This window comes from Cibotium barometz, chromosome 14 (assembly GCF_041138505.1).
Source record: "Cibotium barometz isolate CiBa-2024 chromosome 14, ASM4113850v1, whole genome shotgun sequence".
NCBI lineage: Eukaryota > Viridiplantae > Streptophyta > Polypodiopsida > Cyatheales > Cibotiaceae > Cibotium > Cibotium barometz.
In genome coordinates, this window is record NC_141059.1 from 17556248 (window position 1) to 17628336 (window position 72089).

Consider the following 72089-nt stretch of genomic DNA (forward strand, 5'->3'; position numbering starts at 1 on the left):
TGATCCATGTGCAATGGGTGTAGAGGTTGAGAAGATCTAACCAGATAACTCGGTTGGTATCCTCGTGAGAGAGAGCTGGAGAAAAGGGGAGTCCAAACTATACTAACGGGGTGGTAGGCGGTCCATGCAGAGCCCATATATTGAGAAACAAGTGAAACTAATACATGCCATACTTCAAAGTGGCCCTCAAGTGCTAGCTGCCTCGAGGACTCTAGGGCAAGCGTCGATACCTGTGGGGATCCATGTGACTCCACTACCATAAGGGCTACAACAAACTCTGCATGGATAATCTGGTGTGGGACTGCTGATGGTTTTCTACGGATTATATGGGAGAACATCATGACCTAGGGCCTCTCAACTTGCCTTCCAATCCTCATCATTGAATAAATCTGCCCCCAAAAAGGCTTCTCCATACATCAAGGCTAGTGTGATGAGGGTGTCAAAAGGCCAACCCTTTGTCATGGGCTCCTAGAAATGTTCCTAGAAGCACTGCTACTCAAGTAAGCTCGCTCAAGTAAGCTCAAGGTTGCATATTCCTGTGTCACTCTGACATGTGCTGCGAGAAGCATGGGCCATTGAAAGTGACACCAAGCTAGACATAGGATGAGACAATCTCCACAGGATCCCCTCTATATGTGAAGCTCAATATGGATGTGAAGGGGTGAGAAGTATTGAAGACCATTACCTTAGTTTTACCAAGGATAACAGAGAGGTCCTGCTGGGTGGAGAAGTCCTGTAAGGCATCCAACTATCTCTGAAGCCCCTCGGCTAAATCTGAGAGGAGGACGATGTCATTTGCATAAAGTAGTATTGTGAGAGAGATAGAGTGTGTGGTGTGGTGACAGTGGGTAAATGCCAAAGAGAGATATAGTGTGTGGTGTGGTGATAGTGGGTAAATGCCAAAGAGAGGGGCGGTGAAGGTAGGTACGTACCTGTGAAAAGGGGGGATGCTTGTTTTTTTGGACATTAAATAACACACATATAAGCATTCTACCTCAATAACACACTATTTGTAGATGCTGCATGTAATCTTGGACATTGATATGGTAATTATCCTTTAAAATTTTGGTAAATTCTATAACTTATCAAGGCTTGCAAGGGTTCATGCTTTTCTCAATCTTTAGTGAGAGTAGAAGGAGATGGAACCATCAGAACAATACACTCCATGTGCCATTGCAGGGGTATTGTAAAAGCACTTATGATAATTGTTTTTAATTACACTTCATGTGCCACTACAAAACTAGCATAAAAAGCTATATGATAATGGACTCGATACCTTGAGTATAGCAAAAAAAGCAAAACAGGCTTCCCAATTGCCAAGTTTATATGTACCTATTAACCTCTACAAGAAGGGTAAATGCAAGTTTAAAAGAATGGAAAAAATTTGATATTTCTTTTATGGCACCCCAAATGCAAGGGTGACAAAAAATTATGTCTAACCAAAGAAGGGCTAGGTTTCGAAAATACTAAAAAGGTACACTTGCAAGAAGGGTGGACTAAAACTTTATCTTTAAAACAAAACTTTGGGCTCCAAACCAATGCATCCAACTTGTGGGAACATGCATGGGCCATTATTTTGGCGATGCTTATGCTTAAATAAAATTCCCAAAATGTGTAAATTCTATGGCATTAATTAGAATGTTCACATTTTAATCCATACTTCTTGCAATTTAACAAAATTATCATTGTTTGGCATAACATCTCTCTTAGGACATGTGTGGCGCAATGGAGGCAAGAGCATAGTGGGCTCTTTCATAATCCTCTTTCAATTCAAGGAATAAACACCCTCTCTCTCTTTCTCTCTCTATACACACACACACACACACATATATATATACATACGTACACACGTATATACATATATGCGCACACACATTCACACACACACACACATACATATACACAAGTACACTTGCATATACATACACACACACACACACACACACACACACACACACACATACACACACACACACACATTCACACACACACACACACACACACACATGTGGATGTACATACACATACTTATACACATTCTAGATAGCTTTGGTTTTAAACCAAAGTTTGTGTTTATGATGATCAATGTCTAGAGACTTGAATTTTTGAAATTTTACTTATGAATATACTGATAAATTTATTAGATCTCAAGGCCTTGTAATGGGATGCTAGGGTTAGTCTAAATCAAATCGATTTGACGTGGGCTTATTTAATGCACCGCATGCTGGAGCACGTTTACACACACGATCACACACTTTTCTTGCATGAATAATTTGTGGAGGCAAAATGCCCTATTAGTGGTTTTTGTTTATGAGCTATATGGCTATGTGGATTGCCTGCTGGCGAGACCTGGTGATGGACCTTTGCAAAATATTTGGTAATGGATTCTCATTAATAACCTATGGCAGTGTTAGCTAGCTACGTCAGTTCATGGAGAGTATAAATTGGCCACTCTTCCTGTGAGTTTATAATGCTCACTTAACCTTTGTGGGTTTTTAGGGTTCTTTTGCCATGGCATTGGTTTTAACTTCTGTTGAATATTCTTCCTCTTAGGTATTTTTGCTTGGGGCATGATGCCGGCTTGCCTTATGGTCTTGGATAGTTTATGAATCCTTTCAGATTTTTACGCTTGTGAATCCCATTTAATATTTATGGTTATGGCGTATACACAATCTAGATATTTGCTCCGTCTTAGTCATTGATACATGGGCTTTTTCATAAACTATAAAACATGTATGCATAATCCTTTTAATTAGGATTTGGACATAAGATGACTACACATGCATGCTATTGAAGGTGATATTCACAAATAGTGTGAATAGTGAGGACGAATATGCTGTAATTTTTTTATGTTGGGCTTTCATAAACGAATTTACTATGGAATTGTTTAATTCTTAATTTCATAATTAATTCTCGATTACATTAGTAATACGGGTTATAACCTGAAGTAACCTTTTAGAGCTTTTTAGCTATTAGAAATGGGTTGAAATTGTTTGTACGGTCCGAATCATTAACCATGATATTTGTTTGGGAAGATTAGGCTAAACTTCTTTATTCTAATCTTATGAGACTGTGGTGGGTTCATGGATTGGAACTTTAACTAATTTTTGAAGATTTTACTGTTTGCATATGCTCTGAATCCTATATACTGGTGGTTAACATGGGATTTGCTCAGCTAGTACTGACCAGACAGTTTGGTATATCCTTTGGAGTGGTGTTTTGAATCTCATTAGGCATACGACTAGTGATGGTTTGTAGGATCTACTGTTTTGTATATATAGATTTTCTCCCATTACATGATAGCAATTCAATTAATAGAATACGGATTTGGGCCCCAAACTTGATTGGGTCTTTGGACACTTTGTATTTCTTGCTAGATATGGTTATTTGCTTCAGTGGCCTTTGCTAATTAGCTCGATAAGATGTATTTTGATTGACAAACTAGAGTACTAATGGTTTGCACGGGTATGGGGATAAGCGCACATGTGTCTATCCACTCTATGGATTGTTATTCATTTCTTATGGAAGATTACATTATAGGTTTACGAGCTATTTATCCAAATTATGGACTTGTGACTAGATAATTTGGGGACTACTTGACCCAACTCTAGCTTAAACTTTGGGATACTTGAGTGACATCTATAACACGCAGGGCCTAAGACACCTATAAAACACACACAAGCTAACAATTTGTTTGTCTGTGTTAAATGGATGCAGGTAACATGTTCTACCCTCTCAAATATCTTGTAGTCTAAGCTTTTTAACACATGGTGTAGTACTGGAGATACTGTCTCTCAATACTAATAACATGATTATTGTAACTATACTTTTGGTTTTGTAATCATGTTAAACTTTTCATTTATTGAGACTGGTGTGGCTCCTGAATACTATGGGTTTTGGCTGTGGATATGCTATTTGTATAAATAAAAAACACAAACTCTAGTTGCAATGTATACCTTTTTTCATTTTAAAAAACCATGATTTTTTTTCATAAAAAAGGATATATGGAACCCCGGGCTTGAGATGACTGACATAGGATTTGAACTTTCCTCAATATCACTATGCTCTGTGGGCTGATAGTTTCTAAGCAGGTGGCTTAGTATCTAGGTTGAAGATTATGGCTCACATCACTAATGCTTTGCTTCCTGGTTGAAGGAAGTCTTAATCTTATTACATTTCCACTTTAATCATTGATGTTTTTTCTTTGGTTTTATATTTTACCACTGTTTAGAGGGGTTTAAATACCCTTCGAACATACTCCTTCAAAAGCATGCCAACACGTTATTGCTTGCATAAAAGATGAAGAAGCTCATAACAAAATTCTATCCTCCATTAATCCTAAGGCTTTCGCCTAGGGTCTATCTTGCAGTTTTTTTCTTTCAATGATTGGGTTCGGGTTCTGGCAACTCTCGACAAGAATCAAGTAGAAGGGAATCAGACAATTTTTTACCTTCTTTTTAAATTCTAATACTTACAAAGGCCTACCACTCGGATCTCACAGCTTTTGCTGCACGGGGGCTGACATCTCCAATTTTCTTAGAAAACAATGTGGCTTGGAGCCTTCCTTTCTTGTTGTGGCTCCTTCCACTTCTAATATTCCTTTGACAGGCAACATTTTTAGTAGAGATCTTGCTGCTTTGGAAGCTATTAAATCTTTCCAGATAGACATGTGCACAATATTTGATTCCTGATTACTAGAACTGGTCCCAAAAGTAGCTAAAGTTTACCCATTCCTACCTATTCGTCAGGTGGAAGTAGAAGCTACTGGGGTCTCTCACCATCTCTGGACTTTAGAAAATAAAGGGTACCTTGCACCTATCCAAGTAGAAACCTGGATTTACCTTGCTAATATACCAGTATCCATCCTCAAAGAATGAAAAAACCATGCTATCAAAGGAGTTCAATATATGGAATGAGGAGAGTTACTGAAATCACCTTTTTCTATGAGATTTTGGATCCTTCTAAATGTTCATCACACCAATGGGCATTTATGGTAGGACAAAAGGTACTATGACTTTCACCACGGCCAATGGAGAATATTATTCAGAAACTTTCTGGAATATTTATAGACCCTATCTAAAGTTTGCTTGTAAGTTTCTTGATCTTAATGCTCCCTGTGACTCTAGTATCATCTAGTTTAACCATGCCATTTGGTTTGTTCTAAATAACTTGGAAGACTTATTTCTAGACAAGCTAGTAGTTTTCCATCTTTCTCTTCTAATTGGTGATCCGATCCATGTCAATTCAACTTCAAATCACTTGTCAGGTGATTACCTTCAACATGTCTTGCCATTTCTCTAGCTACAACAGCTCTGAGAACCTTTTCCAATCACTTGTTCTTTTTGACGCAACCTTGCCCCCACAGCTTTTCGTCATGGCCCAGCGTGTGTCTCTTAAGTATCCAAAGTTCCATGGGAAGAAGAAGAATCCGGATACACGTGGTTTGAGGTTTTTTTATTAAAGAAATCATTCTTGATATATATTTTGGGTTTTGCTGTTTTTTTCCAATGAAGGTAGTGATTGTACACTTGAGTGGGGAGGGTTGCGTTATATATGTATATGTGGGCTAGGGTTTGTATCTCAGCGGGCAAGGGCGGAGAATCGCTTGTTGCCCATCCTCGACAAAAGCTTAGATGCCACCATGCAACCGAATTCGCTGGCGCTCTTGATTGAGCTATGCCTTTCTAGTCCCAACTTGTGAGGTTATGTGGCAACGTGGCACACATAGATGTTGTGGGGTCGTGATCCTTTTGAGCCTTGGGGTTACTTACCAATGGTGCCTAAGAAGTGCACTATGCACGGTTCTCTTTGGGGTTTGGCACTATGGGTGGCTCTTCTTTGATGGGAACAAGGATGGATAGGGCCCTTGGCAAGGTGTTGCCTCTTACTACTCAAAGTCCATGGGCTCTTCTAACTTTTTTGAAGGTGGTGTTGGCTCAAGAGTCGATATGGAAGCCAGTACTCTCCATTCCTTCTTAAGCTTTGGAGTTGGTGGCACATGCATGGCTTTGGGTCTCCACACCCACTTGGATTTAATATTTGAGGGTGCAGGGGTCCAAGGCATGGGTTTCTTTGATCTTGGCACCCAGGTGGGGGGGTTTCCCTTCATAAAATCCTTGTGCTTCTAGCGGTTTTGTTGGAATCCAATGATGGGGGGATTCCCTTCGTGAAGTCCTTGTACTTCTAGCAGTTTTGTTGGGATCCAACAAAGTGAGACATTTGGGGTGGTATTAGGTACTGAGGTTATCACTTGGATCTTGTTAGCTTCCATGGTCGTGCATATGATGAGGTTTTTGGAACCCAGACAGATGGATTCCCTTTATAGAAGTCATGGGCTTCTAGTAGCTTCTTGATGGGGATCCAATGGTGCTCAAGGATTGGTAAAACTCTATTACTTATTAGGATGATAGCTTGGCAGATATTTGCTCAAGGTTAGGCTTTGGGTCCTTGCATGGGCGTTGTACTTCCTTGGGTAGCCAAGGTACTCTTGGGTACCCATGCTTTCTTGGTGATCTCCCTAAAGGGTTGTTAAGGTTGAGGTTTGGGAGGTGGTCTTTGTCTTCGTCGGCGAGGTTTTGGATCTTTGAGGCGAGAAGGTTATTTAGTGTTAGAGGCTGCCTGAGGTGGTGATTTATAAGTGGAGGACGAGGCTTGGGATATTGATAGGTTTGGGGTGCCCTCATCCACCAAGGGTATGGTAACCATTCAGAAGGGGAGCGAGCATGTGGTCCTTCTTTCCTTAGCTAATGATGCAATCTGTGGCTATGATCCATCCCCTCCCAAGGATGATGCTCTATTTCAATGTACCTCTACAGAGGTCACTTAAAACTTGCACAATGTAAGTTTAGATCCAATTAGAAACTTCTCTTCAAAACAACTGATGGTCATAGATTGGGAATTATTTACCAAGTAATGGTTTTTGTGGATGGTGCAAGGGGTGGGCAGCCTAATGAGATCCATGTCTCCCAAAACAACATGCTATGGCTAGTCTCGATGTTACCAAGGCATGCCATGTAGCTAGGTGGTCTTTTTGGGAAAACTCTAACTCAAGGAGAGGCGAGCCAATTCCATCGTTGGTTCTATCTCGAATGCATCAAGCACAAACATGGATGCAATTCCAATCATGTAGATCTTGTTCAAAGCTTGAAGAATGTCCATGGTTGGCAAGAATGTGAATCCAGTCCTCAAGCTTTGGGAGGGGCTCATATTCTTAATGCTCATCTTCACCATCCAATATCTTATTACAAGCTCTATAGATGTTAATGGACATGATGTAAGCTTTTGTGCTACATGCTCTACAAATATTGCTATACAAATATCGACTAAAGCAGTTTGAGCGATTGTGTCAGATTCATTAGTGAGAATGCCTTAACCTATGTGATGAATCTTCCTCATTTTTAAGTTTATTTTCAAGGATTGGTTATGTTTTGGTAAATGTGATTGGTTTCCCAATTATAAATGAGTATTGCATCTCTTATATAAGGCCTTCTGTCTGAAAATCCATCAGCACAAATGTGTGGTGGAAGCTTAGCTCGAAGGTCTTAATCTTTGTATCTTGAAGGATGCCTAAAGGTTTTCCCATAGATTTAGCTGTGTTCTCATCGGCAAGCTTGACCATGAGGCTTATGCATGTGAGTGGTGCACTCTTCTAGGCCTCCTAGCAATCCTTGGTGCTTATGTTGACACCAACATCACCATCCAAGTTTATGAAGACCATCGTTCCTTTATAAAAGGTAGGTAGCATGTTGTTCATCTCATCACTTTCAAAGTAGTATCCCAGATTGTTTATGGGCACTTTGGGCTATCCTTTCATCTTGGGTTTGGTTTCTTTTGGAAGCAGAGGGTACAACTTCTGCGGAGTTTGGACTATGAAGGCTTTGGCAAAATCTTTCGCCATCCACATTGCTTTGGCCATAGAAACTGGCTTAGCATTCTTTACACGAGGGTATCCAAGGGTTTGTTTATTCTTCGAATGAACCTGGCCATCAATTGATCTTCATCTAGCGGTGGCAAGTATTTGAGGAGGAGAGCGAATGCTTGGTGATATTCCTCCATAGTTTGGCTCCCCTGGGTTAACTCAAGAAACTCATTCATCTTTGTTTCCAAGAAGCCTGGAGGACAAAATATCTTTCTGAGGTAGGCCTTGAGATCATCCCATGTGTGGGTGTGTTCCAATCCAAGTGGTTTGTCTCGCAGTGGTTCCTCCACGCTACTCTGGCTGTCTCTACGATCTTCAGCCTGGCAAGAGCCACCTTTATTTTTTCGTTGTAACTTGTGACATCGAAGTACTCCTCCATAGCTTCGATCCATTTCTCTACTGTTTCTCCCAAGTGCTCCCCTTCACCTTTGAAAGGTCCAGGCTGAGATCTATGAAGAGCTTTGCGAACATCTGGGTTGAGCTCTTCCTCATCGAGTCGGGGGCTAACATTTCTACCACAACGACCTCAATCCATGATCCTATCAATACAAAATTTCTTTGTCAAGTCCCTTTTTCCAACTTAACCAAGACGCTTAGGTGAAAAGATCACTTTATTTATAATTTGAATCCAAAAAAGAGTTAACTTTAGATCCAACTGATTATGGGGTTCCTTAAAGTTTGATCAACCCTCTCGGAATCCTGGGATAAAGATCCTTTCTATAGGAAGAATTATATAGAACTCATAATTATCAGAAAATAGATCATTCATATTCTTAACACAATAATGGTCCATCAGACCAGTAATTTCTAATTTACATCTAAACATTTCTCACGAGAATTTCAATTATACAGGTTCTCGATTCATTATTCCATAATTAGGTCCACTGGGCCAAAGGTCAAGTTGCGAGAACAATCTCTCAGCACAATCCACTAATCTTATAGTGATTTGCTGAAAGTCTTGATCGTCTTTCAAGTTACTAACATCATCACTGGAATTCTCTCCATTCATCATCATCATGACTTATTCAACTAATCTACTTTTAACCAGAATTCAAAAATCATCATCCTTCAATCAGAATCTAAATCAATTCATCAATTTTAAACCACAATTCTAAAATCATATTAACCAGCATTCGAAAAATCAAATCATCATATCAACGGAGCATTTTTGCTCATAACTTCAAGGTCTTAGATTCACTCGCATATATTATCAGTATAGAGCTGTAGTTATACCCACGATATATACGGGTTTTTACAGGCCTTGGTGCTATAAGGCAAATGTCATCATATCTAGTCCTAAAGTAAAGTCAGGGATTCCACACACATACGGTACTTCCATCTAAAAACCCAATTTCCAATTTATGAATTTCCATTTTGAATATCAACTCGTTTGAATTTCAATACATAATTATAATATTTTGCCTGGTAATTCATAAATTTTTGACATTTCTTACTTCTTGGTTTATTAACTTCAACCAAACGCTTTGATACCAATTGTGAGACCCTTGCTCTCTCTGTGCATCGAACTCTGGAGTGCTAGCAGCAGAAGTAACAACCTCACATGCAGGGTAGAGCTTCCCACTCGGGGCCTCGCCCACGAATGTCCGGGCAAGGGACTAGTCCGGCAGCTCTTCCAAAACCGAACCTGGAAAAAACTTTCCTCGCCCAAAAAGCATAGGTGATTCCTCCAGGAAAATCTTCTCAAATCTTTCTTAGTCAAGAGCCTTAACTATTCTTTGTATTCCGACCAAACCCGTGGGTCACATGGCCGAATCAAAGGAGGAACTTGCACTTGGTTCATAGAGATCAACGCTTTTTTCCCCTCAAGTGAGGCACAGCTGCCGTTGATTCTTTCCCATAGAACAAGAATTATCCCGTGGTTTACTTCATTTATCGTAACTTAAACAGAATTGAACTTTATTGTAGGAATCCACCGATCCAGCCTACCCCAACCAGCCCATGGGTTAGCCAACCGCCCAACCACTGTATTGGTGGGATCCCTCTTTATAAAAATATGGTTGTGTTTTGTCCTCTCGGGTACCAGGGAAAAGAGTTTCCAAGCCCCCTAGCTGGCACTCATGCGAAAATATTAAATAGACACACCACTTACGCACCCAATATGAAATTGCCTTTTTTTCATATTCAACTATTTTCAAGACAAAATTGCAAATAAAACCACAGTGTTTTCATCATAATCCTCAGTATTCCAGTTCCAAGGTCCAAGTTCCAAATATAAAATCCAAATTCCATTCATACCTTCCTCTCAGCGTACCTATGGCATGTCCACCACCTGGTCAGTCCCTCTAGGCTCACCTAGTACTTCACTCAAGGGCCGTTTCATGGTTCCTAACTCATAGTACCCAGGAGTATGATCTCTTTTATCCATAAAATCCATAAGGACTCTCTGTTGAAGATTAGCTAGATCAACCAACGAGATGTAGTTTACCAAAAAGGAACCATCATGGACTCATCTTTGAAGACCAGCAAGGTCAACCAACTAAATCATCTTTGAAGACCAGCAAGGTCAACCAACTAAATCCAGGCCCATGTTCAGAAAATAACTCCAACTCAATGTTCCATTTCTTCCTCGATGCATGCGTGGGTATCTTAGGCAACCCAGAGCCCGAGCATCGTATCGTCAACACCCTCTAGGATCCTTCACAGCCTAGCGCTTCACTCATAGGCCGCTTCCTTGGCCGCTCATCCACCGTACCGAAAGCTTACCATTTTAACCGAACCGAGGCTAATCAAGACCTCGGTCGACCTTGCCATGCGAGACGTCCTTCTTTGACTCTCTGTCTGGCTGTTGCAACATTTTCCACTTAGGTCCATGACCTCTTTTCATAAGATAGTCAAAATGCTTCCCCCAACATTCTTGACGTAAAACAATCTTTAAAAAAATAGGTTTCATATGCAAATATAGTTTCCAAGCAAAATTCCCATCTTTCCATATCATTCCACATCAATTGGCATCATTTCACATCATTCCACATCATTCCACATCATTCCTTATCATTTCATATCATTCCTCATCATTCCACATCATTCCACATTATTCCACATCATTTCATATTATTCCACATTATTTTACATCATTTCACATTATTCCCAATCATTCGACATTATTTAATCATTCAACATCATTCATTTCACATCATTCAACATCATTATATAATATAAATGAATTATATTCATAATCCTCATTGGGTGCAATCTATCCCCCCTCAAGAAGTGTCAACTTCCTTCCAATTCTTGAGTGTTTATGTTTTATTACTAAAAAATAGCCTATAAGCCAAAAATAGATGCACGCTTATGCATGGGTTTGCCCTTTACAAAAATGGGGGTTGCTTTTAACACAAGCTTAGGTAAAGTGTTCCTATCTAAACACTAAAGGATAATTACAAAATGAACCCCAATGGCTAATTCACATGCAAATAAATAAATCCACTCCCAATATAATAAAAGTGGGTGGCTCAATAGGTCCACGCTCGAACATCAAAATCGGCGGCCAAATACAAAACCTCATAGTAAACACTATGGCAAAAATATCAAAATGAGAACCATCCCGGTAATAGCTCGCACCATATCGCCAACCATCACGTCAATCTCACCAACCTACAAGATTGTCCATTCAAACATACTACGAGATAGCAACACATGCCACAAGTCCACGACAGCACATAAGTAATAAATCCACACTTTGTTCGAGCTATCCCTAATTTCATAAGTAATAAATCCACACTTAGTTTCAGCTATCCCTAATTTCATATGTCCTACATATGGAATATTTGGAATCACCCAAGTGCCATGCTTTGGACATAGTCGTAATTAGGCGTCCCCAATTAACCACAGAAGGATGGACGGACAAACTGTGACATCACTTAATGTATATTCAGTCTATGCTATTAATTTTTTTTAATGTATATTCACTTGTCTTGTCTGCAAGTTCTGTTTTTTTTCAAAAATACTATGATATTTTTAATTTACGGATTAAACTTTTTTGTGTGCTTATCGAGTAAAATCAAAGCTAAGGAAAGGGGTTATTTTAAAAAAAAGTTGGTTTAAAACCAACATTACAAGGAGCACTCTAATCAACCCAGGAAAAAAAATTTACAAGAACATAAATGTTATAATTTTCAAACCAAACAAACATTCAATTTTTAAGAAGTCTAAATGTTTCATTGCAAAATATTGAAAAACCAAGCGATAATTACATAGGCCCCCAAAAAAAGCATCTAACTAAACAGAAAATGCTTTTTTTTTTGTGTGAAACCAAGGCCCAGAAAAGAAAACTTCAAACTAAACAAAAGAGGCTTCTTCTTCTCTGTTAAACCTACATAACCTCAAACTAAACAAAACAGGCTTCGTCCTCTATCAAACCAACATACTTGCAAATTTTTGGAGAGAGAGGCACAAATTCATCGCCTTCTACAATATTTTTTTTGAATTTATATGCTCTCTCCCATAGAGATAAATAAGATGTATTGTAGTCATGTGGTGATTGTGGTTGTTGATCATCATCGATAACTATTGGGTCTGCTTCCCGGCTGGGTATTGTTGTTATCTTCAATACCATTAGCATTAGCATCCTCATCTTCTTCATAATCTCCATTGTTTCTTGCATTCGTAGCCTCAAAGAACCTGCCAGGAGGAGTGTCGACAAAGATGATCTCTTCTATATCTATGCATTGAGTCAATTGTGGTAGTTTCATTACTTTCCAGATTGCTGCAGCTCTTTTTTTGCTCATGCCCGACCCTGTTTTTGGAATAATCCAAGAGGCTGACGGGTAGTACTTTCCACTACAAATCATTTTTAGAAGAGTGCTTTGCAAAGATGCGCCCACATAATTATCCATGTAGACATAAGCTCTTTCAAAAAGATTGACAGTTGATAAGCACACTTTATTCTTCAAGTCAGCTTGCCCATATAATGCATACAATTGTCTTCCTCTAGTAATCTCTTCTATAGATATATTGTGTGAGAAAAATCTAAAATGCAGTTTATGTAAATATTTCATGAAATAACCCACCATTCCTTCGAGGGTATGCATCTTAACCTGTCTAAGGCCTCTACATATAACAAGTGCACCCTCAGGTTTAAACAAATCCCATCCTAAATATCTTTTTATTGTTTTTCCTATGCTTATGAGAGATGGTGCCATTAAACTAGCCACCATTTGAAAGTGCAAATGATTTAATGTTCCTCCTTTCTCTAAGGCAAAAAGACCTTATGCATTTTTTAATCAAACATCGCATATCATCTTTTAACATATCAATATCGCATATCATCTTGTAACATATCAATATCGCATATCATCTTCGTATAACTTCTAACATTCTTGTAAATGGCGCATATCATAAACGGTGCATATCATTCTTGTAAAATATCATATATATTTAAGTGCATGTTAGAAATGCACCGTTTATATAAATAAAACATAAAATATCATACATATTTAAAAAAGTAAAAAAGTAAAAACATTAACATTAATTATCACATAACATTAACATTGAAATATCACATATATTTAAATAAAACATTTACATAAATTATCACATATATATGTTTTATTTGTTTAAATAAAATATAAAATTTCACATATATAAAACAAAAAATATCAAATATAATGTTTATTAAAATACATGCAATAAGCATGCCCAACATTTTTTAGAAATCATGCATTACAATGTCTGAAGAATTTACAAAAAAAGAAAGGAAAGCTTTGTATTTAATATAACTGTTTATTACAATAGATGCATGATGGAGGGGTCGGATATTCTCAGAATGCAACTACTCGAAAAGTTACAATAAGCACGCCCAACATTTTTCGAGCGATCAATTAATTACAATATGCAGGGGTACGATATTTTGTAATCAGAGAAAGCAACTACCAGAAGACATAAGCTGCATAAATAAAAAAATTTAGTAGTATGTATAATCTTATTAAACACACCCAACATTTCTTGTGGAAACACGGCCAACATTTTCAGGGATAATTTAATAAAAACATGCAGATAATTACCGAATGATCTTGCTCTGTTCTTCATTGCGCGGAGGCTACGCACAGTATGCGGACCTTTAGGAGGGGTGATTATTCGAGGAAAAGCATAGCACAGAGTTCGAGGTACAGTAGAGGATGACGGTACCCCTTCATCACACACAAGTGCACAGTTAGATGCACCATGTTATTGAGCAAAATCAAAATCCTTCTAGAACAACGGAAGGTGGAAGAAAGAAGAAGAAGCGCATCGGATAGCACTCAATGCAACAAGCTCCAGGACATTCCAGATCCTGCAGAACGCAGGTAACGCCATGCTTACAAAATCCACGGAAGGTGGGAGAAGGGAGAGAAGAGCATGTACATGCAAAAACAAAACTACACATGTTGCCCATGCATGCCACGTGTTCGATCCAAGGAAGATAACGCCACGTTTAGGCGACGCACATGCCACGTTTAGACTACCATGTTGCACTGGCCACGTGTAAAAAAACCTTTGATCAACTTTACACTATTGCCAGCTTCATAAAAAAAAAACTAATTAATTGATCCCTCGAAAAATGTTGGGCGTGCTTATATGAATAATAATAGAAGGTTAAATAATATTATTGCCCTTATAAAAATTCAACTCGAAGGATTGTTATAAAAATTGAATGGCTCGTAGGGGTGTGGATGTTGTGGCGGGTTCGCTGTGTTGCAGCGCCCTCCCTCGTGTAGCTGCAACAACAAGAACAAATCGAATGCTTCAACGCGTCCTCATCTCCTGCTCCATGCCCTCTCAAAGGTCCACCTCAATCAAGGTGAGCTTTCTGTTTCAGCTGTTATGGATTCTACATTTCATTTGTCTACTGCGGAAGTAGAGTTTATTGAGATAACGTTGGATTAGGTAACTCAGGTTACTTGAATACAATAGTTAATCTGGTATCTAACAAGATGGATGATAATTAGCACTAAGATGAGGCCATCTAGAGAACCAATGAGTGTAAAAACCAAGTTCCTCCACAGTGTACTATGTTTTTTTGGGGATTTTTCATGTGCTGTCTTTGTGTTACTAACAAATAGATTATCCAAGGTCATCTGCATTATCTACTGTGTTTTTCAGTTTCTTTCCCCCCCCCCCCTTTTCATTTCCTTCTTTCATTTTGCAGGTGGTTGTGAATGGAGCCTGCAGTCCTATAGGGAAGGCTGCAATCTCTGCCATCACCAAAGCTAGAGGCATGGAGCTTGGAGGGGCAGTTGACTCTGCCTCTGTTGGGATGGACGCCGGAGAGGTATCTTAGGAAATTTAGGGTGTAAAAACCACACGTACGTGCATTCCTTTTTTCTTTTTCTAATTCTTGGGTCTATTTTCATAGGTGGCTGGTCTGGATGAGCCATTGGAGCTTCCCATTTCTCGTGACCTTGTCATGGTGCTAGGCTCATTGTCTCAGGTTCTTGCTTGTCGACACATACATACATGCATGCATGCATACACACATATATACATACTGTATATGTCAAATAAGTAATCAAATATTTGTGTGCATGCTTGGCACATATGTGTGCGTATGTATATGTTTCGGTATGTTTTTCTTCTGAATTGTTCTCCAAAAAATACCTTGCACAATCATGCTTGCTACATTATATGTTCAAAGCAATGCTCAATTGGTGTGATTTGTTTTTTCAGGGATCGTCTCCGGCAGTCATGGTGGACTTCACAAATGCCTTCAACGCCTATGAAAACGTTAGACAGGTAAACTTTGAGCTTTGTAGATTACCTTAAGTACCTTATTTTTTAGTTTTTCCCAGGAAAATATTAGTCATTAAAAGAAAGAACATATGCAAATGTGGACTACACACGAGCTCTCAAGAGGAGTCATATGTGCAACTCTCGAACGAGGTGCAACAGAAAAAGAAAGGAGGGGGGACTCCCTCTTTTGGCTGGCCGCTCTCAGAGGGAGTCTTCATTGGGGGGGGGTGTGGCGGCGGGGGGTGTGTGCACACTGGGGCCTGTGATGCCATGATGGGTGCTCTGCAAGAGATAGCCCCCGTCTCCACGTGTGGAGAAATGCTGTGCGCCTCTAGGCTCTGCTGCATCCTCTCAGAATTGCCACTTAAGCACCTTATTTTGCTCGAGATGATTGAAAATAAAGAAGTTGCAGTTCAGAATGCTGAGGTTTGAAATGCTACCTGCATCTGTAACCATGCTTTGGGCACACTGTCTTGAAGGATTTGTTTTATCATTGCCTTGAACTTGAGTTTTGAATACAAGCTAACCTTGCCTTTACTCATGGCAGGCGACCGCATTTGGATTAAGGAGTGTGGTTGCAGTGGAGGGTCTTGATATGGATAAAGTAGCTGCTCTCTCCACATTTTGTACAAAGGCGAGCATGGTGAGCTATGGTGAGATCCTTACATTTTTTCTGAAGCTATTGGCACATCATCACCATTATTGAGCCATGACATAATTTGAGGATGACGCGTAAATCTGCAAGATTTGAAATCTGGATCTGGTTTGTTCAGCTACACTGTGACGATTAACCAGTTTTTGCAAAGACAACTTACAGAATGCCAAGTAAGATAGGACTGTTTCAACTAGGACCAGCAGCAACAGTCCTCCATGCTTGACACAACAGAGCCTTCAAACCCGCTGAATTGTAACGACGATATTAATCAGTACTTGAGGTGTTCTTAGACATTGATATGGAGACAATAACAACCGAGAGAACTCTTTGCAAGAACAAAGAGGCTAAGATGCTTGGTTAGCCTCCTGGCTGAATGCCATTCTGTGGTCTCAGATTACATGTTTTGGCCCAGCCAAAGGACAAGAGGGGATATGAGATGCTGTGCAGCATTTTAGCTTGAGCACATTGCCACAAGTGGTCGATGCACTATTACAAATAATCCCGATCAAAAGAGACAACTTCAAGGGCTGAGAACTCACTGATGGTGGGAACCAAGCTGGTCAAGCGTTATGTTGCATTCCCTTAAGTTGCATCAAAATCTGGCTCTCCTATGAGGTTTGGTAGATGTGATCGTTTTACCAAGGTGAGTCTTTAGTAAATAATACTTCATATAGATGGCAGGTTCAAAGTTCTTAGAACAAATAGTGATCTATCGATTACAAGAATGAAGCTGTAAGGTGCGGTAGAGCACAAATCTCACAACTAAATATGATAATGAGTAACACCAGACGAAGCACAATTCCATTCAAACTTATCATGACATTTGAGAAAGAGGACACACACCTGGGCCGGAACAATTCGAACCCCCCCCCCCTCCCCCCCCCCTTTTTCTTAGGATTTGTACTATCCAAAAGAGTGCTAGATTATGACCACCCAAACCACTTAGCAAGTGAAACACATGCAATCTCACAGCAAGTGTAGAATTGCTTCACAGTTTCAAGTACTAATTCTGGTTGATGAAGGGAACATATCTCGTGTGTCTTCTTGAAAGAAGATACCTCTAGTCAACTAAGGGCAATCTTCAAAGGGAATCTGCAGCAGAATGATGGCTCAAAAGCTAATACACAAGCTTATGTTGCAGATAGGGCTTGTATCATTGTTGCAAATAGTGGTAACAAGATGGAGAAGCTCTGAAAACAAGTGGGGCTGCACTGTATGGCTTCAGCCCATAGTCATCAGAAATGGGAAACGGGAACGGAAACGTTTGAGGAATGGAAATGGGGAAACGAGTTTTTAGGGGTGGAAACGGCCGTTTCCTGTGACAATATCACTTGGGAAATGAGAAACGGCCATGGAAACGGATGGGGTCTTGAAATAGAGAAACACGTTTCTAGGGAAAACGGCCGTTTCTTGTGACTATGCTTCAGCCACAGTAGATTAGGCTTAGGATGCGTTGATCACACAGGCTGCAGGCTGCGAAGTTGGGGTTTTCCTGACTGGACAGGTGCTAAACTGAAGAAATGATGTCCAGCTACGGTGCTTGCAGACCTGGTCGAAAACTTTGTAGCTGGTCGTACAGTTCAGGGTCTAGTCGTACAGAAAAAGAATTGGCTGCACAGCAGTGAGGAGCAACACTGGTCGCACAGCAGGGAAAGAGAGTGTCCTTGAGGATGGTGCCTAGCTCAAGAGTGGAAGGGACAGAGAATGGGGGTGGAAAGGTGGCCATAAGTGGAAAGTGGCCACACTTTCCATCCTTGGGCTGACACTCGTGAAAAACGTTGCTAGGGCCCTTCACATGGGTAAAAAGAGAGCGCCCATCTAATGAGAAAGGCCTGGGTGCCCAAAATTCAAAAAATGGCCAGTGTGCTCTTTCACACTGGCAAAATCCAACCATTGGTCAACAGACAATGCACTCATGTGCTAGTAGACAAGTTCCCGGCCACTGCTAGACTTGGTCACGGCAGCAAACATAGCACATGAAGAGAAGCCATGCCATTCATCTACAAATCTATAAACAGGCATGCATCTTATAAGTAATGCAAATACACAAGTACAATGGAAATCTCCCGTTCACTTAGATTGTACTTGTTCATTGGGTTCTAGTCACACTACGGTATCCAAGGGTTGTCTTGTCACTTGTCTTGTCACATAGGACATGTGCCACCAGTCACATTGGTTGCACATTGAGCTGGCTAATCCCAGTCACACTAGGTGGCTAGTCACATTAGCATAACCTTGTCACTTTAGATATAAGAGTGCTAGTCTCACTAGCTGATTCCAGTCACATTGGAAATGAGGATTGCTAGTCAGGCTACCAAGTTCGAGTCACACTATTCTTAGTCAACTAGTCTCATTGGCACATGCAAATTTGGGCATGTTCTTGGATTCATCTAGGTATATCTTTATGCTGTATTAGCGGACATGCAAATTTCACATTGTGAAGTTTTCGTCCAAGTTGTAGCCAATTGATATTGTGTTAATTCTTTCTATCTTTAGTGGTGTATATGCCCTATCAACTACCTTTTTGTTGTAATAATTCTTTCTATTTGTTATGATCCTTAGTGCTAGGCTTCATTATGGCGGAGTCTGCCCTGTATCTTCGGTGCTTTGACAGAAACTCAGTACACAGACCTTTTGTATAAATGTATGCTCTTGTGTGTGTGTGTGGGAGCATATATTAATACCAAGTTCTACACCCACTATTGGGCACTAATGACGTTAGTGGGGATGTCTTAGTCTCTAGTCTATACTATGCATGATGGAGTTGATGGTTTATTTACTTGTGGATGACTATCATGAGGTTATAAATTGCTCTTTCTTATAAGGTGAATCTGGGCATGTTCTTGGATTCATCTAGGTATATATAGCATAGTAGCAGGGGAACCCCGTTTTCCCCCATTGGGAACGGTGGAACGCGTTCCCCCATCGCGTGGACCTGTGGAACGCCGGAAACGCATGGTGGAACGTGGAGGTGGTCGAAAAATGGTGGAACGGCAGGGAACGTAGGTGGAACGCTAGGTGGAACGGGCCAGGGAACGCTAGCCTGCCGTTCCCCCACGTGGGAACGTGCAGATGACGTGGAATTTTTTTTAAAAAAATGAAGCCCGTAAGCCTTGCAGCGCTAGGCGCTTTTCGGAAATTCGCACAAGCCCGTACGCCGCCCGTCGCCCGTCGCTTTTCGGTTGCTGTCCACGACTCCACGAGTACAGCCGCCAGTGCCCGTACAGCAGCTGTTCTTTCAACTTCTGAGTCTTGACATTCTGTACTGCTGCCTGCATAGTACAGTACTACAGTCGCCCCAGCCACCACTGGCAGCCAGGCCCCCAGCCCTTGCACTGTGCAGACTACAGTCATCTAAAAGGCAAGGCAGCAAGAAGCTTTTCTCTTTCTTCTCTCTCTCTTTTTTTTTTGAACTTTGAACTTTTGGTGTTTTAAAAATTACCTATGGTGAATCACAATCTGGACTGCACACTGCACAGTGCACAGTCTCTCCCCATTAAACAGAAGAAAAAAAAGGACTCATTTCTCTGGAATGGTTAACTTTGAAAGCCTATTCAACTTTTTGCCCGAATTTGCAGACATCATGGCTTACTCAGGTTCAAAGCGATCAGCTTCGAATGCTACTTGGTGGGACGAGGTTGAAAGGCTAGAAAGGTATTCATCTAAGGGAGGTGCAACACGATGGAAATGCAAGCAATGTAACAAAGAGAAGTCAGGAGGAGCAAACCGTGTCAGAGCACATCTATGCCATGTGAACAATGAAAAAGCACAAGTGAACAAATGCCCAGGGACAACACCTGAAATGCGTAGAGAGCTTTTGGCAAAGTACCCAAGTGAAGAGGAGAAAGCATGTGCACGAAAGAAACCGGCAGTTGATGCATCTTACTTCAGTAGACAAGGGGAAGATGTACATTTGGGAGATGGACAACAGTATGGAGGACTTGGGAGCTTTGCATTTTCCCAAGATTCGCAGTCTATGGGTGCAAGTTCCGGCAAGCAGCAAACCTTGGGAGCAGCTTGGGATCCCCGCAAGAAAGAGAGGGTAGATGCAGCTGTTGCAAGGTTCTTTTATCATGATCATGTAGCATTCAATGTTGCCAGGTCTCCATATTTCATTGAAATGGTCCAGGAGATTGCACGGTATGGCCCAACATACAAGCCTCCTTCATATGAGACCATACGCACCACCTTGTTGCAAAAGGAGAAAGCTGCAATTGAATGTGCTTTAGAGTCTGTGCATGAAAGTTGGGCAAAGAATGGTGAGTCACTTATTGCAGATGGTTGGAGTGACACTCGAAAAAGGTCCATTCATGGCATGGTTGCTTATTCTCGAGGAAGAATGCAATTCATTTCCTCACATGATGCTTCTGGGACTGGAAAAACTGCAGATCAGCTTGTGGAAGAGTGGGCCGAAGGTATTGAGAAAGTTGGACCAGAGAATGTTATTCAGTTCTTAGCTGATGGTGAGGCAACAAATAGAGCAGCTGGTCTTAAGCTTGAAGACAGGTATCCGCATATCACATTCAGTCCATGCTTTGCTCATTGTTTGAGCAACTTATTGAAGGATGTTGGCAGCTTGCCATGGGTTGATCCACACATTCAAAAAGGCAAGGAGATAATAAGCTTCATTCAAAACCATCAGTTTATTTTGAATGAATTCCGCAAGAGATCGGCCAAAAAGGATCTCTTGAAGTACTCAGAGACACGCTTTGGTTATAACTTTCTCATGATGAAGAGGTTATCCAAAGTGCAATTGCCTTTGAAGCAGTTGGTTGTATGCAATGAGTGGATGGGATGGACACTTTCTCGTTCAAGAGCCGGCATAGAGGTTGCAAGAACCATACAAGACTTCACATTTTGGGATGAAGTCAATACTATCAATGCTATGATGAAGCCGATCATGCGCTTGATGCGGATTGCAGATGGACGGGAGCCATGCATTGGCAAGGTTTATAAGGGGGCTGACCGAATGATCGAGAAAATAGGGGAAATGGGCTTGTCTGATGAGAAATATGCAAGAGGTTCGAGAATTATGTGAAGCACGATGGAATGGTTATCATTCTCCTATGCATGCTGCAGCGTATGTCTTGGATCCCGAGTTCCAAGGATGTGGACAAGAGGCCGATGATGAGGTGATGGATAGTTGGGAGACAGTGCTTTCTAGGCAGGTTCGTGATGCAGATAAACGAAGGTTGGTGAAAGACCAACTTGGATTTTATCGCAGCAAGTTGGGAAGGTTTGGATCGGCTGATGCTCAGAGAGATAGGTTTAAGATAGGGGCTGCTTTATGGTGGGAGGATTATGGGGCTCGTACACCACAGCTTCAATCATTGGCAGTAAGGATCTTGTCTCAAGGTGCAAGCTCCTCTCCGATTGAGCAGCTATGGAGTGTGTTCGGCCATGTTGCATCCAAGAAGAGGAACAAATTTGGGACAAAACAAGTCAATGACTTGATTTTTGTAAGTGCTAATTTGCGCTTGCTTGGTGATATGGCATCTCCCAAACCAGAGAAGTTTATATTGCTTGATGAGGAGTCCTCGGATGATGAGGAGACACATGGACTTGCAGATCCTGGTCAGGATGGGATTGAAGATTTGGATGCTGCAGATGTTGGTCTTGATGATATGGCTTTCTTGGATGACATAGATGATAGTCTCCTTGATGGCATCACTGGCAGTAGCCATGCATGATATCTCCTTACTATTTGCAATGTGCATGTCACCTTGAAGCTTGGACTTTGGACTTGGATTGTTTCTTTTATCTAGGCTGTGCCATGTGGGCCACATTTTGTGCTTTTTGTCACTTATGTCATGTATGATGTGGGCTAATTTATTTTGACTTGTGAGATCTGTTCAGTGTTAGTATCTAGCCATGCAAATTATGGTGCACTAGACTTTAGTGTGTCTCTGATTTGGTTATATAAATGTGCATTGTATGTTAAGATTTATCGTCATTTCTAGGAATTATCTAAGTCGTTCCCTGTTTCCGTTCCCCCTCGTTCCCGTTCCCCCTTTTTCTCGTTCCCGTTCCCCTGGTGGTGCTTTCGTTCCGTTCCCGTTCCCGTTCCGTTGCTACTATGATATATAGTCTCATTGGTACAATTTGATATGATGGCTAGTCACAGTAGCTTAATACAACCATGGAGGCTACTGATGTACTCACATCATGCTAAGCATGATTAGTGTTGGAAATTGGAGAGATTATTAAGTGATTATGCTAATCCTACTTCTAATCACACTTAATGCTTAATGGACTATATCTTGGCATACACTTGAGTGACAATATAAAAAGAATAGTATAATTTCTATTATTGAATGCAAGATGTATACATGATTTTATAGACCTTCGAAAGGTAACCTTTTTTCACAAGTTTCTTCCCTTGACATGAACAACTCCTTCCATGCTTCTACTTTGAACAACGTATCTAATTTCAACAAATTTGGTGTCACGTGCATCCCGCACTTGGATGCCACGTAGACATTTCTGTACAGAAGGTGCAGGACCTGGGATGGTGAACTGGTCCCATGTGAGCTCAGTTCGAGACGAGTCAGCTAGGGATCCATCTCAGTCGTCCGAGGTTAGGTGTGCATTGTCTTGCACATGAGTCCAAGGTCAGGTGTGCACTGTCCTGCACATGAAACAGTGCCAGTCCGCGCTGTGAGTCTGCCTCTGGAATGATGTCAGTTGTTTTGTATGTTAGGTTTGCCACCAGATGTCAGACAGCTGTGTAGATGTAGGTGTGCATCAGGTTTGGACACGGGGAAGGCTATGGGCCACCCCAAGGGGGCCAGGCAGCCCCAGGACTTACCCACCAGCCCAAGGAGGGGCTGGGCAGGCTGTCGGCCAACCCAAGAGGGCTTGGCCAAGCAGCCGACTGGCTTTTGGGCCAGCCCAGCCAGTTGGCTAGCCCATAGGGCAGCCTGGATTGCAGGCGGCCAGCGCCCAGGTGCTGCCCAGTAGTCTGCGCTGGCCTGGATAGCAGCCCACAGAGGCAGCCAGGACAGTCTAGTAGTCCAGTGTGAACACGTGGAAATTTTTAGCATTAAATGCTATTAAACAGGTCGTGGAGGGAAATTGAACGAGCCGACCAGCATACTGAAGGGGCCAAGGTATAATTCAGTTCACTTATCTCATTATTCACCAAGAGCTCAAGCAAATCAAGGGCTAGACAAGCCAAGGGAATTGCTAAGCAAAGGGGTGGAGAACTGAAGATCAAGGGCAGGGATTTTCCAGCCAAGAAAAGGTCCAAGATTGCTATATTTTCTTTCAGATTTCTCATCATTCTAATAAAGCAAATACACCATCCGTGGTGGGGGCCCTACAGAGGGTAATTGGGACCCAATACTGTGTCCTCTCCACCTCTCCCTCTCTCTCTCTCTCGCTCTATTTTCTGCACTTCTCCTTTCAGTTTGTGCGTTAATTTCCGTCGCGAAAAGAGTGCTGAATTCTGAGTATTGAAGTTACCGATTCTTCTCCGAAGCTTCCGCATATTACAGTGGTATCAGAGCCTACTTCAAGTACAAAGATTTAGCAGAGAAACTAGAATTCTTTCTCGCTCGTGTGGTTGGTTTTTAGACGCCGGTGGACTACCCCTTTCGGAGTGACTCCTGTCCCTTGAAGGACGGTTGGTTTTTAGCCTCTGGAAGCCTCCGGAAGTCTCCCACACAAATAGTGGATGGTCATATTGCGTTCCGGAAAGGAATTGCATTTTCCTGCTATGGCGAGCTTCGACGACGAGAGAGACCAAGAACCATGGGACCAGAGTGCACCAGGCAGCCCAGCTAGGGCACCAGGCTTGAGTGTCACAGACATGTTCCAGCAGATGATGCGAGCAATCGCAGAACAGACAGCCAAGTTGGATGAGCAGAAGGCAGATCTTGGCTCTGGAGGAGCGTACCCGCTATCCAGCGTCGCGTTTTCCATCTCCTCCTCCCTCTCCTTACCAGATCCTCGACACAGGGACCCTCTCGCGGGGTCACAGCCACAGCCAAGCTCCTTGCTTGAGTTGTCAGACCGAGATGCCAAGTTTACCAGTCATTTTTGGAGGGCATTGTTTGATAATTTTGGTACTAAGTTGAATTTTTCTAGTGCATTCCACCCACAGACAGATGGCTAGACAGAGATATACAACCAGTTGGCCTTTGATGTGTTGAAGTGTTATGTCCACGATCAGCAAGGTAAGTGGGAATTGTATTTGCCTTTAGTTCAAGCTGTTTTGAATGACTCTTTTTCTTCAGCTATTGGCAGGACTCCATATGAGGCAGCGTTTGGAAGACCTTTCCAGTCGTTGTAAACCAGGACTTCGTCTTCAGTACTGGAGGCGAACAGAGTGACGGAGTCTTACCAGGAGATCTTAGAGTCAGTAAAAGACAGATTGGCTAAAACGCAAGAGGCCTACACTCGACAAGCCAATAAAGACTGAAGGGATATGAAGTTTTTGGAAGGGGATTGGGTTTATCTTCGGATTATGAAGCAAAGATTGAAGCAGGTGGGCAAGCGATGCCCAAAATTGTCTTTCAGGAGATTCGGACCTTTTTCCATCCGGAAAAAGATTAATGAGGTGTCTATGCAGTTAAAGCTACCTCCGAGTTGGACTATGCACGATGTCTTTCATGTCAGTTGGTTAAAGCCATATGCAGGTCCACCCCCTTGAGAGGTCAAAGACGAAGCGGAACCAGACATTGTGGATGAAGCAAAAGTTATGGTTCAGGCCGAAGACTACGACAGTTCTTCACGAAGTTTCAGGACCGAGGAACCCATGAAGCGGTATGGCTCGACAAAGAGTTTTTCGAAGACTATCCGGCGTTATTGACGGATTATTTGGAGGCTATGTAGCTTCCCTCAAGTTAAGCAGAAGGGGATGTCACGTGCATCCCGCACTTGGATGCCACGTAGACATTTTCTGTACAGAAGTTGCAGGACCTGGGATGGTGAACTGGTCCCATGTGAGCCCAGTCCGGGACGAGTCAGCCAGAAATCCATCTCAGTCGTCCGAGGTCAGGTGTGCATTGTCCTGCACATGAGTCCAAGGTCAGGTGTGCATTGTTCTGCACATGAAACAGTGCCAATCCGCGCTATGAGTCTCCCTCTGGAATGATGTTAGTTGTTCTGTATGTTTGGTTTGCCACCAGATGTCAGACAGCTGTGTAGATGTAGGTATGCATTAGGTTTGGACACGGGGAAGGCTATGGGCCACCCCAAGGGGGCCAGGCATCCCCAGGACTTACCCACCAGCCCAAGGAGGGGCTGGGCAGGCTGTCGGCCATCCCAAGAGGGCTTGGCCAAGCAGCCGACTGGCTTTTGGGCCAGCCCAGCCAGTTGGCTAGCCCGTAGGGCAGCCTGGACTGCAGGCGGCCAGTGCCCAGGTGCTGCCCAACAATCTGTGCTGGCCTGGACAGCAGCCCACAGAGGCAGCCAGGACAGTCCAGCAGTCTAGTGTGAACACGTGGGATTTTTTAGCATGAAATGCTATTAAACAGGTCGTGGAGGGAAATTGAACGAGCCGACCAGCATACTGAAGGGGTATAAGTACCCAAGGTATAATTCAGTTCACTTATCTCATTATTCACCAAGAGCTCAAGCAAATCAAGGGCTAGACAAGCCAAGGGAATTGCTAAGCAAAGGGGTGGAGAACTGAAGGTCAAGGGCAGGGATTTTCCAGCCAAGAAAAAGTCCAAGATTGTTGTATTTTCTTTCAGATTTCTCATCATTCTAATAAAGCAAACTCTCTCTCTCTCTCTCTCTCTCTCTCTCTCTATTTTCTGCACTTCTCCTTTCAGTTTGTGCGTTAATTTCCGTCGCGAAAAGAGTGCTGAATTCTGAGTATTGAAGTTACCGATTCTTCTCCCAAGCTTCTGCATATTACATTGGACTTTATCCTAACTTACTCTCATAAGCAACACAAAGATATAAACATTTTACAAGAAAATAATTTCAAGATTAGGGTTGCACCTAACAATTAGGGGGTCATGTCATGACATCTCTCCCATCTTCTAAATAGCTGTGGATACACTCTAAGAGTGTGTAACATGCAGAAGCTCTGGGAGTCTTCTTTCAGCCCTAAACACTCCTAGAAACATGCTGATGCAAAACGCAGACATGAAGAGAGAGTAGAGAGAGATATGTTGGAAATTCAGTATATTCTGATGTACAAAAAGGTACCTCTTACTATAGCCCTAGGCTGCCTTATACAAAAGGTAATAGACACCCAAAATCTGTCCTAGACTAAGGACCCTAAGGATCCACTCCATAAAGGAATGAATGACTCTTACAATGAGCATATGTGCCTATTTATAGGCCTTGGGACAAGTGCGGCCAGCAGTTGTGGGATATATTCCATAACAATGCAACGTTTTTCTGATTTGGACCAGCCGCCTCTGATCTGGTCCAGCCCACCTCTGATCTGGTCCAGCTGCCGACCTCTTGTAGGCATATGCTCACTTATGGTAGTGCTATGTGTGAACAGGGCTTAACTAAGGGCACTTTTTCCCATGTGGTTTTTCCCATGTGGTTTTTCCCCTTCGACATCAAGAGTGAAAGGACACTCTTAACATATAATATTTTGTATTTCTATATTATATGGATGTGGCACACATGCAAGGGTTGACTTGCATTTTGTGGATACCACACTTTTGGCTCTCTCTCTCTCTCTCTCTCTCTCTCTCTCTCTCTCTCTCTCTCTCATTTCTGTGTGTGAGCTTCTCTACCCTGCACCTAACCCTAATGTGCAGGTTTGTGTGTGGGAGTGTGTGAGTCCAACACCCAACAATTGGTATCAGAGCTGGGAGTTGGGAGCTGGGAGCTGGCCTTGAAATTCTGCTGCTAGAAGAAAGCCTGCGAATTTCCGTCGTCAGACTAGGGATTTCCGTCGCTGGACTGCCTGCTTCCGTCCGTTGCTCCACCGTCCGGCCACCAGAAACGGGTGGCGCTAGTGGGGAGCCCACCACCGCCGCTTAGCTCGTGGGCGGCTCTTCCCTCTCCAACCGCCGCCGCCCAGACACGCCCCTGCTTTGTCACGTTCCGTTCAGTTCCGGCCGTCGACCACACGTCAGCGCTCCCTTTCGTCCGTCGGTGTTCTGTTCCGTTGCGCCTGACGTCCGCCGTAGTTGCTCCGGTCCGTTGCACCCGCCCTTGCCGTTCCGTTCCGTCCGACTAGACTGCTCAGACTCCCGTCCGAGGCCCATGACTGCCGTCTGTTCGGGTTGCCATCGTCGTCGCTGCTCACGACTGCAGCCTGTTCGGCTCTTGGTGCAGCTACGCGTGCGACTAGCCCACGGCTGCCGCCTCCGCCTGCCTCGGCAGCTGTGTGCGCCCTCCTCGACACCTACAGCTCCGGCGCCCTCTGCACGCCTCGCCTGGCTGCCTATAACGTGCCCCCATCTGCAGCTCCGTGTGTTTCTCATCGTTGAGTCTCCAGTTGCAACGACTCCCTCTAATGCCCAGGCCTCTTCCCGACTGTGCATTAGTACTGCCTCTTCCCGACTGTGCATCAGCACTGCCCACACGTGCAAGTACCTTTGTTTCAGCAAACAGAAAAATTAAACAAAGTAAACAAAATAAGCTTTGCAGGCACTCCGCTCCAGATTCGACAAATTTTGGGGGTGTGCCAGGAAGATTTGAAAGCTTGCAGGTGGTACAGGATTCGTGCAATTTGGGGGATTTCTCAATTTGAGGCAAAATTGAAAATTGCAATTTGGGGGTTTTCAAAATTGAGGTCAAAATCGCAAATTGAACCTCTTTCATTTGCAGAAATTTGGGGCTTCTGTGAAAATTGGCCAATTAGATGCACATTGAAGCGATTGGAGTGCATAAAAATTGGGGATTTTCAGATTGGAGCATGTAATTGGGCATTACAGCTGTGATTTGTCGCGTATGTATACACATTGTGTGTAGTTGGACAATTTGGTGCAGGTTTACACTTGCTTTGGTTTGCAGGCATACATTTGCTCAGGACATTTGGTTGCCTGGCAGTGCACATTGGTGCTTGGTTTGCTTGCAGGTATATTTTGTTGACATGGCACAAAATGCTACAGATGTATTTGGTGTGCTCACCTAGGAGGATAAGTTGGATGGATCTAACTACTCCCTCTGGAGTTTCATGATCCGTAATTTGCTGGTAGCCAAAGGGCTTTGGGGCATCGTGTGTGGTGATGACACATGCCCGCTTACCATACAGCCAGCCATGCCTCAAAGGGGAGGTGCTCAAAGAGCTCCTGATGTAGAACCTGCTCCCACACAAGAGCAGAAGAGATGGGACTCTAGAGATGCACAGGCCATGTCATTGATAGCCCTTTTAGTGAAAAGGACTATTATTCTGCACATTCGTTCTTGCAAGACATCGAAGCTTGCATGGGACACATTGGAAGCAATGTATCAGGTACGCAACGAGGCAAGAGTTGCCTACTTGAAGAGGCAATTGGATCTTCTTTCTATGGATGAGGGTGACTCTATGGCAGATCATCTCACCAAAGTGAAAGATTTGTAGGAACAATTGCTCAACATTGATGAGGTTATCCCAGACAGACAGATGGTCACCAACACTCTTCATTCTTTACCGCCTTCCTACTTGGGCTTTCACACCTCTCTCAACCTCTCAATGAGAGGAGGTGCTGATCCTGTCACTTTTGAAGAGCTCGTGGGTTTACTCTTGTAGGAAGAGCAAACAAGAGCAAACTTATCGAGCAACCGTGGTGGAGACAAGGCATTTACAGCCAAGGATAAGGGTAAAGCAAAGAGCTTTAGGCATGGGGGACAACAGTCTAGCAAGGCTGGTCATGGACAGCCCTCTTCTGGTGGTGAAAAGTCTAACAAAGGGGATGCAAACAAGCCCAAAAAGAAGGGCAAATGTCACTACTGCCATAAGCCTGGACACTACATCAGTGAATGTAGAAAGCGGATTGCAAAAGAGAAAAGGAAAGAAGCAGGCAATGCAGTAGTAGACTCTTCTGATGACAAAGCACAGCAATCAGCTAATGTAATCCAGGAAGAGTACATTTTGGTCACATGCACTAGTGACACACCAAGTGCTTCAGACACTGATATGTCTTGCATTGCATCTGACAGACAGAATGCATCATGGTATTTTGATAGTGGTGCTTCGAGCCACATCACTTCATGCAGAGATGTATTTCAGCACTTGGTTTATGCTTCAAATGGCCGCACTGTATCATGTGCAGATCATACCACATATCCAGTAAAGGGAATTGGTAATGTCATACTTATTGCAGCCAATGGTGCTAGTATGTATGAAAAATGTATTGTATGTTCCAGGGATAAAGAAAAATATGCTCTCCGTCTCAGCCATAAACGACCAAGGTTTAAAGGTTGAATTTGAAGACGGGAAGTGTTTGGTAAAAGACCCATCAAAGGGTTATGAAATAGTCACTTCTGGAACACGATACAAAGGCTTGTATAAGCAAGACAGCTATGATAAGCGCACTTATGATGCAAATACAGTGGCTGCCCACACCCCTGAGAGGGATGTATACAATCACCTAAGATACTATAGTGTGTGTTCCTATGTTGAAAAGAGAAAATATGACTAGACCAATCTATCTGGACTTGAAGAGTCTTAAACCACTCAATCCCTAATAACAAGTCTACATGTTCTAGGTGCATAATATAGCATTCCAGAGTATCTTTGTAGTCCTGAATCCGGATTGGTAGCATCTCCACCTTTCGATCCCATACTTGCCGACCTGCAGGTAGGCGTATCTCATAGGTATGATCGCGAGGTGTTGTATCAAGACTCAATTTCTGCACAAGTTTGTAGTTAACAAAGTTGTGTGAGCTGCCAGGGTCTAGAAGAATGTGGATTCTATGGCCATTCACCTCTCCATAAACTCGGAGAAGATCATTCAAGCCAAAAACTTTAGAGTTGAACAAACAATCAGAACAGGTACTAGGGTGAGAAAGTACAGTAACTGACGTACTTGTCAAAGACAATTGGTTAGCTGCCTTTGGCTTGGGTCTTGCGTTGGTCTTTGCACCCTTTTGCTTCGGGCACTCGTTACGCATGTGTTCTTTTTCTTCGCAGATGAATCAACGTCCTTTCTTCTTGAGCTTCAAAGCTCTAAGGAGATGTTTCTTCTTCGTTGGTGTCGAACTTGAATTCTTCGAAGGTTGGGTCCGAAGACTTTCCTTCAGTCGTGTTAGCCATTGGTGCGGAGAACTTTCTTTTGTGCTTGTTCCCCTGCTCGGTAATGGGTTTAGACTTGGAAGAGACCATTGTATCATCATAGATACGAGCTGAATGAATGGCCTCGTCCAAAGTTTTGCATTTGTTATTTTTAACTTGTAAACGGTATGAGTCAGATAAACCGGCTACAAAGAACTCCAAAAGAGTTGTGGGATCCATCTTCGTAGCTTTCATCTGCAAGTCCCTAAATTTCTGGAGGTAGACCTCATAAGTGAGGTGCTGCGAGGTCATGGTCAAAGCTGTAATCCGGGTAATAACATCATAATCATCCTCTTTCTTGAGGAATTCTTTCTTGAAGACATCTTCGAATTGTGCCCAAGTCGTTGGCTTAGGGTTGAGTTCCTTCCACCAAAGCAAAGCTTTGCCTGAGAGGAAACCTGCTGCTAACTAGATCTTTTTCCCATCGTCATATGGATGGAACTGAAAATGGACTTGCCACTTATGTAGTCAAGTGTCCACTATCTCCTTGGTACGTTGTTTTTGCTCGCCCCCAAACTGTGCCGGAGTAATGTTGGGCCTAAAGCAGAGGCCAAGGTATCCATACCCGAAAGAGTAGATAGGGTAGTGGTCAAAAGAGAGATGGAGTTCTGCAAAGCCTACATCTGCGCGGCGATTTGTGCTTGACGTTCCGAAGAAGAAGCTTCAAGAGCCACTTTAAACTCTTGGAAATTTGATTTTGACACATAATCGTCGAAAAGATCGGCATCGGTTGTTGGGGTAAAGGCATTATGTCCACCCTTGTAGTGTGTACAAGCCCATAAGTTATAGTACATAGTACACTTAGTACTTTTAATGTACTAAGTGCACTATGTGTACTAGAGCAAATATACATGTGTGATAGGGGAGTCACACACTCATTCTATTGAGTTGACTTATCTCCACAACTCTCTCTCTCTCTCTCTCTCTCTCCCTTCTTCTCTGTGTATGTCTCCCACATGAAACCCTAACTCTTAATCTCCCATTCAACTGGTATCAGAGCCAAGTTGGCGACCCTGCCTATTGCGAAGCTGTCTTTCAACCTTCCGACTGCAGTAATGTTGCAGCCAGGCGACACTCTGTATCTCGTGGCTCTTGAGGCGACTTGACAGTGCTGTTGAGGTGACACAAGGTGCACACAAGCGAAGCAAGTGATTGGCGGCAACAGGTGGCTGGCTTGGGTGTTGCATGTGTCAGCAGCTGCCATGACAGGCAGCGCAGCAAAGCAAGCACAGTAGGCACAGGTGCTGCAAAGCGCTGCACAGCAGGCATTGAGTCAGCGCACAGCAGGTAGTGAACCAGACGCAACAAAGAAGCGCACAACAACGCACGGCAGGTGGCAAGTGCTGAAAAGACGGTAGCAGGTACAAGCAGTGCTGTTGATCGACACAACACAGAGCAGCCACAGCCATTGAAACTGCTTAGCGTTGCACACACGGGCAGCACCCTTGGTTCTGCAAAGGCGGCAACAAGTGCTGCACTTAGCGCTGCAAAGGTGCTGCTATAGACGAAGGTTTCCATTGCTTCCATTACTCTCTTCCATTCTCTCCCTTCAAGAGAGAGAGAAACAAGGCTTCAGACTAACGAGTTTCCCTGAGTGCTGCCCAACAGAAATCAGAAATTACAAGGTATTTGCTTCATTTTTTTTTTTGGGATTTGCAATTGAGCAGGTACAATCATCAATTGAGCAGGTACAGGTGCCAAATTGCTCAATTTTTGAGCAAAATTGGCAAAATTGGGTGACATTGGTCACATTCAGAGTCAATTTGCAGGAAATTGGATGTCAAAATTTGGGGCTTTTGATGTAATTGTGCCATTGGGCATTCATACATGCTGTATGATGTGAGAAATCTCACATTCGGGCCAAAATTGCAGGAAATTGCAGTGCAGATCAAAGGGCTTTTGTGCCGATTGGGTTGATTTGCGTGCAGGCACTCGCATTTGATGCTTTGGGCAATGTGTTGATGCCTGTCAAGCACTCAATCTGCCTGTAAATCAAGGGGCTTTTATGTATTGGATGTATATGTGGCCAGGGAAAAGCATTGTGAAGACTCTAGATGCCTTCATGTGTGTTAATGTACCATGTATGATCAGAAATTGATCTTGAATCAAGGGGCTTTTCAAGATTTTATGCTTGTTGAGCTTGTCAAAGCAGCAGCGAAGACTTTTATGCCTCGAACTCTCAGAAATCAGCTTGCAGTCAAGGGGCTTTTGCCCAATTTCTGTTCGGGACTATTGTATGCAGTGGTCGGGACTGTAAAAGTCTGATTTTCACTCATTTGGACAGCTAGGAGAGCATTTATTGCTACTGTACTTGTTGGTACAGATTTGGTACAACTTTGTGTAAGTTTTGGCATGGCTGTACATTGATTTGAGTGAGGAAAAGGTTCATTTTCAGCTGCTGTACTTGCCGGTACAGATTTGGTACATCATTGGTGAGCACTTAGTACTGCTGTACAGTACTTTGGAAGGGGAACAGAGCACATCTAAGGTGCTGTCCTAAATCTGCAGCAACCAGATTTTGGTGATTTTATCACATTCAGTGGGAGTAGAGTTGCATTTGTGCTTCCGCAGTGGGAGATAAACTTTGGGAGAACAACTGTAAGCACTTTGTGTGCTTTTGGTGCAGTGTTTGCACATCTTGCAGGGAGTCAGGCATTGACTGTGACAGGTTGCATATTGCTATGGCAACCACAAGTGAGAGCTCTTCATTGTTTCACATCAAGAAGCTTGAAGGCTCACATAATTATGACATTTGGCAAACCCAGTGCTATAATGTGTTGCTCCAGAAGAAGCAGCACAAGTCCATCAAAGAAAGGGGTGTAATGCCCGCTTCTCTTACTGCTGAAGAGTGGGAAGATATGGATGAGCTGGCAAGATCTACTATCATGTTGTCTGTGTCAGTCTCTTTACTTTTCAGCATACGTGAAGAGAAGACAGCTTGGGGAATGTGGCAAAGATTGCAGGACTTGTATGCCCAGCAAAGTGCCTCAAGCAAAGTGTATTGGTTGAAGAAACTCATAGGTCTTCAAATGAAAGAAGGGGCGTCTATGACAGTCCATCTACATGAGTTTAATGGTGTTGTCAGTCAGGTAATTAATCAAAAGTTGGCAATGGACGATGAGTTCAAAGCCACCTTTCTCTTATGCACTTTGCCAGAGAGTTGGGACACATTCAGGACAGCCACTAGCAATTCAAATGCTATGCTGTCATATGCAGATGTAGAGGGTGCTCTTCTTCAAGAAGAGATGAACAGGAAGAACAATTCTGTTGGAAAGTCCAATGCAATGAATGCACGTGGGAGATCCCAGCAAAGGGGAAAAAGCCAAGAACGGGGAAGGAGGAAGTCCCGCTCCAAAAAGGACTTGGAATGCCATTATTGTGGCAAGAAGGGACACTTCAAAAAGCAATGCTACAAATGGAAGAATGATCAAAAGGAAAAGGGCAAAGGCAAAGACAAAGACAGACAAAGATGAAGCCAAAGATGCAAAGCCAAAAGGCAAAAGTGGAGTCAAGATTGAAGAAGTCAATGTGTCACATGCAGGTGACAGTGAGGATGAAGTCCTATTCACGTCTTCACTTGATGCCCATTCACTTCTTGCAGGAGATGGTCATGGTATGCACTCATGGATCATTGATTCAGGTGCCTCCTTTCATGTCACAGGTTGCAGAGACTTGTTTTGTCAGGTATACTGCTGGCAATGAAGGAGTAGTTTATTTGGGTGACAACCATGCATGCAAGATTCTTGGCAGAGGTGATGTGAGGCTTGTGTTTTCAGATGGCTCACAGCTTATGCTCCATGATGTCAGGCATGTGCCTGAGATCAAGAAGAACTTGCTTTCTATTGGACAGCTTGATGATGCTGATTATGTTACCACATTTGGTCGTGGAAAGTGGAAGATTAGTAAGGGCTCACTGGTTGTTGCCAGAGGCTCTAAGGTGGACACTCTTTACTTCATGCATGCAGGTGTTTGTCACCATGCTAATGTAAATGCAACCGAGCTGCCGGAAATCTCTATCTGGCATAGCCGGTCGGGACACATGAGTGTCAAAGGAATGGAGCAATTGTCTCGTTTTGGTTACTTGCCTTCTCTAAAGTTCTCAAGTTTTCAGTTTTGTGAGCATTGTATATATGGCAGGCAACTCCAGTGCCCCCACAAGAAAGCTCTTGGACAGAAAGATGCTCAGTTAGAGCTTGTGCATACAGATGTATGTGAGATGCCTCAGCTTTCTTTGGGAGGGGCAAAATATTTTGTGTCTTTTATTGATGATGCCACACGCAAGGTGTGGGTTTATCCTCTTCGTTTGAAGAGTGATACATTCTCAGTGTTTCAGAAGTTTGTTGCTCATGTTGAGAATCAAACTGGTAAAACACTGAAGGCTTTGCGTTCCGACAATGGTGGAGAGTATATGCCCAAACAGTTTCAGGACTTTTGTGATGCTAAAGGCATCAAGAGGGAGCTCTCTACTCCTTATGATCCTCCACAAAACGGGACAGCAGAGAGGATGAACAGGACCATTCAGGAGAAGGTCCGTTCTATGTTGTCACATGCTGCATTATCTCATGGTTTTTGGGCTGAAGCTATTATGACAGCAGTTCATCTTATAAACAGGTCACCTAACACGAGGCTTGGTGGGAAAGTGCCAGAGGAAGTATGGACAGGGAAGCCTCCGTCCTACAAGCACTTGAGAATGTTTGGTTGTGTTGCGTACGTGCACATACGCAGGGAAATATGCACCAAACTTGATCCTAAGTCTCACAAATGCATATTTCTAGGATATGGTGACAGAGGTGAAATGGGGTATAGACTTTGGGATCCAGTGAATAAAAAGATTATACACAGCAATGATGTCATTTTTGATGAAACATGCATGTATAAGGAGCCTGCAAGGCAACAGGAGCTTGGCAGAGTCATCTTTGATGATGATGGACATCATGGACAACAACCAAGGGCTGTAAATCAGCCATTACAGCATCAAAACCAGCCCTTAAATGGTGCTGAAAATGGTCCAAATGGACAGCTAGAGATGGTAGAAGATATCCCTATGGATATGCCACAGTTAGAGGAGATACCGGGCATGATTTTTTAACCTTATGGCATGGAACAGGAGCCACCAATAGGTGATATGCAGGCTGGACAACAACCTGCAAATGATGGTCATTGGGTACGGAGGTCCACTAGACCCTCGAGAGCCCCTGACAGGTTTGTTCCAGGAGTTGACTACTTGATGCTCACTGACTGTGGGGAGCCCTCATGTTTACAGAGGGCAGACAAGGCTCTTTGGGAGCGTGCCATGAAGTCAGAGATGGATTCTCTGCACAAAAATGGAACATGGAAGTTGGTGCATTTGCCTACAGGCAAGAAGGTTTTGCCATGCAAGTGGGTTTACAGGCTCCAAGCTGCACCTGATGCAAAGCCAAGATACAAAGCCAGATTAGTGGCTAAGGGCTTCAAGCAGGAATATGGTGTGGACTTTGATGAGATCTTCTCTCCAGTGGTCAAAATGACCACACTTAGAGCTGTGTTAGCTTTGGTTGCTCATGATGATCTGGATTTGATTCAGATGGATGTGAAGACTGCTTTTCTTCACGGTGATCTCCATGAGGAGATATGTATGCAACAGCCAGAGGGTTATGCAGTAAATGGAAAGGAGAAGCTTGTATGCAAGCTGAAAAAGAGTCTTTATGGGCTCAAACAGGCACCAAGGGAATGGTATCATAAATTTGATACATTCATGAAATCCCAGGATTTCAGGAGAAGTGACATAGATCATTGCTTATACACCAAGAAAGCTTTGGATGGCAGTCTACTGATAATTAATCTTGTATGTTGATGATATGTTGATTGCCGGGAAATCTCGTAAAGAGATGGATGCCTTGAAGAAGCTGCTGCATCAGACCTTTGATATGAAGGATTTGGGTGATGCAAATCACATTTTGGGTATGCGGATACTTCGGGACAGAAATCAACATGTGTTGTATATTGTCTCAGAAGGAATACATTGGCAAAGTTTTGCAGAGATTCAATATGGATGGGGGGAAGAAGACTAGTACTCCTTTGCCTCCATATGTGAAACTCAGTGCTATGGACACCATATGTGAAACTCAGTGCTATGGACAGCCCACAGTCGGATAGTGACAGGGCTGATATGGCCAAGATTCCGTATGCTTCAGCTTGTGGCAGTCTCATGTATGCCATGGTTGCTACTAGGCCAGACATTGCATTTGCAGTGGGAGTGGTTTCTAGATACATGGCCAAACCTGGCAAGAAGCATTGGGAAGCAGTGAAAGGTGTCATGAGATACCTGAAGGGCACACAGGATATGTGCATATGCTTTGGCAAACAGGATGCATTAGTGCATGGTTACACGGATTCGGATTATGCCGGTCATCCAGATAACCGGAAGTCTACTACCGGTTATGTGTTTACATTCACAGGAGGTGCTGTGTCATGGATATCCAGGATGCAGAAGTGCACTGCCTTTTCTACTACAGAGGCCGAGTATATTGCAGCCACAGAGGCTTGCAAGGAGGCATTATGGCTATCTCGGTTAGTGGTTGATTTGGGTTATACAGGGGATATTCCATTGTTGCATTGTGACAGTCAGAGTGCCATCCAGTTGGTAAAGAACCCTGTCTTTCATGCAAAGACTAAGCATGTGGATGTGAGGTATCACTTCATCAGAGAGGTGATAGAGAACAAGCAAATTCAGCTTGTTAAGATTCATACGGATGACAACCCGGCTGATCTGTTGACAAAGAGTTTGCCTCCGGAGCGGTTTGCTCATTGCAGACACTTGATGGGCATTGGATGAGGCCAGTTTCAGCCTTGATATGGCCTTGTATATTATCATGTACATGCTGATTTTTCTTTTCTTTTATTTAAGGGCACTTTGCCTTTAAGTGGGAGGTTGTTGGGGTAAAGGCATTATGCCCACCCTTGTAGTGTGTACAAGCCCATAAGTTATAGTACATAGTACACTTAGTACTTTTGATGTACTAAGTGCACTATGTGTACTAGAGCAAATATACATGTGTGATAGGGGAGTCACACACTCATTCTATTGAGTTGACTTATCCCCACAACTCTCTCTCTCTCTCTCTCTCTCTCTCTCCCTTCTTCTCTGTGTATGTCTCCCACATGAAACCCTAACTCTTAATCTCCCATTCATCGGTGTCTTCCGTAGCCGGCAGGCCTTCGCGTTCAATAAGGGGCTCCAACTCGGATTCTTGGGTCGACATCTTGAAGAGGGCAAGGGGAGAGAAAATTCGATCTTGCACAAGAAAAGTGCTAGAAAACTTGAGAGCTTGAAAACTTGAGAGATGTGTGGCAAGAAGCCTTAAGGGGTTTATATAAGCTTCCTCAAAAGCAAACTTGAGCTTTTGCTTTTGTGTGTTTTTTTTTCATATATATATATATATACATACATATATATATATATATATATATATATATATATATATACATACATATATATATATATATATATATATATACATACATACATATATATATATATATTTTGTTTTCTTAAAAAAAACACCTTTAAGCAATAAGTGGGACTTTAAACTCTTAAATAAGGTTTAATCCCTAAAAAAAAACAAAAGCTCAATTCGGCGCTAGAATGCTTTTGTGTTTTTTTTTTCCACTCGCCTGAAAATAGCGCTGCCTGTCGAACAGCCGACGGCATGCGTGGACCTCCTGCGCACGTCACCCGTGTGGGCTTGAAGATGCTGCCCGACTGCTGCGTGCACCTGAGGTTGCCGCGCGACTGCCTGCGACCAGCCAGAGAACCAAGCTGCCTGCCTGCCTGCTTGCGCTGTCCACGTCGACAGCCCATGTGCTTGGGTTGCCTGTACACCTGCGTCACAGCACGAGTGCAAGCCCTGGCTAGTAGCACCCGACTGTGCATAAATTAGCCGGCGATCCTTTCTCTTGCTCTCTCTCTCTTTCTCTTACAACAATAGCCGACTGGCTTTTTTGCATTTTTTTTTTCTACAGTTCATATGACTGCAAAACACATCTAACCTTCTTCTTGTTAAGCAAAACAACCCTGCTAAACCACCTACTCCATCATCACGGGTCTCTTCGATGAAAAAGCAACATACTAATCTGAAAAACAGAAAGATGCATAGACAAAAAACAGCAAGCTTCTTGAACTCATACCTTTTCTTCAACCTCATCTTCTCTACCTACCGACTTGCTCGTTCACGAGGCATGCTCTGATACCACTGTCAAATCCCCATAGGATCTCCTCGTAGAATGTTCCTGGTACGAGACTCGAAACCTGCAAACAAACCAAACAAACAAGAAGGGGGTGCAAACCTGACTCACTTCCCAACCACGACAGTCGTGGGCAAGCCCACAAGACTTGGCTGTCCCCACCGAGCCACGAGAGGGTATATGGTGCCATATAAAATGGCCCCATGGCCCCCACTCCTTTGTATCATGTTTTTGGGATTTTCCTTGTGTATATAGAGCAGAGTTACACGCCTCTCTCTCTCTCTCTCTCTCTCTCTCTCCATTGCTGTATTTTTCTGCACTTGCTCTTGTGTTCTCAGTTTTTGTCATCATCTCTGCTGCATATTCTGACAGATTAGCCATGGCATGGGCGTGCACGTGACAGCCAGGCTTTTGGGTTCACACATGGGCAGCAGAGGACAGCTAGTCAGGACTGGTAAGCAGGAGTCGGCCAGCCTAATGATAAGCAAATCAAACGTCTGAAAATGTGCAAGCATTTAGTGCTTTATTCAGCCAAATGTGGGCATTAAAAACAGGCAGACAACAGTCTATAGCCACTGACCAGCAGCATATGTCTCATATAATGGAGCCCCACACTCCCTTGCATAAATCATCTCATTCCTCAAGAGTTCATCAAGCATCTTAGTGAGCATGTATGCCCAAAAGCATTCGGGTTTTCTAGAGCATATGATTCAGCCTTCAAGCATAGGCAACATTCTCATCTTCAGCCAGCATATGTGAATATCCTCCAGAGATCAGGAGTTGCATGCATGGCTTCATAGAGTCTTCTACAGTGCTGCTGGGTCAGCATATGGTTCAGCCCCAGTGTTCAGTCTTCTGTGTCCTTGTGTTTGGCAGTCCACAAACATCATTCACATCATTGTACAAGTTCTCCAAAGTAATACAAGCAAATACTCGTGCTTGTAGGGGGGCCCCTTCAGTGGGTAATTGGGACCAATATGGTGTCGACTCTTATCTTCTCTCTTTACTCTTCTCTCTTAAGTAAAGTGGATTGCACAAACTCATAGGTTTAGAGAAGGCTTTGTTGGGTGTCACAACGGTCAACCTATTGCATGCTACATTGGTATCAGAGCTTCAAGTTGTGACCCAACTTAACTACTCAAAAGTGAGAGCATCCTGTGGTAAAACCATGATCAGAAAAAACCACCCAGGCTTCCACAATTGTTACGTACCTAGTACCAATCTTTAGGATTAGTGGTCTAATCCAGCAGGGTTAGAGGAGCTGTGTGATTAGAGGAAGCGGATCGATATAGGCGGCTAAGGCTCATGGTTAATAATATTAAGTATACTGGCTATTTATGACCGGGCAATTATTATAGCAGTAGTAGCCACTATATAAGTAAGACTTGGGTTATTGTTGTTCACAGAGAGTTATTCACCCTATGGATTGTGATGGATCAAGATCACCATCGAGAACATGGTTGGATTCGATGGAGCATGGACGGTCATGCCGAAGGCCTTAGGGCAAGCGTTGGTGATATACCAGTGCTGACTGGCATGGTTCATGGGGTTGGACTATAAATAGAAAGGCAACATTAAGTCATAGTTCGTTTGATCCTGCGTTGGGGGCAGGTCCTACTCAGTTAGTAGGCAGACCTTTTGGTCTAGAATTGAGTCCTCTTTTGGAAGGCCAAAGGCCATGGAAGTTGTACAAAATTATACATCTTTTTGTACCATATCAATATACTGAAAATACAGCTCATCTCTCTCTCCTCTCTGCTGTCTAATCATTGCCATGCTTTAGTGTTCATGCTTATGGCTGGATCAAGTATAGCAAGGCTTCCGTGCATGCAACAACCGATGTTTGTGGTAGTGTCATGTGCACACACATGTACATGCTAATCGCAGGACTAATCCTAGAGTGCAGCCAGATAAAGAATGATTAGAACCACAGATTTGGAGCATTGTTTGCTGTTTTGGCAAGGGGGTTTGACCAGTGAAGGACATGGGTGTTGTTGGCTAGAAAAGAGAAGAGGAGGGACCAGTCGGCTGCAGCATATATTTTATTATGTCTAGGAGCTGGCCGACCAGCAGTCGGCCACTTCACATGGTCACCACAAGGACTATACATAGCCAAAGTGCTCATCGTTTGCAGCATTCGACTCCTTTTGAATTGGGTCATAGAATTAGGACTTGTTTAGGTGTTTTACCTTTTCATGGGAGGCAGCCTATGGCTGCAAGACAGATGTACCTTTTTGTACCATATGAAATATTGAATTTCCAGCTGTCTCTCTCTCTCTACTCTCCCTTCTGTTTGCGTTTTTACATCAGCATGTTCTAGATGGTGTTTAGGGTTGAAAGAAGCATCTCAGAGATTCTGCATGTAACATTGGTATGAGAGCATCAGGATCAGCAAAGCTAAACATTGATTCAGTCCCATATGAAGGTGTACAGGTCCAAGGTACAGGAAAGTGCACAAGTATGAGGCCCAAGGCAAGGAACACAAGACAGGGAAGAGCTCCTAGAAGGTTGGTTGGTGGTGTTCCACAAAGCCCGAAGGGGATGGCAGTCCTGTGAGTTAGGAAAGGCTTTCAGGCAACGGTTCCAAGGGAGGATGATCCTCCAAGGGGTGGAGTGAGAGTGCCAGACTCATTTCTTAGGAATGAAGACCAAGACGGTGTTCAGAGACAGGGTAGGAACGGAATGGGGACTGGATGGAACAGATGCATAGATCTTCTTCAGAGTTAGAGTGGATTTGGAGACCGGGTCGGGTATTCAGTGAAAAGGTTGCCAGAGTAGGAAGGATGACATAGGGACTCCGGGAATGGAATGGGATGATGATAGTCATCCAAGTAGCAGATTGGAATCCCGTCATCAAGTTTAGCAAGCGGAGGGGGATGTCATGTGCACACATGTACATGCTAATCTCAGGACTAATCCTAGAGTGCAGCCAGATCATAGTAGCAGGGGAATCCCGTTTCCCCCCATTGGGAACGGTGGAACGCGTTCCCCCATGGACTGAACGAATGGAACGATGGAAACGGGATGAGGAACGTTGAGGTGGTGAAACATACGTGGAATGCCAGGGAACGACTGTGGAACGGGAGATGGAACGCTGGGTTGCCGTTCCCCCACGTGGGAACGATGACGTGGATTTTTTTTTAAAAAATTAGAAGCCCGTATGCCGTCGCTTTTCGGAAGTTCACACCCGTATACCTTTCGCCCGTCGCTTTTCGGAAGTTCACGCCTGTACTGTAGTCGCTGTTGGCCGACCTGCAAGTCAACTACAGCCTGCCCGTGACCTGTGGGCCGTGGCCGTGTAGGCTGTACTGTTGTCCACTGCCCATACTGTCCTGCTCGTACTTTTCTGTACCAGGCACTACAGTCGCTCCAGCCAGGCCCCCAGCCCTTGCGGTGTACACACTAGTGACTACATTCTACTACAGTCTACATACTACATAGTACAAGTCCACAACAGACTACAGTAGTATACTCGTGACTCAAGTTCTCAACACTGTGCCTGGTACCAACCTGCAAGCAGCAACAATGCAATCTGCTTGGGCCCGAGTGATCAAGACTCATGTTCAACAGTTTACATCTTTAGAAGGCAAGGCAGCAAGCTTTTCTCTTTGTTCTCTCTCTCTTTCTTTGTTTGAACTTTTGGTCTTTTAAAAATTACCTATGTCACAATTTGGACTGCACAGTCTCTCCCCATTAAACAAAAGAAAAAAAAGGACTCGTTTCTTTATAATGGTTAACTTTGAAAGTCTATTCAACTTTTTGCCCGAATTCGCAGAAATCATGGCTTACTCGGGTTCAAAGCGATCGGCTTCGAATGCTACTTGGTGGGACGAGGTTGAAAGGCTAAAAAGGTATTCATCTAAGGGAGGTGCAACACGATGGAAATGCAAGCAATGTAACAAAGAGAAGTCAGGAGGAGCAAACCGTGTGAGAGCACATCTATGCCATGTAAACAATGAAAAGCACAAGTGAACAAATGCCCAGGGACAACACTTGAAATGCGTAGAGAGCTTTTGGCAAAGTACCCAAGTGAAGAGGAGAAAGCATGTGCACGAAAGAAACCGGCAATTGATGCATCTTACTTCAGTAGACATGGGGAAGATGTACACTTGGGAGATGGACAACAGTATGGAGGACTTGGGAGCTTTGCATTTTTCCAAGATTCGCAGTCTATGGGTGCAAGTTCCGGCAAGCAGCAAACCTTGGGAGCAGCTTGGGATCCTCGCAAGAAAGAGAGGGTAGATGCAGCTGTTGCAAGGTTCTTTTATCATGATCATGTAGCATTCAATGTTGCCAGGTCTCCATATTTCATTGAAATGGTCCAGGAGATTGCACGGTATGGCCCAACATACAAGCCTCCTTCGTATGAGACACTACGCACCACCTTGTTGCAAAAGGAGAAAGCTGCAATTGAATGTGCTTTAGAGTTTGTGCATGAAAGTTGGGCAAAGAATGGTGTGTCACTTATTGTAGATGGTTGGAGTGACACTCGAAAAAGGTCCATTCATGGCATGGTTGCTTATTCTCAAGGAAGAATGCAATTCATTTCCTCACATGATGCTTCTGGGACTGGAAAAACTGCAGATCAGCTTGTGGAAGAGTGGGCCGAAGGTATTGAGAAAGTTGGACCAGAGAATGTTATTCAGTTCTTAGCTGATGGTGAGCCAACAAATAGAGCAACTGGTCTTAAGCTTGAAGACAGGTATCCCCATATCACATTTAGTCCATGCTTTGCTCATTGTTTGAGCAACTTATTGAAGGATGTTGGCAGCTTGCCATGGGTTGATCCACACATTCAAAAAGGCAAGGAGATAATAAGCTTCATTCAAAACCATCAGTTTATTTTGAATGAATTCCGCAAGAGATCGGCCAAAAAGGATCTCTTGAAGTACTCAGAGACACGCTTTGGTTATAACTTTCTCATGATGAAGAGATTATCCAAAGTGCAATTGCCTTTGAAGCAGTTGGTTGTATGCAATGAGTGGATGGGATGGGCTCTTTCTTGGTCAAGAGCCGGCATAGAGGTTGCAAGAACCATACAAGACTTCACATTTTGGGATGAAGTCAATACTATCAATGCTATGATGAAGCCGATCATGCGCTTGATGCGGATTGCAGATGGACGGGAGCCATGCATTGGCAAGGTTTATGAGGGGGCTGACCGAATGATCGAGAAAATAGGGGAAATGGGCTTGTCTGATGAGAAATATGCAAGAGGTTCGAGAATTATGTGAAGCACGATGGAATGGTTATCATTCTCCTATGCATGCTGCTGCGTCTGTCTTGGATCCCGAGTTCCAAGGATGTGGACAAGAGGCCGATGATGAGGTGATGGATGGTTGGGAGACAGTGCTTGCTAGGCAGGTTCGTGATGCAGATAAACGAAGATTGGTGAAAGACCAACTTGGATTTTATCGCAGCAAGTTGGGAAGGTTTGGATCGGCTGATGCGCAGAGAGAGAGGTTTAAGATAGGGGCTGCTTTATGGTGGGAGGATTATGGGGCTCGTACACCACAGCTTCAATCATTGGCAGTAAGGATCTTGTCTCAAGGTGCAAGCTCCTCTCCGATTGAGCAGCTATGGAGTGTGTTCGGCCATGTTGCATCCAAGAAGAGGAACAAATTTGGGACAAAACAAGTCAATGACTTGATTTTTGTAAGCGCTAATTTGCGCTTGCTTGGTGATATGGCTTCTCCCAAACCAGAGAAGTTTATATTGCTTGATGAGGAGTCCTCGGATGATGAGGAGACACAAGGACTTGCAGATCCTCGTCAGGATGGGATTGAAGATTTGGATGCTGCAGATGTTGGTCTTGATGATATGGCTTTCTTGGATGACATAGATGATAGTCTCCTTGATGGCATCACTGGCAGTAGCCATGCATGATATCTCCTTACTATTTGCATGTCACCTTGAGGCTTGGACTTTGGACTTGGATTGTTTCTTTTATCTAGGTTGTGCCATGTGGGCCACATTTTGTGTTTTTTGTCACTTATGTCATGTATGATGTGGGCTAATTTATTTTGACTTGTGAGATCTATTCAGTGTTAGTATCTAGCCATGCAAATTATGGTGCACTAGACTTCAGTGTGTCTCTGATTTGGTTATATAAATGAGCATTGTATGTTAAGATTTATCGTCATTTCTAGGAATTATCTAGGTCGTTCCCTGTTCCCGTTCCCCCATTTTCCCGTTCCCGTTCCCCTGGTGGTGCTTTCGTTCCGTTCCCGTTCCCATTCCCGTTCCGTTGCTACTATGAGCCAGATACAGAAAGATTAAAGAATGATTAGAACCACAGATTTGGAGCATTGTTTGCTGTTTTGGCAACGGGGTTTGACTAGTGGAGGACATGGGTGCTGTTGGCCAGTACACAGAAGAGGGACCAGTCGGTTGCAGCATATATTTTATTATGTCTAGGAGCTGGCCGACCAGCAGTCGGCTAGTTCATATGGTCACCACAAGGACTATAAATAGCCAAAGTGCTCATCGTTTTCAGCATTCAACTCCTTTTGAGTTGGGTTATAGAATTAGGACTTGTTTAGGTGTTTTACCTTTTCATGGGAGGCAGCCTATGGCTGCAAGACAGATGTACCTTTTTGTACCATATGAAATACTGAATTTCCAGCTCTCTCTCTCTCTCTACTCTCCCTTCTGTTTGTGTTTTTGCATCAGCATGTTCTAGATGGTGTTCAGGCTGAAAGAAGCATCTCAGAGCTTCCGCATGTAACAGGTAGTTGAGTGGGCTATCAAAACTTCCTTTGGGTGCCTATTGGGCTATCAAAATTACCCAAATCAGACCATATTCTACCCCTAATCTTGCCTAAGAGGTGGCTGCAAGTAAGGTCCATGTCAATGTGGTACTCACATCGGAGTCACATGTGTGATGCACATGACACAAGTTCCAAGTTTGAAGAGGATCTTAAGCATGTTTCTTGCCTCCGCAACACTTGGACTGTCTGAGGACGAGTTTCAGGGTCATTGCTAGGATTTGCAACCTGCCACTACCCTGGCCAACCTGGTTACTCATTTAGGTTTGCAACTGTAGAAGTCCGATAAACATTGGTTGGGTGCTTTTCTAGTTCATGACAAAGACCAAGGACCGGGGTACACATGGAGCGGTTTGGCTGGATGAGTTCTTCAAGGAGTATCTGGTGTTGTTAGTGGACTACTTGGAGGCAATGGGACTTCAGCAATCAAGCTAAGCAAGAGGGGTGTCACATTCATTTTCTGTATTAGGATGCCATGTCGATATAAGTGGACATAAGTACACCGTTAGTCACCTTTTTTATGAGCACTAAGCATGTTGTGAGCCCTTGTCCACAGATAGGTTGCTAGTGCCATCTAGGTCTAGGTCATAGCAGTGTTAGGCTTTGTGTTATCCGCCAAATTTTCCACTTGAGTTATCCATTGTGCAAATGTCGAGGCAGCTTGTTAGGCCAAGAGCCGGGTGTTGAACATAGTCGGGTCTGTCAATTAGAGTTGTGGGTGGATCATAAGTTTCCGGAGCTGTGCTGAGCTGAACAGGATTCACTGGAGCTGAACGCTGCTTTTGGGATTTGCTTCCTGATTGCATGCCTCAGTGGGTGTACCTTGCATATTGCAAAATTGCCGTTTCACCCAATTCTGTTTCAACCTTCGTTCAAGTTTTTTTGGGTTCTTTAGAAGAGGGTGCATGCCTTTTTTGAGCTTATTGTGCACGTTCTCTTGGTGGAGACATATCAAGCAGCAAGTTTTCTCTTCTATTGTCAGTATGGTTTGTGTATATTTTCTTAAAACTTAAGGTTGTCATCAAGACTATGGTACCTAGTTCTTTCAAGCATGATTTCTTCTGAGGTGGGTTTTTGTTGTTGACATTTTTTAACAGGGCTGTTTAGTTGCTCCGACGCTTTCCATCGCAGCTGTGCTTCTCCAGCAGGCCGCCACTGCTGCTGCTTTCCACTACAAAAGTGTAGAAATTGTTGAAGCTCAACAGAATTCAAGTGTAAGAAATACCAGTTCTAAAGCAACATGCAGTTGGGGTTACAACCATGCATGTTGCCACTGATAGTGTCCAGGGTTTTCTTGCCAAAAAAGTGGAATTATTGTTTACTTACGAGATGTAATGGGGTTGATTGGTTTAATGATTTGAAGTTGTAAAGCTGCAGGAGTTTCCCTCACGTGAGGCAGTGCTGCTTGCTGAAAGCATATCTGGTTTGGGGCAGCAGTACAACAAAAATGATGCTTCAATGGACATTCCGGTTAGCTCCACACTGTCCAGTCAGATATGTCAAGTATTTTCCTTCATATGTTTAGGCCTAAATAGAAGGATAATTTTCTTGGATGGCTCTTTTATGGGTTAAAAAATATAAATTACACACATGCATGCACATGCATGCATGGACCATACATACTTGCCTATAATACCTATCTGCACACACACACACTCCTTTTTTTTTTGGGTGAAAACCATGCTTCTATTAACAATGACTTATGTACAATATAGGAGATGGACTCAGGGCAAGTCCATCTTCAGAGAACTTCAGAAGTAGTAGAAAAATACCTTGAACTGGCTATAACTATAAGCAGTCATGGAGGGATTGTCACAAATTCATCTTAAAGTAAGCATATGCTTGTAGAGGCGAGTGCCCAAATGCCTGTAGAGGCGAGTGCCCAAACATAACATTGTTTTTTATCTTCCATATTGTCCATAAAGCCCAATATCTAGTCCGTAGGAAGAAGAAATCAAAATCAGGAGAGTTGGGCACACCAGTCCCGCTTGCCATATCGCTTTCTAGGGAAGCGACCTGAGATATCATCAGCCAATCTTCGAGAAACTCTCTCGTCTTCAAACAATGCCATGACAGATGTGGAACAGTTTCAGACCGAGCTCCACATCTACAACAGGTGGCTCCAGCTATCTGTCTTTTAGCAAGCATCTCCGCAACAGGGAAATAGTGCTGAAGAAACAATCTTTGCTTTAAAGGCAGCTTGCTTTTCTATATACTCTGAAGTTGTTTTTTCCACCATCTTTCACTCTTTTGCATACCCCATAGAGTGTTATCATGTGCATGAATCCAAGGTGGTGGTAGATGATTATACATACTAGCTACAGTTATCCCAAATGTAATCACCTTGCATTTTCAGTTTGCCCTTTCACTTTCCAGTCCTGGAGCCTATCATTTTCAACCAGTGGAGGCAATGGTTCATATGGCTGCAATAACCTTTTAATCTTTCTCCATATCAGTCTATGATGTAGACCCAAGTTATGTTCACCTCACGCCCGTGGAAAGGATAGCACATTCCTTGTATCATCCACAACGTCCTGAAGCATGCGTATACCCAAGGATGCTAAAATGCATGCTTTACGTGGCTCTTGCATAGCTAGTAGTTCTGCAAACAAAGAGGACTAGTGCAAACTTTCCAGCCGCATAGAGTTACCGATTGGAAAATCACGTCCCACCCATTTGAGGGCAATGAAGCCTTCCAATCTTGCACCATTCTTGTAGCATGTAGACAGCCCGCAATGCGACCCTCGAAACGGCTGAACACCACTTCCCAATGCGAATTCACCCAATTTCCATAAGCCATAGTTTTCATGCCTGTACACATAGCTACAAGCATAATTGCCCAAAGCTGCTCTTGGCGAAAAAACACTGAAATCATGGTAGCTTTTCGAGCCAAAACATGGTAGTGAATGTCAAGAATATTCAAACCACCATGTTGTGGATCGAGGAGGGCATATAACCTTACCTGGCGATGTTGCTATTTGCTACTTCCCTCAATGCTAGGCTTCACTATGGCTGAGTCTGCCCTTTATCTCCGGAGGTTTGACAGAAACTTAGTATGAAGGGCTTTGTGTGAATATATGCTCTTATGTGTGTCTGTGTGGAGTGCATGTGTGAGAGCATATCTTGATACAAAGTTCTACACCCACTATTGGGCACTGATTACGTTAGTGGGGATGTCATAGTATCTACTAGTCCATACTATGCATAATGGAGTTGATAGTTATATAGTCTTGTGGGTTGACTACCATGAGTATATAACATGCACGTTCTTAAAAGGTGAATTTGGGCATGTTCCTGGATTCATGTATGTATATATATTTATGCTTTGTAATTTGTGAAGTCCTTATTAGGTGACCAGGGCAATATATGCACCATCTGTGTGCCATACATCAACGGCGACATTTCCAGAAGTGTAGTACGATGTACACTATCTGAGAGAAGCACTTCAAAAAAACCACTAGAGGCCCGGTACACCCCATCAACAAAACCTCCTTGCAAGACTGATTTCAACTATTACGCCACTTCTTGAGCTTGAGGCATTTTCCCAGGAAAGAAAATCACCACTGCATTTTCAGAAAAACGCTTGAGCCGTGGATAAGGTGTAGCCATCTGCCAACTGGAGGTGGAGCCGCCTGGCTGCTGAGCAAGTGCAGCCACCTTGTAGAAGACACAGCCGCCTGTATGGAGAAGAGGAGCAGCCGCTGGAGATGGATACACAGTGGCTTGCTGTGGAGGTAGCGCAGCCTGTATGGAGGTGACACACAGCTTGTATGGTTGCCAGGCTACAGTGGAGAAGGGAGGGCAGCCTGCAGCCGCCGGCCTGTAGTGCACAGCTTGCTGGAGAGGACATACAGTGGACAGCCGCCTGCTGAAGCTGGAGCGCTACCTGCATGAGATGGACAGCCGCTTGTAGAACCGCCTGGCTGCAGTGGAGAAGGGGCCGTCAGCCTTTGGTGTAGCCGCGCGATGGATAGGTGATGCCTGGCTGCAGCCTTCACCGCCTGTAGTGCAGAGAGAACAACCGCCCGCTGGAGGTGAGCATACAGCCACCTGTGGAGAAAGCAGCGCAGCCTTCTGAAGGTGGCAGCCACCTGCTGAGTAGGCAGCACAGCCTACTGACGATGGCAGCCGCCTGCTGAAGGAACAGTAGCCGCCTGTATGGGAGGAGAAACAGCCGCCGACAGATAGGAGACAGCCACCAGCATGCGCAGCCTGACTGAAGAAGAGGTGAAGGTGGCGCATCCAAAAACGTCTTTCCAAAGAGAGAAGGGTGGTCGCCTCTTTATAGGTGTTGGAGGGGAAGTTGTACGACTACAGCTGGCCGGCTCCCCAAGGTTGCATGGGGGGGGCCAGTTCCATGGTGTGGTGTGGGTAGGTGGCCATGCACCCACCCGCACATACTTAAGGGGCTAAGTGTGGGGTTTCCCTCCCCACCTTGGCCCACAAGTGGGTGCCCATAATGGGTGCCCACTTTTAAGTGAATGTGAACATACCACCTTATAAAACGAAAGGTTAGAGATAAAACTATTAAACCAACATGTGCAATACACTTACCATCTGTTCACATGCAACAAAACTTGTCAGAAGACAGAGCAAACTTCACGACTCACTGGCAGGCGTCCCCGCTCAGTAAGTGGCACGTCAAGCAGGCAAACACAAAAATACAAGTCATGCGAAAACAGTTTCAAACATGCAAAACATGAGTGCATGTGCAAATAGTATCATGGATATATCTCCCGTTCATGAAACAAGTAAAAAAAATATCCGTCGAGCACAAAAATGGCACAACATAAAACATAAATCCTGGTCTTCCTATGGAGTGACAGTCCCGTAAAACACAGTTCCAGGCACGAGCCTTCCTATGGAGTGACAGTCCCATAGGCAAGACACGGCACGAATACTGGCTCTTCCATGGCGTGACAATCCCATGGATAGAACACAGTCCAGGTCATACACGGGTGGCACCAGTGTGGCTCCCGTCCATACGACACAATCCTGCTAACACATGGGTGGCACCAATCTGGCTCTCGTTTATGTCAAGCAAAAATACTGGCCTCTTCACATGAGACACCGGCCTGGCCTCAAGTGAACGAGACACAAATATGGAGATGGACCAAATGGTCGGCCAATTGGTGACATCCCCCCGGGCTTCTAAAGAGTTGTCCTCAACTGAAAAGCCTCGAGATATGCCTACAACAGCTGTGGGTAATCAACAAAATAATCCTCGTTTACCCACTTTGCATCAATGGGCAAATAATTCCTCTATGACCAACATAAGGTGGAGCGTGACATTTGTCCATAACCTTTGGACGCATATCCTTCACCACGTATAAGCAGTTATTCTTCATAAGATAACCCTCTTTAATCACATAAGAGGCATGTGAATGACCAGCCATCAAATCAATCCATATATGGCAAAAATCAGCATTAAATCTTGCATAGCAGATTCCTATGAGAGGTCACTGTAACTCCAGCCACATATGGCCTCCTAGACAATGCATCTGCTACCAAATTCTCCTTTATTGCTTTATTAATATTGATGTGTGATACAATAGGGATGGAATATCCCTCCTTGCCAGCATGATCAACACTACCCTGCATATCGAGAACTGCATGCACATTAGGCTTAGACTGCTTGTCCTCTTGCATCTTGCTTGCGTTTGGGGCATTGCCGAAATATATGCTATTTGCTTCCATATGCAAAACATTTCCTGTCTTTCGCATATTGCTCCCTTTGCTCAGGAGTCAAGCCAAACCTGTTCTTCTTGAACTTTCTGGCATGAGGCTCATGGTCCTCTCTTTTTCTTTTCCCCTTATCCAACAGGGCAGCCCTATCTGCATGGGCTCCATGGGCCATCATGGAAGTTTCATGATGCACGGTGGCATGTGCTCCACGAACTTGAGAATCAGATGCATGTGACTTTCTTGCATAAGACAATGTCTCTCCATGAGACAACTCAGAAGGCAAAGCTCTTTGAGTGGCAGACCTGTCACCCGTACCATGGGATACATGTCTTGAATGCATGTGACCTTCATGCCCTCCATGAGCACTAGCATACATATACCTGTCAGGCTTTGTGTCTTGTGGAGAAGATGCATGTCGAGAGGTGATTGTTATTAGAAGTCATCTCCTATCTAGATTTATACACCAGGGCCTTTGTTGTGGGTGTGCCCGCCCTTATCAGGTGTTTTATCATTTTTCCTCACTCCTCGTATTTTTCCCCTATTTTTTCCCATTTTTCTATGGCATGGGAGGGAGTCTAGTAGTGGCAGGAGGACCCTTAGCCTGGCCGACTGCATCTGTGACATGGCCGACTGCAGTCCATGAGTCGTGGGTCTCTACTGGTGCTGGCCGACCCATTCAGATGCTGGCCGACTGTGTTTATCCAGTTGTGGAGGTTCCTGTGTCCAGTCGGCTGCCCTACAGCAGGCCGACTGCTGATGTGGGGGCATATATATAGGCCCCCAGCCCCATACCACTATTTGTATCATATTCGGGATCTTCTTGTGTATATCAGAGCAGAGTTACATGCCTACATCTCTCATTCTCTTGTGCTGTTTTTCTGCCTGCGTTTTTGCTCTTGTGTTCCCAGATCTGGTCATCATCTCCGCTGCGTATTCTGACATGGTATCAGAGCCCTAGGCTCTAGATAGGTCTTGGGATTTGTGTGAGCAAGAGGGGGACTGTTGTGTTGCTGATTGGTGGACTGTTTTGGGCTGATTGGGAAGAGAAGGTGCAAGAGGAAGGCGGGCTGATTTGCTGAACAGCCACTTGCAGGTTTTAGTTCTTCTTTGTTTCCACCCACCCACCCTATTCCGAGTACATACCCGCTATGGCAGATCTATTTGAGATGGCCGAGAGACATGTGAGGATCACGGCACTCCCCACGTTCCCGGTGGACCGTCAGTTGGACGGGAGCAACTACGGCATATGGAAGGTGATGATGGAATCCGTTCTGGAGTCTTACGACCTCGCCGATTTCGTCGTTGTTGGTGTTCCACGGCCGGAAGTAGAGGAAGGGGAGTTACCGTCGATCCGAAAGGACCGGGAGGCCCAAACACAGATGTGGGATCGTGTCAACGCCAAGGTCCGTTCGTTTATCTTTCTCAATTGCACACCACGAGTAATCAATCATGTAAAGCATATGACGCTGGCCAGAGGTATATGGCAGCATTTGGCCTCACTTTACAACAGGGTATCGCCCATGAAGAGGATTTCCTTGGAAGTACAGATGCGGGTTATGAGCCTTGCAAAGTCGTCGACGATGCGGGAGCATATTAACAAGCTGCAGGCTCTTCAACAGGAAGTTCTTCAGGCTGGGAAGGAGATATCGTCAGAGGACATGGCCATCACATTGCTGTCACATTTGCCCTCTTCGTACTCAGCATTTTACTCCTCTTTGATTACCAGTGGCAGGCTCAGCACCATCACGTGGGAGGAGCTTGTGCCCATGGTCCTGGACCAGGAGGAACGATTCACGAACCCTCCTCAGGGTGGAGGTTCGGAGGCCTTAACTGGCCAACGGTCAAAAGGCCGTAACTCGGGCAAAGGGAAGGCCTCATCGGAGAAGTCTTCTGAGAAGAAGTCCGACGCTGACCGCGAGAAACTGAAGGCAGAGAGGACCTGTAATGATTGTGGCGAGAAAGGCCACTATTGGAGTTAGTGTACCAAGCGAAAGACCGAGAAGGATGAAGATTCCTCAGCAGCAATCATGAAGACTCCGGCTTTTGTGCACCTGGAGGTGATGGACACCGATGTTTCATTTTCTTCAGGCAGGGAGGAGATTGGAGGACTCTCTGCAACGGGTACTCGGGAGTTGCCTTGATAGTGGTGCTTCCAGGCACATGACTCCTTCCCGTTCCGGTTTACAGGATCTCTGCAGGCTTTCTGGTCATATTCTTACTGGTGATACGTCCACTATCCCAGTTCACAGTGAGGGCAGGATGGAGATAGTTCCCGATGGCAGAGGGGGGAAGCATTCCTCCCAGGTGTTGTATGTTCCGGCACTTAGTTTTCATCTGTTGTCAGTGCATCAGGTTTGCAAGACTGGCGTACAGGTGGAGTTCGATGAGCATTTTGTTGCTCTCCGGGATAAAGCAACAGGCCAAGTGGTTTGGGAAGGTGGAGTGGAGAATGGAGTTTACAGGCTTTCAGTACTCTCTCTCCCAGGTCCTCAGGTTTGTGATGAGTGGCAGTCTGGTAATAGCCACTTAAGTGTGGATACGCTGCAGGTACGAGCTTTCCGAGACCAGGTGGTGGATAGCTTGCCAGTAGATGGCAGCAGTTGGCAGGAACTTTCCAGTACTGATGTTGGTAGTTCTTGTGTTCGTCAGTCAGAGGAAGCTGAACAGGTCACTTATGCTCTGATGTCTCGTAGTGTTCGGGACATAGAACCTCCAGTAGATGAGGATGTTCTTTCCACGGGGACCTTTCGGAAACCAGGTTTCCAGGACTTGTTTGTGCACCGTAACAGGTGTTGATCCTTGTGAGCAGCGTGATGTCTCTGTGATTCAGAAGCTGTATGGTTCATTGATCTGGTTGATGGACACCTGATTGGACGAGAGCTTCCTGATGAGGCAGTTGAGCTCATGGTTGCAGATGACTCTTTGGGAGGCAGGAGTGCGTTTCTTGTGGTTTCTGCGGCATGCGAAGGATCGGGGACTCTTGTACACAGGAGGGGGATTGTTGGATGGAGTCCGACTCCACGGTTGGAGTGACTCAGTTTGGGGAGGAGATCCGGACACGAGGGGATCTACTTCAGGCCCAAGAGCAGTTTTCCGGAGCAATTGGAGACAGTCATCTTTTGCCTTGTCGAGAACAGAGGCAGAGTACCGGGCTGTTTGTGATGCTGTTTGTGAGGTGGTGAAGATGCTGAGGTTGCATGGCAGTTTTGGGCTTCCACTGGAGGAACCCATGGTCATCCAGAGGCACTTTGTTCGTGAACAGATCGTTGCTGATGACATCTTGCTGGAGTTCTGTTCGACGGAGGACAGTACGGTGGACCTCTTCACGAAGTCGCTATCTCAGGATTTGCTCAGGCGGCACCCTAGCTCCCAGTGGTTGGTTACACAGCCAGGAGCTGAGAGGGGGTGTTAGAAGTCATCTCCTGTCTAGATTTATACACCAGGGCCTTTGTTGTGGGTGTGTCCGCCCTTATCAGGTGTTTTATCAATTTTTCTCACTCCCCGTATTTTTCTCCTATTTTTTCCCATTTTTCTGTGGCATGGGAGGCAGTCTAGTAGTGGCAGGAGGACCCTGAGCCTGGCCGACTGCATCTGTGACATGGCCGACTGCAGTGCCTGAGTCGTGGGTCTCTATTGGTGCTGGCCGACCCATTCAGATGCTGGCCGACTGTGTTTATCCAGTCGTGGAGGTTCCTGTGTCCAGTCGGCTGCTGATGTGGGGGCATATATATAGGCCCCCAGCCCCATACCACTATTTGTATCATATTCGGGATCTTCTTGTGTATATCAGAGCAGAGTTACACGCCTACATCTCTCTTTCTCTTGTGCTGTTTTTCTGCCTGCGTTTTTGCTCGTGTTCCCAGATCTGGTCATCATCTCCGCTGCGTATTCTGACAACTGTCACCTCTTCCTTTTGCATAAAAGACCTCAATCTTTGAGATACGGGATCTCCATGCTTCAAGCGAGGTGGATTTCTAAATTTCAGCTCTCCATCTTCCCCCTTTTTGATGTCACCTTTGCGGAGGAGGTAGGAAAGTGCCAACTCCCTTGGCTTCTTGCCCACTTCTCGTGCCATGGATTCAAAAGTCGCGTCTACCATTGCATCAGGCTCTTCTTCTTGCATGACTGTCTTTCCTCGAGGCAGTTGTCCCTTTGAATCACTATCATTTACCCTTTCAAGGGGCTTGTGCCTTCCTCGTAGAGCATCAAAACCACGCGAGGCACTTGATGGGTCCCTCGAATTAAACACTTCCAAAGGGTTGCCTTGGCTGTCCATTGTGTTAAGTGTGCTAGAAGCGGGGTGTCCAATATGCAAGTTCGTTTCCCCACTAGAAGAGGGAAACAACCGTGCTCTGATACCAATGAAACCGATCCCGTCAAGTGGGAATAGACTCCATTGGACACCCACACGCGTAATAGCACAACTTAATATCACAATTTGAAATGGACAACTTAATAACAACTGAAATTTGAAATGAAATGAAATGAAATAGATGGACACCAGCACTGGGGCCGGAACGGGCCGACCCCCCCCCCTCAATATATGATATATTATTGGGAGTATTTAACAAATACAATGCTCCATGGGTTCAAAGAACCAGATGATGTCCATGTACAAATGAATACAGTACCAAACAAGAAGCTCGAAGTAGATGTTCGAAGGAGAGTGACCACTTGAGTGGTTCAGTCTCTACGGTCCTGTGCCTTCACTGGACTCCGCGGAGAGCGCCCCACTGGTGTTCGAGGACCACGCACAAACAGGCGCTCTCGTCCTAACGCCTAGCTCTCCCGATCTCGGCACCTTTGGACTGTGGTTCTCCAAAAGCTTGGACTACCTGGCACCGAACGGGTGTTAACCGTAGAGAGAATCCCTTATCAGATTTACAACAAAGTTCTTTACTTAAATCTGAATTCACTTGTAGCTTGCAGATGGAAGACCAATACCCGAGGTGTCTGTGTCAAATCATGAACAGTACATCTGTCATCCACAAATTTGACTACAAGTCCAAGTCTAGGAAGCGCAGCTACTAGGAGTGGACACCAAGGCACAACAGCTTGTCAAGGAGGATGAGGTGTAGCTGCATGTGGATAAGGTGTAGCCATCTGCCAACTGGAGGTGGAGCCGCCTGGCTGCTGAGCAAGTGCAGCCACCTTGTAGAAGGCACAGCCGCCTGTATGGAGAAGAGGAGCAGCCGCTGGAGATGGATACACAGTGGCCTGCTGTGGAGGCAGTGCAGCCTGTATGGAGGCGACACACAGCCTTTATGGTTGCCAGGCTACAGTGGAGAAGGGAGGGCAGCCTGCAGCCGCCGGCCTGTAGTGCACAGCTTGCTGGAGAGGACACACAGTGGACAGCCGCCTGCTGAAGCTGGAGCGTTACCTGCATGAGATGGACAGCCGCTTGTAGAACCGCCTGGCTGCAGTGGAGAAGGGGCCATCAGCCTGTGGTGTAGCCGCCCGATGGATAGGTGATGCCTGGCTGCAGCCTTCACCGCCTGTAGTGCAGAGAGAACAACCGCCCGCTGGAGGTGAGCATACAGCCGCCTGTGGAGAAAGCAGCGCAGCCTTCTGAAGGTGGCAGCCGCCTGCTGAGTAGGCAGCGCAGCGTGCTGAAGATGGCAGCCGTCTGCTGAAGGAACAGCAGCCGCCTGTATGGGAGGAGAAACAGCCGCCGACAGATAGGAGACAGCCACCAGCATGCGCAGCCTGACTGAAGAAGAGGTGAAGGTGGCGCATCCAAAAACGTCTTTCTAAAGAGAGAAGGGTGGTCGCCTCTTTGTAGGTGTTGGAGGGGAAGTTGTGGTAAGGGTTGGTGGCCATGCACCCACCCACACATACTTAAGGGGCTAAGTGTGGGGTTTCCCTCCCCACCTTGACCCACAAGTGGGTGCCCATAATGGGTGCCCACTTTTAAGTGAATGTGAACATACCACCTTATAAAACAAAAGGTTAGAGATAAAACTATTAAACCAACATGTGCAATACACTTACCACCTGTTCACATGCAACAAAATTTTTCAGAAGACAGAGCAAACTTCACGACTCACTGTCAGGCGTCCCCGCTCAGTAAGTGGCACGTCAAGCAGGCAAACACAAAAATACAAGTCATGCGAAAACAGTTTCAAACATGCAAAACATGAGTGCATGTGCAAATAGTATCATGGACACATCTCCCGTTCATGGAACAAGTAAAAAAAATATCTGTCGGGTACAAAAATGGCACGACATAAAACATAAATCCTGGTCTTCCTATGGAGTGACAGTCCCATAGGTAAAACACAGTTCCAGTTACGAGTCTTCCTATGGCGTGACAGTCCCATAGGCAAGACACGGCACGAATACTGGCTCTTCCATGGCGTGACAGTCCCATGGATAGAACACAGTCCAGGTCATACACGGGTGGCACCAGTCTGGCTCCTGTCCATACGACACAATCCTGTTAACACACGGGTGGCACCAGTTTGGCTCTCGTCCATGTCAAGCAAAAATACTGGCCTCTTCACATGAGACACCGGCCTGGCCTCAAGTGAACGAGACACAAATATGGAGATGGACCAAATGGTCGGCCAATTGGTGACAGGCACACACAGACATGCTTGTACAAACATATTACATGCATGCTATAGATGCATAGACACGCTTACATACATACATACAGAGACATACCTGCATGCATGAATACACATACAAACGTAAATACATACATACCTACACGCATATTACACATACACATGCATGCACAGACCATACATGCTTATATTACCTATCTAAACACACACATACACACGCGCACACGCGCAACCATACGTACCTTACCGTACATAGGTTTGCACACAACATGCGTATAGAGGCACATACAGACATGCATGCATGCACACATACAAACAGATTACATACATGCCATATATGCATAGATACATACATACATACATACATACAGACACATACATGCATGCATAAACACTCCTTCAAACGTAACTACATACATAACTATATGCACATATTTCATAAAAAATACATGCACACACTCATACACAAACATATGTATAGACTTACGTACACATACTCATGTATGAATGGATGTATTGCATGCATGCAAATGCACATGCCGCACACTTATACTTATTCACACATGCATGTTAATATGTATGTATGCAAGCTACCTACATGTGTATGTATGTGTGTACAGGTTGCATGCGCGGAAGCCTTGCTGTACTAATATGTACAGATGTAGGCACACATACACATACATGTGCATGTATGTAAGTTACATATGGATGTATGAATGTACTTAAGTCTTAAATACATACATATGGCACACACGCACATATACATACATGCATACATGAGAAATTACTTTTTGGCTGCCATAGGCCAGAGGGGTGGTCGTGGGTGATGGTGTGCGTATCCACAGTCTATCATTGCCAGGGATTATTTCCAGAACTGCAATACATTTTTCTGCACCAGGAGAGGTACATGAATCCTGCAAAGAACTGGAGTTTTTAATTATCGGTTTCATTGCATTTCATGCGGTTGTGAGTGTGCAATGTTTTCTGAATTGAGTGGAAAGGCAGGTTCTTTCGTTTCAACATGATATCACTGATATGCAAGCATTGATTCCTGGCCTCTTGATTGCCATCCGTCGAGTTGTGAAGCTCCAGGTACATGGATCATGTTACAGAGCTCTACGCGTTGTGGGTATTTACATTATGTTTTTAACTTGGGAATTTTGGCAGTCTCTGGTCTATGGTCTGGAAAAGATTCTTTGAAGGCACTGGACGTGTGGATCTTTAAGACAGTGGACACAGATTATCCTTGTTTCAGACCACCACCATTATCAATCTCTCTATGACAGATGCATTTGTCTGGCTGAGGGGCTGGTGTGATGTTTTCTCAATGCGGTGTGCGCAAGCGTGCACATGCACACTTGGCCCTGAGTTGAGCATGGAAAATTAGTGAACAGTCCCATCTTGTGTCCATATTACCAATATCACTTAACTTGGATGGATATAAAGGAAGGTATTCGTTTCTTTTTGCATCTTCCTTCTTGAGCAAAGCCCCTATTTAGTTATCCTCTTGAGCAAAGTTTTGTTCTTCTCCATGTTGCTTTTCTTCTTGCCTTCCCCATGTGGCTTTCCTTTTTGACATTTGAGTAGAATGTCCTCTGTTTTTTGTCTTATCCGCATAGCTTGGTGTTAAATGTGGAGTGGGTATTGTTGTCTTATTTGAAGATAGTAGGTGCACATCATCTCTCTCTCTCATAGATGTAGATGAGTTTCCATGGACAGTTTTGTATCACCCCAGTGAGATAGCTATGTTTATGTTTTCTTTCTGTTTTATTTTCCATTCCATAATGATACGCCATGGACATTATTGTATCACTTTGGTCTCATAGGCCCATTGGGTCTTTAGTAGATGCTTAATATATCTTTCTTTCTTCTCTCTCTCTCTCTCTCTCTCTCTCTCTCTCATAGATGTAGATGTGGATGGCATGGACACACCACCTACATGATGTACACGTCCCAAAGCTTTTGTGAAGTGGGTATTCTTGTCTATCATCTCTCTCATCTTTCTCTCTCTCTCTCATAGGTGTAGACGTGGATGGCATCGACACACCAGCTACATGATGTGCACATGCCCCAAGGCCCAAAACCTTGGGGCTTCAGCTAGGTAGCATTATTTTTTCTTTTTTGTTTATTTACCAATTTTTTGTAACACAATCTTTGTAATCCTTTATGTCTCATAGACCTTATGGTCTCTCGAAGACGTTTGATATAACTTTCTTTCTTTCTTTCTCCTCCTCTTCCCCCTCTCCTCTCCACTTGAGCTCACTTGACTAGGCGATAGCATTCCACTTGAAATTTTACATGGGGTTTGTAGCTAAGCTATGTACGATAGCATGCAAGTAGGCTTTCATTTTCTTTTGGTGGAGTTGCGAAAAAAAACACACACGGAAGGGGTACTTTACCAGCTTAAAACTGTTTATTCATCATTAAGTCTTAGAGAAGGTTTGTATCTAAAGCACAAAAATTCACTGGCAAAGGATTTTTAGTTATCCCTCATCTTTTGAGTGAGAAGACATTTTTATTGTCTTAACATTTACTTTTATCAACTCAATACATCTATCATCTCAAAATTTCTAGATGTAGTGTATCTAAATTATTAAAAGTCAAAGGTAGTGGTTTTTATATTTGTCCGTGTGTTGCATCGTGTTTTAAATTGTCGCATGGGGACAATGAATACAGGTTGGTGTGACACTTTATCAAATACAGCATGTGCATACACATGCACACTTGGTGCTTGAGTTGGGCATAGAAAATAGTGTTAGATGTAGTGTATCTAAATTATTGAAGGTCAGAGGTAGTGGTTTTTATATTTGTCCGTGTGTTGCATTGTGTTCTAATGGTGATGCATGGAGACAATGAATACAGGTTGGTGTGATGCTTTCTCAAATACGACATGCACACGCACCTGCGTGCACATGCACACTTGGTGTTGACTGGAGACGATGAAGCTAATGACAAAAGCATCTCTCAGTTCGAGTCTCAGAACGAGTGTGCTTGCTTCTGACACCGGCTTAAAAAACAAACAATCCATCTCGTGTCCATATTGGCCAATATCACTTACTGTGGATGGATATAAAGGAAATTTTCAGTTTCTTTCTTTTGACACATTCCTAAGAGTTATCCTCTTGAGTAAATTTTGTTCTTCTCCATGTTGCTTTTCTTCTGGTCTTCTCCATATGGCTTTCATTTGTAAAGGGTCCTCAATTTTTTGTCTTGTCCACATGGCACGAACTTGTATATGGCTTCCTTTTAAATCTCAAGTGGGTACTTGTCTTATTTGAAGAGAGTAGGTGCACGTTGGCTTCTAAAAAGGCCTTCTCTCTTGTCTTTCCCCTCCCCTCTATATTGAGAGACAGAGAGAGATAGAGAAGTCGACAAATACACGGCTTGAGGAAAAGCAAGAATAGAAGTCGCCAAAAACATAGCCAGAGGAAAGCAAAGAGTAGAAATAGACAAGAACACAACCAAAGAAGGGGGAAGTAAAAAATGATTGGAAAGAAGGCGATGGAGAAGGAGCGAAAGAAGTATAAAAAGAAACCAAAGAAAAAGGGACCATAGGAGAAGATATTGGCAAGAAGCCAAGTGCAACCGGGATCAGAGAAAAAGAAGCGGAGAAAGGCAAACGAAAACACAAAAAAGAAGCAAAAAGAAGGCAAGCTGGCAAAAAGTTTGTTTCCTAAAAAGGCTAATGAACCAAAGCTAGAGGTCCAAAAGAAGACGACCTCAAAGAGCACACGTAAATGTAATGTACGATCAATGGTCAAGAACAACAACGTCGTGACTATCAAAAGTGGTTTAGACGAGAGCTCCGAAGCTATGTCTCTCTTGTGGAGACAACAAGTGATCTCGTGCTCAAACCCGCTCTTCCCAAAGAAAAGAAAACTTTCGAGGAAACTAGAGTATCCTAAACCCTTGTTCTTGCCTAGAAGTAACCTCAACAATTGCCTCACAAAGCCACAATCCCAATTCCCCAATGCACTTGGAAGATCCTCTCGACTTTGAAAGTAACATGTTTGAGCCACATGACTTCTTCAGACAAGGACCACCCTAGGGAGAAGTGAAGCCTGCCAAAGAAGCTGTAGACTAAGAAAGTCAGCAAGTGACACAGAGCAGGCTCTCCTCTTCCTCCACAAATCCCTCACCTAATCTCGCATCAAGGGCGCTTTGCCATCTTACCACTCGAACATACACTTATCTTTTGTAAGACATCACTCAAACATATAAAATGGTCTTACCTTGTGCTTAATGTCAAATAGAAAAAGTTTAAGGACTTTGTGTACAAACTTGCTTAAGACTAGTAATAGAGACAAGATAATTTTTGTTTGGCCAACCTAGTGTAAAAACTATTCACTTGTATGTAAGGCATTTTTTATAATAAGCAATACATAATCATTCCCTTGCAATAGTTTACTTGTGAGATCTCCTCTTCCCTCTTCTTGCTTGATTATATGCTATTGAATCTTGCTTACTTGATGGATGCATGTTAGATAGGTTTGGTTGTAGGGTATTTGCTTCCCCATCTTTTGTGAGGAAGAACCATCATCAAAGGCCATCTCTTATTGCCTTCATTTAGGCATAGATATCTCTTACTTCAGCCCTTTAGAAAAGGAGCATTTCAATGTGACAACGGAGTGAGGACACGACGGACGAGCTAGCGGACCTACATAGAGAAGTTGAATTTGTGGCTCTAAGGCAATACCCAACGGCACATGCTTCAAGGTAAGCTCTTGACTTGAACATATTTGGTACTACTGTTGGGGACTAGCCTAGGGCTTAGCTCCATTCATCTGTCTCTTCCAAGCTATTAGGATCACCCTGTAGCATTTATATGGTAGTGATGTGAGGACATAGGCTAATAATGGACCATGGTACTTTTTTCCTCTTTGAAGTTTTTTCCCCCGAGCACATGTATGCACTCTTATGAGTGTGTAAGTAACCTTGTCATGTCACTTTACTTCACTCATTCTCATCAATCTACTTTGAATGTTGTGCTTCGATCTATCTCTCCTTGTTTGCTTCATCTATGTGTGTGTTGCTATATTGATAACCACTCCAACAATTGGTATCAAAGCAGGTTCTCTCGGGTCTCACCACCTTGTCATCTTCTCCTCGAGTTTCTCTTTTGATTGTCTCAAATTGAGCTATCCTCTTAGCTAGAGAAGGACTATATAGTGTAAAGTTAATTATGTTAACAGAGTTTTTGTGCGTTTCAAAGCGTTCCGAGCAGATTTTGAGGCTCGTTTGCCTGATGTAAGGTTTTCACAAGAATCATGGGGAGTGTCAATGCGAATTGTTTTTGTTTGATTTTGGATTTTTTGCACAATAACAATAGCATTTGGTGTGCAGATAGTGATGTCATCATCTTCGACATCACATCTTCGGGTTCCTCTCCAACAACATTGTATTGTTGTCCACCATTCATCGAGTCATGTAGTCACTGTCATCCTGTCCTTTGGGTTCCACCTCACTGTGACCATTGGTGTGCACGGTGCCGTGAGGCATTGTAACAATGTGTGGAAGTTATACAAGTGATTCGGTCTTCTTCACATTTGTTCTATCTCTTCTTCAAGTTTGTTCTAGTGTTCTTGTGTTGTGTGTGAGTTGAGGACTCTGGGACATACTGTCTAGAGTAGAACCACCACTCTCGTAGTGTGTTAGCGGGCTAACTGACCATGCTATACGTATCTGGCATGCTCAATGGGACACTCAAAACTTAGAGTCTTAGCTCATCTCTATGTCCTTTATATGCCAAACACATGGTCTTGTGGGTCTCAAGCCATCCAAGAGTCCTCTCTCAATACGTTGCTCCAGTCTTAGAAGAGGTTCAATTACGTACCACCTAGGGATCCCCGTCCACCTTTCCCTATGGCAGCCAACCTTGGTAATCCCACCTTCAGTAACAATGCTGGAGGCCAAGCCAATCCTCCTGGCATAAAATCCCTTTCCATGGTGCTGGGCGGCTGAGTCAATGTCAAGCTTCCAATCTTCAAAGGATCATCCAACTGAAGATGTAGATGACCACATCTGTTGTTGGCAGTTCATCTCTACATGCAAGGGCCATGACCTTGAATGAAAGGATGCCTTCTTGGTACTCTTTCCACTGTCCACCCTACAAGGCTCTGTAGACACGAGGTTCAGTCAATTTCCAGTTGACCACACTTTGCGGCTTGGTCCACCTTGAAGAACATCTTTCTCCGCACCTTCCATCCTGATAACTATGAGGACTATATTCTCTAGGAGCTAGGGAAGCTATAACAACTGCTTTTTGATCTTATGACACGGACCACACTACTTGTGGCCCACCTACCAACTTACCTCGACGATTTTATGGTATGTTAGTGGGTGACGCAAGCCTTACCTAGGACCACCACCCAACAAAAGATCTGGGAAAGCAACATCAACCATATTGCTAGAGTTTCAAGAGTTAGCTTCTCAACTGGAGAATGCATGCCTATGTTCGAATGTGAGGTGAGCTCTGCACCTTCTCCAACCATATCATCGGATGACGCGATGACTCAGCTCTGAAGAGGGAATTGGAGGCTCTCAAACTAGGTCAGAAGTCCCAAAATGAAGAGAACACCCTGCTCCAACTCAAAATGAAGACACAACAGCAGGCTAAGAAAGGGTTGTGGTGGTGTGCCATATGCCAGTCTCCTAGACACACTATCAATGAGTTCCTAGGAACTACTCCTTTTGCGAGAAGAGTGGGATGAAGATAAAGATTGCTACTATATGAAGGAATTTCACTAGCAAACCCCAATTCCTAATGTAGAAGCAGCTTCCAACCCTAGCCACTATGCCACTGCTTCCTCTCAAGCTGTCACACCTTCCTTTTGCCATACTCTGGATAGTATGTCGCAGAGTCCTCAACTCACACACAACACTAGAACACTAGAGAAAACTTGAAGAAGAGATAGAACAAATGCGAAGAAGTTTGAATCATTTGTATCACTTCCACACACTATTACGACGCCTCACTGCAACGTGCACACCCAGTAGTGTTTGCAGTGAGGTGGAAACCCATAGGGCAAAATGACAGACGACAATGACCACGACAAAGAGGATGAGTAGAAGGTGTGTGGCATGAAGAGTTTGATCCCTTGGTTCCTTTGATGTATCTTTAAATGCTCTAGTGAGTCTCATTGCCAGAGGATGTCATTGGTGAGAATCCTCTATCTTTGGTCTAGAGGTGCATCGGTGGGAAGATGCCAATCGGCATGCGGTGCCTTTAATGATGCACGAAACTTTTGCTTGCCAATCAGCATGCGGTGCCTTCAATGATGCATGAACCTTTCGCTTTTGAGGTTCTTAAGATCCGTTCCAATCTAATTGGATGGTCCAACGATGTCCAACTGCACTAGTCCAATGAGGATGTCTTGGACCAATCCAAGGAGGATGTCCTGGATCAGTCCAAGGAGGATGGTCTAGGTTGCAACAGACACATTGTGGGAACTCTTTGTGGCTATAGGTCGCCCACCACTAGAGTGCTCACACCGTCCTCGGTGATGCAAAGAAGAAGCACATGAGAGCAGATAACTAAATTGTAACACCTTGAAAAGAGAGAATGAGCACACCATGAAAAGGGGAGAGATATTACACTCTGTTTGATATAGGGGAAGAGATTGCACCATGAGATAGCCACCACCTACAAGCTTTTGCTTGCATAGTTTGGCCACAAAGCCCCAGGTCTGCAGGTTTACTGTATTGCATCATAGTACTATAAATGCAGACCTGGTCTTAATTGTGCATTACAGGAGTTATGAGTAGAATGGTGATCATCAATTGACGGAAAAAAATGTGTGAGGATTATTGGCCTCTGCGTAGCCCTCCATGAAGTATAGGAATCTGTCCTAGTCCAAGTTATAGTTCTCACAATGGACCTTCCTAAATCTTGACAGGTTGCCATGCATGAACTGGCTCTAATATCGACTATTTGCAAGACTCCCTCTTAGCATACAGGCAAAGTCATGCTCGGGTAGGAGAAGGGAGCGAGCAGGGGATGCAGATGGGCGACCACGAACTGGGGAACGAGAGGCCGTGGGAGGACCGATGGAGAGGTGGCCACACAATTGGGGTGCGCTGAGGCGTGCAGAGGATTGAAAACAGAGGTGAGCATTGGCGTAAGATAGGGCCGAGCAGGAGGCGTGGCCACAAGGGGTCATGCATGCGGAGCTATCATGAGGAACGAGTGTGAGGGGGCCAGGATGACGTCGGTGAAAGGGGAAACGGTGGGCGAGTGGGATTGTGAGGTGAGTTGGCGGGTGGGATGGGCTGTAGGCAGATTTAGGGGTGCCTGTGTATGTGGCACCCCGTGGGTCAGGTCACTCGGTCAATGACCGGTGACGGGCCCATTTGTAGACATATGCCCACAAGGTGTTATGGACATGTGTTTATATCACAAGTGTGCGCGTGGTGTAGTGGATAGGAGCTTCGCCTCTCTTGGCAGGGACCTGGGTTCGAATTGCAACATATGCACCAACATATGGACGTGTGTTCATAACTCTTTTGCACCACTGTCTGCACCGAGGCGGTCATCGGCTAGGTGACCGCTCATGCTGGGCCCGCGGGATACCACGTACATAGGCACCCCGAAATATACCTACAGCCGGTGGGATGGGTGGATGGATTGTGAGGGGGGGAGTGGGATTTTGAGGCGAGTTGTAGGAGGGTTGAGAGGGAGGCGATTAGGTGTTGAGGGGGGGTGAGTGGGGAGAGTGGGAGTTGAGTCGGATGGAGAGTGGAAGGCGAGCATGAGGGGGCGCATCAAGTGTGAGGGGTGTTAAGAATCATGGGGATCTAGAGCATGCAACAACTGAAGAAATGGAAACAAGAGGAGAGCACAATGTAAAAGAATGAACAAGCATAAACAACTGATTGAAAATCATCATGAAGACTCCATAGTTTGAGAGTCTTAGAATATAAATCAACTTGTCCTCTCAAAATGTGCTTAGGATAAATATGTAAGCTATGCAAAGGTTTAATATTTGCTAACATGTTGACACATGTCGAGTGAGTTGGTAGTCAAATGACCCAGGTAGTGATGGGTCTATGGAAAAGCTATAAAAGCAATGTACTTGTGAAGAGTAACATATGCGTGATCTTTCCCAAATCATGAATGCCTCAAGTATGTACCCCCCTTAATTCTCTCATGTGGTATCAGACCGGGCCAAATAGGCCCTCACGAAAGTAGTGCCTCTACATTTGGCTACCTCCTCCACATCTAGGTCAACCTCCTCATCTTCTTCATCTCTTTCGTAGCTATGCTTCCTGGATATGGTCTCCTTGGAGGGGCTGGTTCTCACTACTCCCTAATCCTTTGGCACAATCCTCTTGGGGACACTTCAAGCCACTAAGGGTGCCCAACTCTAGCCCATCAACCCCCCTAAAATCACGCGTAGCGTCAGCATTGTTCCTGGATCAGAAAGGGCACAAATTTCACTGTCATGTGGTCGTACGGCTCTAGTAGCTCATGCGAGGTGATTGAGCAAAAAAATGACGCTATGGGAAGCTCAATGGGGTCCCTATCTACTCCCTCCTAAGAAGGTTTTACCTCTCTTTGTGTGTGCTGCAAGCACTGAGTAAAACTCAGAGTCTGGGCTCAATTTGAGGATTGGATTTCAACATATTAAGAGGGCTTCCCGTGAATCATAAGGTACATTAGTCATTCAAGCAGATCTAGCATTGTCAAATCCCTACTTTTCAGTTAGACAAGGTTCTATTTTCATATAACCAAAGTTTTGTCTGAGCTAATCATTGTGGAGAATTACATCTGAGAGCTTATTTGTAGAAGTTTTAATCTTACTAATAGTGCTGCTAAGCACTTTTCTCACGAACCTCAAATACTTTCACAACCTTTGTAAAGGGTAGACACTGCCTAGACACTTTTATAAGCATGAGGTAAGACCCCTTATCATGGCTTCAAGAGCAAATCCTCTAAAGATCCTGATAAGTTCAATGGCCATGGTTTTCACACCTGGAAAACTAAAATTAAAGGTCATTTAATGAAGAAAAATCGTTGAAACCTAGTAAAACCAGTCAACAGGGAGGAAAATGCCATGGGTACTAGAGCTACTACAACTGCACTACAAGCCAAGGATGAGCAAGCACTAGGCATAATCATCACTACACTAGAAGACATCTATATACATTATATAGATGATGCAAAAAGCACTTTACAAGCTTGGGTATCCTTGGAGAAAGCCTTTGGCACTAAGACCAAGCATTCAACGATTGGTCTCAAGATGCAACTCTATGAGTTGAAAATGGAAGGCAATGAGGCTCTGGCTTCACTTGTCAACAAGTTAAAGAGTCTTATGACTCACTTGCATATGTTAAATTCCTTGTACTTGAAGATGATGCTGTTGCTATCTTGTTAAAAGGCATGCCTAGTGACTATGATCAGATTGTTACTGTGCTTAAGGAGAAGGAACCCACTTCTTCCTTCTTTTCTGGATGACTGTGGTGAGGGAGAAACTCTTGAAGCATGCTTCATCCAATGCAAGGAGCTGGTCCAGGTGATGCTGCCAAGGACTCTTCCGGGTGTAACTTTTCTGCAATGGTAATGCAAAGACTTGGTACTAGGAATTCCATTGGTATGACTGCCTCTATACCATATACTAGTTTGAATGGGGTCATTCTAGTCGAGATCTTGTAGGCTATGCAGAATACCCATAAAGTTGAATAGAACTTTTCATCCCAAACAATCATTGCGATTTTGACTGACCAACTTTGTGAGGATCTGCTTGAGGAATTTGTTGGTCGACTCGGCTTGACTGTTGGTTTGCGATAGTACACTGTGGAGCGTTTATGGATGATGAGATATTGGGTGACTAGTTCTTTAATGACATCATTGACAAAGTGCTTGCCTTGGTCTCACTAATCAGCTTAATCGAGCATCCGAAATGAGTGATTATTAGAGGAATTTGGTAGTTGACTCTTCTGTGTTACCCTAGAGAGCACGAGCTTCTACCCACTTGGTGCTATGGTATGTGGCAACCAGGATATACTTGTGATGACTGATGAAACGGGCTGGCGGCTCAAATGGGCTGACAAAGTCAAGGCCCCATTTATAGAATGGTTCTAGGGGAAGGATTGGGTTGTGCAACATCCTGTCTCAATCTGTAGGCTGGCCGAGATGTTGGCATACGTCACATTGCTTGGTCCATCTGTAGGCATCACCGAGTAATGTCGACCACCAGTCCTGCTTGGAGGATTTTCCTTCCAGTGACTTCTCCGACAAAGTGTCCTCCACTAATTCCTAGATGAGCTTCTCTGAGGACAACTTCCTGCTCATTTCGGTGGGGTGCACCTTCAGAGGATTTGGTCAATCCCCTTTTGGTATAACTGGCCGACTATGACTTGGAATTGCCAGCTGCTGCGGACCACAATCCACTTCTATTGATCTCTGGAAAGATTATCCTCCATCAGACCTGTGACAACAAATGTTAGCATTTCATCATACCATTCTGGGGAATGGGGATGACTACATCATTTGCGAGTAGCTCAGCATCCGGTAGGTCATCCGCTACTCCGCTTGGGGCTTCTCTGGTCCAGCCGGGATAGATAATCTACCCACTATATGATTGGCACCTAGGGTGTGCACTATTGTGAACTCGAATTCTTGGAGTATTAACATTCATCTTGCTAGTTTGCCTGCTAAACTCTGCTTATCCACCAAATACAGCAAAGCGGAGTGATCCACATGAAAGGTAAACTTGGTGACTGATTATATCATGCCAAGGGCTTCTCTATGTGTGGTTGAGTAGTTTCACTTGGCATTGGAGAGCCTTCGACTGGCGTAGTAGACAGGCTAGAACCATTTCTTTTTAGCCTTTTGTAGAATGGTTCCAGGGGAAGGATTGGGTTGCGCGGCATCCTATCTCAATCTGTAGGCTGGCCGAGATGTTGGCATACGTCACATTGCTTGGCCCATCTGTAGGCATCACTGAGTACTGTCAATCACCAGAGTCCTACTTGGAGGATTTTCCTTCCGATGATTTCTCCAGTGAAGTGTCCTCCACTAATTCCTAGATGAGCTTCTCTGAGGAGAGGACAGCTTCCTGCTCATGCGGTGGGGTGCACCTTCAGAGGATTTGGTCAATCCCCTTCTAGTATAACTGGCCGACTATGACTTGGAATTGCCAGTTGCTATGGACTGCAATCCACTTCTGTTGATCTCTGGAAAGATTATCCTCCATCAGACCTGTGACAACAAATCTTAGCATTTCATCATACCATGTCTAGGGAATGGGGATGACTACATCAATTGTGAATAGCTCAGCATTCGGTAGGTCATCCGCTACTCTGCTTAGGGTTCTCTGGACTCCAGCCGAGATAGATAATCTGCCACTATATGATTGGCACATGTGGTGTGTACTATTGTGAACTCGAATTCTTGGAGTATTAACATTCATCTTGCTAGTTTACCTGCTAAACTCTGCTTATCCACCAAATACAGCAAAGAGGAGTGATCCACATGAAAAGCTAAACTTGGTGACTAAGTAGATCATGCCAAGGGCCAAGGGCTTCTCTGTGTGTGGTTGAGTAGTTTCGCTCGGTATTGGAGAGCCTTCGATTGGCGTAGTAGACAGGCTAGAACCATTTCTTTTTAGCCTTTTGCATCAAAACACTACTAATTGCCACATCAGCAGAGGCATCCACAAATGTTGAGATGTCAAGCTCAACATGAGCTGACACTCACGAGGTGCCTACATGACCGTTCGACATTTACATCACTGGCGGGTTTGGTGGCCGGCACCAACATATCTTCGCTAGAGATTCTACAAATGGACTACACCGACTAGTCCACACCTACCCACTTCACTTTAGCGTGTTCACATTGTGGACAGTTTGTATATACTCTAGTATGTGTGTTAGTCACTTTATCTCCTTAGTAGAACTCTTTTGTTAAAGAAGAAGAATAATAATTTTCACCCTCTCATCTTGTGTGTTATCTTCTAGGGTTTGTGTGTGTGTGTGTGTGTGTATGCACTTGCAAGAGCTCAAGCTCCCTTGTCCCCTGCATCTTTTCATAGTATCAAAGCCTGGTTCATGCTAAGAAGCTGAGCGACAACCAAGAGAAGCACAAGAAGCCGTACGAGGATAAGAGCTTCACCTACTCTTCCCCCTTTGTGTTGGCTACTATACCCTTGTCGTCGGAGCTCTTCGGGAGGTATTAGCAAACAAACTCTGATTGAGGAGTTGTCTTCACGGGAGCGGAGCTGAAAGGCAACTATAGGTCCTTTGGACAATATTTTTTTGGGCCAAAAACATGTTTCGGGCATGTCTTGACCTCCGTTTTCCAGTTCGCAGGTGTTCACGTGTACTGCGGGTAAGTTTGGATTGAGTTTGCAGTTTTTTGTTTTTGGAACTGCAGGAAGGGAAATTGGTTGTGCAAACACTGTGTGTACTGCAAAGTGGTCTTGAAGTTGCCATTGGGTGTATGTATGCAAATTGAGGTCACTGGTTGTGACAGTTTGGGTACAGTATAGTACCGTTGTAGAGAATACAGTAGGTTGTGCAGGTCAAACAAAGGGCTGTTTTTGGTGAGTTTGTGTTGCAGTCTGCAGACAATATGTCGAATGATGGAATTAACTAGATTGTTGCAAAAAATCTTGACAAGAATAACTTCCATGATTGGAGGTTTAGATTAACAAATTTCTTGATCGGAAAAGGCTATTGGGACTGCGTTAAAGGTGAACATGAGGAGACACTAGAGATACCGGTGATTAATCCAACTGCTGCAGATGTAAAAGAATACAAGGATTGGAATCAAGGAGCAAGAAAAGTCATGTATTGGCTTTCTATTAGTATACATGACACCATGATTGGACATATACAAGATGCCAAGTCACCCAAGGAGGCATGGGACACCTTGGTGAAGGTGTATAAAATTAACACCAAGGCACGAAAAATTTAGTTGAAGAATGAGCTTCATACTGTGGAGAAAAAAATATGCCTCTGAATGATTATACCTTGAAGATCAAGGGCATTATAGAATCCCTTGCATCTATTGGTGTTTCTATTGATGACGATGATAAGGTGGAAGTATGTCTACGTGGTATCGGGCCACAATACAAGGCATTCAAGACATCTATTCAGGCTTGGGAGAACATTCCCAACTTTACAGATTGTGTCAATGCTGAAGAAAAGAGTTTGGGGTGAAGACCAGTCTTCACACAAAACAAAGGTAGTTTAGAGTAACATGCTTTCTACACAAGTGTTGGTAGGGGACGAGGTAGAGGCCAAGGTGGTGTGGCCAAACAAGTAATCAGAATTATGGTTACAATAGTCCCAGGATTCACAACAACAACACTTAGGTGGAAGAGGCCAATTTAGAGGCATGGGGAGTCAAAGAGCTCATGGTAATTGG

The 72089-nt window shown here is 44.1% G+C and overlaps 1 protein-coding gene across 2 annotated transcripts; it reads left to right on the forward strand.

The window, feature by feature from the left end:
* Positions 1 to 14557: 14557 nt before the first annotated feature.
* CRR1 (Dihydrodipicolinate reductase, bacterial/plant) lies at positions 14558 to 59237 on the forward strand. 2 transcript variants are annotated; one of them, XM_086808244.1, is made up of 10 exons: positions 14558 to 14717; positions 15066 to 15188; positions 15273 to 15347; positions 15584 to 15649; positions 16194 to 16289; positions 46565 to 46681; positions 46845 to 46937; positions 58526 to 58624; positions 58727 to 58813; positions 58889 to 59237. In XM_086808244.1, exons 1-10 carry the CDS (start codon positions 14571 to 14573, stop codon positions 58919 to 58921), a joined length of 936 nt encoding a protein of 311 aa, XP_086664370.1. In that variant the 5' UTR covers positions 14558 to 14570; the 3' UTR covers positions 58922 to 59237. The 2 variants fall into 2 exon arrangements, with proteins under 2 accessions (XP_086664370.1, XP_086664369.1); XM_086808243.1 differs by having other exon boundaries at positions 46839 to 46937; positions 58889 to 59060.
* Positions 59238 to 72089: the final 12852 nt, after the last annotated feature.

Coding starts and splice junctions, on each gene's coding strand:
- CRR1 (XM_086808243.1), top strand. CDS start 14,571: ATGGCTCGTAGGGGTGTGGATGTTGTGGCGGGTTCGCTGTGTTGCAGC. Junction 14,718..15,065: donor AAAGGTCCACCTCAATCAAG/GTGAGCTTTCTG, acceptor TTCATTTTGCAG/GTGGTTGTGAATGGAGCCTG. Junction 16,290..46,564: donor TTTGTACAAAGGCGAGCATG/GTGAGCTATGGT, acceptor ATTTTTTAACAG/GGCTGTTTAGTTGCTCCGAC.